The 72,089-nt window shown below is 39.4% G+C and overlaps 1 protein-coding gene across 1 annotated transcript; it reads left to right on the top strand.

The window, feature by feature from the left end:
* Nucleotides 1–32,012: 32,012 nt before the first annotated feature.
* On the top strand, nucleotides 32,013–59,702 carry SLC1A3 (solute carrier family 1 member 3). Its single transcript, XM_053448120.1, has 10 exons — nucleotides 32,013–32,133; nucleotides 34,972–35,244; nucleotides 38,830–38,967; nucleotides 53,291–53,495; nucleotides 54,330–54,372; nucleotides 54,775–55,067; nucleotides 56,462–56,695; nucleotides 57,362–57,556; nucleotides 58,197–58,331; nucleotides 58,431–59,702. The coding sequence occupies exons 2-10, from the start codon at nucleotides 35,064–35,066 to the stop codon at nucleotides 58,633–58,635; spliced, it is 1,629 nt and encodes a 542-aa protein (XP_053304095.1). The 5' UTR covers nucleotides 32,013–32,133; nucleotides 34,972–35,063; the 3' UTR covers nucleotides 58,636–59,702.
* Nucleotides 59,703–72,089: the final 12,387 nt, after the last annotated feature.

Here is a 72,089-nt window from a genome sequence, read left to right as displayed (position 1 = left end):
ACAGCACCCAAAAAAATAAAAATTAAAAATTGTTTGTACTGTCCCTTTAAGCAAAACTCTTAACACTAAGTTTCATAGAGCTGTCCAAACCCTTTTATGGAGAAATGTTGCCATCTAGTGGCCATAAAGCACAGATAACCGTACGCCTAACTTTTACATTTAATAAATATTAAAAAAGGGATACTACGCTGATCCACTAACAATTAACATCAGGCCGGTAAGCCTGGTGTGAGCCTAATGCCTTGCTTAGATAGGAGAAGAGTTTTGCCCTTACATGCATTCACATGGAATTAATTACCGTTCGACAATTATTGTTGTTATCAATTATTGCTACATGCCTTTATCTCTAGGTATAATATAAAGTGTTTTATTTGTATATGGGTACAGAAAATATAAAAGACACAAGACTTCACAAATAAACTTGTATCACATTTAATATCACATATTTTACTTGTAAGGTCAGTATTAAATAATAAGCATTGTAACCCATACTAAACAAAAGTGTAAATAGAAATATTTTTTCCTAGATATTAACCTAATTATTATAATAATTATAATATATTATACTAGATAATAAAGCCTACAGTACCGCAGACACAGTGGCAGCAGCGTAACTAGAAACCGCAGGGCCCTGGTACGAAAATTGCCCCGGAGCCCCCCAACTTCAACAGCTGGTCTTTGTCATCATTTCCCTGAAACAACTTGTCTGTGCCTTCTGTACCCCTTGCCCCCTTCCAACACACAGTCCATCTCACCCCATTTACACATCCATGCTCCCAAACACCTACACATCCATGCTCACACCCACACACAATGACATATTCATGCTCACACACAAACCAATACACATGACCAATAGAGTCGCTCTTACGGACCTTTAACTTCTGACACCGAAACTTGGCCTGCGGGACCATTGGCTTTGGCAGGGGCCTCCTCTAACATCAACCAATGCAGGGCAGCTGCTCTTCATTGGTTGATGCCAGAGGAGCTCCCTGCCGCCGATCAGTAGAGTCACTCTTACGGACCTTTAACTCCTGGCGGATTCCCGTTCCTGTTAACCCCTGCAATGCTACGAAGACTTAAGGTAGGCTAGAGGCAGTGACTTGTATGGGGGGGAAGGGACCAGGGAGATTAGGTAGGAGATACTTTGTTTATACGCCGCCATATTATTTTATGAAAACGCAACATTCGTGTTCATTTTCATGTACTCCTGAATACCGATGCACAAGTCTAGTGAAAAATAAGTTTTCCAAAACATTGTGCTGTTTTCTTAAATTAGTTTTAGCTTTTGCATAATAACATTTTTCCAGGCAGCTGCATATTAGCCAGTTGTTATGTGTCATAGCTCTGCTATCTTATCCCAATCTACTAAACAAACACTCGTTATCATACTGCCTTTGATGACCAATAGAATGGCTCACTCTTAATCACCCAGCGGGACACGCTGGCTCATGAAAGTCTATGGAAGAACAAACTTCATTAGCACTGCCATAAAGAATCGTCTCCGTGTGGCATATAAGCAGGAAGAATCACCCAACATATCACATGACTGACAACAATGGCAGCCTCCAGGTCTGTAGATAAAGGAAGTCTAGTGGAGCAAAATTTGCTAAAAAACAAATTTTTACCTATATTAGGCTATCCACACAAATATTGGAAAGTAGACAACCCAGGGTATTCCACTACTGCCATTTTTACATACTGCGTCCATCTATTAACCTACCGATCTTATCCAAAGCTGTGCATTTTTAAAATATGTGTAGTAAGAGAAGGTATTTTTTGTAAGGGACGGGTAATTTCGGAGATTTTTTGCCTTTTTTTAAACTACTTCATTTTTTTCTTTTTTTTTAGTTTTTGAATATTTTTTTATAGATGTTTTTTAATTTTAATAAGTGCACAGTGTTAATCCTAACCATATAGTTCTGTATATTATGTACCTTTATCTCAAACATTATCCTGTTTATAGCACTAAGGCCAAGGATTAACCCTTTCCAATTTAAGGGAGGCAAAAACATCTTAATGGGGTTATAGGAAAAAGGGCAAACAAGGTTATACCTCACATTTCAGCTGCCAAAAAGTGGGTGACACCTTCGCTGAGGATAGTTCGAGGAACATCGAGGGGATTGCTAGAGTGGGCTGGGGGCATGGTTAGAGGTGGCTGGGGTATGGTTAAAGGTAGGTATGGTTACATTTACCCCCTTTAAGTAAGCTTTGTGGGATCTGTGGATGAGATCTCTGCTGCTTGAGCACTGTGGGGTGGTCAGGAGACCAACTAAGTGCAAAAACAGGATAGTGGGGCATCCAAGCAGGCCAGTCCCCAGGAATGAAGACTGTCTTGGGTGGTATGAAATAAAAGTGATGTGGGCTGTATTGAGGGGAAAAAATAATCCCAATGGGGCTAGAGAACAAGGAATAAGATAAAGTGGATTTAATATGAGTGGGAAAGAATAAAAGTAAGAAGGTAAAAAAACATATTTTCAGAAATATTTGTAAAAAACTGCTGTGACTGGTAATTATATTATTGTTGTAATAATGTGGCCTCTGTACAAATCTTATAGGTCCCCAGGCTTGATTATTATGAAGCAAAACAAAATGCGACCAACTTAAATTTTAATTTGGGAAAAGGTGGAATAGAGGCCGATTCAAACACCTTTTTCTTGGAAGGGCTTTTAGTGTCTCCTAAGCAGCATTTTCAATATGAAATCAGATCACCTGCGTTTTGGAGAGCAGATTGCACTTTCAACGGGATATGAGACAGATACGTCTTCTATACAAAGAACTGAGGTGAGTAGAGGGAGTGGTAATACTCCTGTTCATTCTGATCCATGAGAATTGCCATAACATCAGTGGTGCCAGGGCACCGGCATTGTTTGTGTCCCTCGAATGACCTTCCGGGGGTTCGTATCCATATCTTTTTATGAATGTGTCCAGTCCCATGAGGATGGACCCTCCCCAATCCACCTTCAGGCAGTTTAAAAAGGTTGAATAACCAGGGCTAGATTCATTTACAGTCTGTCCTGCTACACAATTCACAAAGTCTCACGGACCGGTGGAATGATCTGATTAAATTGACAGAATTTGGAATTTTTATCCTTTAGTTGCAGAAACATTTAATCTCCTTTATCCGGACACTAAAGGAATTCAAGAACGTTTGGAATGTGCATAAAGCTATCCTAATTAATTAATAAGTAAATAGTAGAAGTAAATATATGGGCCGGCTAGATGGGCCAATCAGCTCTTTTCTGCTACACAGCTTATGCTTCACTATTAATATACGTACGAATCTGTGAAATATCCATACAACTGATATCTGTTTGTGTCGGCAGCTATGTCTTCCTCTTAAACCATTTACTGTTTGACAATAAGTCCACTTGCTACAGAGGCCAATGTTGGCTTACATGGGCAACAGAACTGTTACGTTTTTTTTGTTAATAGATAAAACATTATCTGATCCTTTTATAAACAGGGATTATGTACAAAAGTGTCTATTGCAAATGCAGCACATCTGCACCACAACTGTTGTCTGTTTCCCTCCCATCTATGGATTAACCCCTCTCTTTAAAAAAATCATCTGGAACATTTATTTACAAAGGGTGGGTAATATTACATTTCTCTCATGATGAAGTAATTTTAATTATGTCATCATCAATGAACAGTTTATTTGTAGGTGGGTCCAAATCACATTAAAGTATATGCAGACCACCAACAGACCTTTTCCCCCAGAGGTTGGTCCTCGGTGTACTCTGCTACCATTGGGACTTCGCTGCCTGTTGCTGCACCCGGTGCCAGAGGAAGAGTAAACCAGAGTACAACACGCTAGCTCTTTGAAACCTGCCTTTGAAACTTGGTCATGTGATCCGTGATAGCAAATTGCATCATGCTCTAGGATGAGATCAGACAGGATAGATTGTCATTGGACTGATTGGTAGGTTCTAGTCATGTGATCTGAAATTACCAAAGGAGATTGTCAGCCAGTTTTGACAGCTAATGAGCTGATTGGTTGTTTCTGGTCATGGTATTTGAGACAGCCAGTGACATCATGTTCCAGAGTGAACCTAGCTGCAGCTGGAAAGGAACTTAGTATTTTGTTGTCTAAAAGAATTGAGTATCTGCTACAGGGAATCCTTCAGGACTGGCAGGACAGTGGGCAGCCGGCCTGGACTGGCCATCTAGCACACCTGGCAAATGTCAAGTGGGGCGCTGCCTGGCATCGCTCCATACATGTCTGATCTGCTGGTCCAGCTGTGTGGCTATGGCTGGATATGCCTAGTTGCACACTATGTGAGCATAAAAACTTAACGTGTGGCCTTTCATATCCAGCAGTCAGTCAAGCTTAGGGCATTAGGCACACACCGGCCTAAAAGTGATAGGGCACTTCATGATCCCTGGTGGGCAGTGAGCAGACCTCTCTGGCAGATCATCGATAAGTGAGATCACTCGTCCAGATGTGTGAGGACCTCAGCAGAACATCGGGAGACCATGATGTTCAATGGGACCTGACTTATGACTTACTCCTGTTTCACATCAAGACAGACTTCATAAAAATCCTTGGGGTCCGGTTTGGTGGAGATGATGTGGCCCTGAAGAGTTGAGAGGAGAGACTTGCAAAAGTAAAGCAGTCGTTTATATTGTGGTGTCCAGGAGATCTCACCATTGAATGCAAGGTACTGGTAATGCGAAACCAGATCCTTCCTTTTCTGCAATACGGCATGTGGCTTCAGCCTGGCCCACACTGAAACCGTAATGAATTGCTGTCGGAAACTATCGGTGTAATTTTGAAATCCAAAAGAGAATTGTTTTCAATTACTAATGATTCCATTTATTAAAGAGATGCTGTCTATGATTCTATATCGTAGATGTTCAATCATAATATACTGTATATTTTTATTTTGTCATCACCTCGTTTGTGTTAACTTTATAAACCTCAGGAACTATGCAGCCAAAATAAAATACGCATATAAAATATACACTACATGTATGTATAATATTGTGCATTAATAATTCTCGCAAGAAATTTTGAAAACTATCGCATTGCATTCTTGTACCTGGGGAACGCTTGGTGTTAAAATGGCTCACGGTGAAACAAGGAGCTTCCTGAAGCCATGTAAATCTTGAAACATGGATGCTGAAAGACTGATCTTTGAGATAACATTTAGGGCTCCATAAAGTCAAACTGAATATATTTAAGAAAAAAAGGGCCTTTTCTGTTGCTGTATAGTAAACCTACGGCCTGCACAATGATAGCATTTACGGTAACACCCGCAGGGTATGGGAACTTTCTCTTGGAGATAGGCAGCTGTTCAAATACAACTGAAGGGCAGAATTTATTTTCTTAACTAGTTGAACCTAAGCTATGTTAGAGGAACAACATTTCTAACATCTTCTTTCAATTTAAATAAATTTAGTTTCTGTCTCATTCTTCCCTTTTCTCATATGCATCTTGTACTTGGATCTCCACGACCAGTAGATCTTACCTAGGGAATGTCTTACCAGCAGAATCCCCTCGGTCTGCTCCGTATTACACCACGTCATTACCCTTCTGTATACAGTTAGCTCGCGAACATTTTAGTCAACTTCCCCAAGCTATTTTTGCAATAAATCTCCCTTTCCTATATTTATACCTTGGTCAATGTCACCTGAAGTCTTCCGGGGAAATGCTGCTTCCCAGGTGCCATCTTTAACCTCCTGGCAGGGACGTGGCGCTTGGTCACTTTTTAAAAGTTAACTAGAGCTAGCCCTAGAATTAGTCCTAGACCAAACGGCAATCCTGTACTCTCTGGTGCCAATCCTTTTTTATTTTTTTTACTTAAAAAACAGTGAACAACCTTTGTATCAGAGCAGTAGGAAGACATCATTTTGGTTTATATAGGCAAGACTTTGATAACATTAAGAATCTAAAAAAAAATGACAAAAAGCACAGGACTAGGATATATATGCATTAAAGTGGGCTTAAACTAATTAAAGGTAACTATAATTCACTATTAGGGAACAGCCTATAGCAGCATATGTATTAACAAAACAACAGACTATTAGGACTATTGAGTACATATTAGGATTGAAAAATAATAATAGAAATATATACCTATAATAAATCTATAATAGAGAAAACATGTTCAACCAATATCTCTGTTTAACTATGAAAACTTTTAAAAAGCATTTAAAAGACATATTTTAAAAAGTCAACCTACTGTTTGCCATATACTTAAAAAAGGTCCCTTCATTTGCCAGCCAGGCATAAGGACCCCCCTCCTCCAATTATAAAAGAGTTATTATTTCCATTTTATAATTAATAGCGGTATCAGGGATGGTTTTCTTCAAGCATTACTTTTTTCTAAAAAAAATTCTAAAACTTCACTACTCTACAAATTCCTCCAGAATCACATTTTATATGTCACCCCCAATGCCTTCCTGATTATCCTAAACAGTATCTCCCACCATACTTATATCTACGGTGTATCTCATAAATCTCATAAATAGCAATTTATAATATATTCCTATGTTACTCTCCTACCCATAATGCCTTACTTGTTCTCGCAACATGGAAGCCTTTTGGAGATCAGAACATGGCAAATATTTATGGCGCGAATGACATCAAACGTCTATACGCATATCACGTAAAAATAATATAAAATAGCAAAATGCATCTTTTACTTGCGACAAGCTAGTACTGCCCCTTAGTGTCTATTTAGGAAAGACAGCACTCGTTTGTAGTGAATGCTGTATGTACTGCATGTAAATCACGCTGGGAACACAGGAACCATACAAGCCTTATGTAAAATTCCCTACTCTTCCGATTTAAGTAACAAAACCATATTTAGTTTACTACTGACAACAGAAAAATGACACAAATAGTAAACAAATATGTGAGTCACATAATCATCACATTTAGACCACGTTTAGGATCAGCATTGCTAATATGCCGCGTGTGTAGTTATGGAAATCATGGTTACGTTTGGCTGTTTTATTGACATGGGAAAGGAAAAGACTGAATGAACGTCTATAACAGTGCGGCATTGAGAAGATACTTGGAATCAATGTTACACAGCTGGATGCCCTGTCTGGGTGCCCACACTACTGGATAGTGGCCAGCTAATGGAAAAACGATTCGATTTCCACTTTATGCCAAACATATCAAAAATTAAATAATATATATATATTTATATATTAAATTAAGCATTTTAATATTTTAGCCCACAGGACTTAATGGAAACCCATTACTAGTTAAACTTCAAAGGTGGAAGCAATGATTTAACTGAAAACCATGTGAAAAATATCATTGCTCATCTCGTTACCGTATTGCAACGTTATGGAGGATATAGTTTCACCAATGGCGATTGACAGAATGCTGCTGGCATGGAGTAGTTAATCTACATAATTGAACAATCTCCTACTTTGCAACATTGCAACAAGTTGAGCAATAACATTATTTACATGTGTGGTTGAGCAGTCCAGCCACACTTCATACCCTGAGAGTGGAATTGCTTACTAGTAAGTTTGCTTCTTTCTTTATTAGTCTGGATTTGCAACAGGTCGGATGTAAATGCAAACCAATTAAAGTTTAGATTGGTTAATCAAGGGCAGATCAAGGCAGATAAGGAGACAAATTCCCAAATTCAAAACCAACCCATGCTTCACTGTTGCCTGCAAACACTCTTCTTCTACCGCTCTACAGTCCTTCGGCAAACAAACGCCTTCTGCTACAGCCAAATATTTTAAACTTTGACTCATCAAGAGCACTTGCTGTCATTTTTCTGTACCCCAGTTCCTGTGTTTTTATGAATTGTTGAGTTTCTTTGGTCTTGTTTCTGCATCGGCGGTATGGCTTTTTGGCTGCAAGTCTTCCACGAAGGCCCTTTTTGACCAGACTTCTCCGGACATTAGCTGAGTGGACCAGGGTCCCACTGTTTTCTGCCAATGCTGAATTGATGGCACTGCCGGACATTTTACGACTGCAAAGATAAGTATGAGGTCTCTTTCATCTTCTGCAGCAAGTTTCCTTGGCCGACCACTGCATCTATGGTCCTCAAGAATGCCCGTTTCCCTGTGCCTCTTCAAAAGAAAAAAAATCTCCCTCTCTCCCTACCTTCTCTTTAAACCGCCTCATTTTTTCTCTTTCAGTGCATTCTATCTCCTCCACAGACATTCTTCTCTCCTTTTGAGCGCACTGACGCCAACCATCATGGAACACGCAGTACTTACGCAAAGGGGTGGAGCCTCCATACGCACCACTGAGACGACTTCTTCCTCCATTCCTCCAATCACATAAAAGAAGGGGGAACATGAAAGAAATGCTGGGAAGGTAAGTGATTGGAGCATAAGTGTAAGAGGAATCCTGTCCATTTTCTCACCTCCCATATTGGTGCAACCTCTCACCGCACCTTTTGAGGAGAGAGGCATAGATTGAGGATCAAAAGGCAGAAGACATAGGTAGTTATTGCTTCTTTATAAAAAAAAGAAATCATTAAAGGTGCTGTTCCATTTAGATAAAACATTAACGGTACTCTTTAGCATATTACAAAAATAAACAATAGCATTAGGTGTTTAGAAATCTTTCCAGATTGGTAAAATCAGTGCCTGTTTTTGTGTCCCATGATAGTTAACTGTTTTCTGCAAAACGTATGAATGAGGCAACTAGGAATAATGTGTGTAATGTTACATTTAGTTATAAAAGTAGCAATTTCAGTAAAAGTGCATAGAATAGTACCTAGAACTCACATACAAACCAAGTCCTTGTAATTTAGTTTGTTGACCCCTTCATCCAATCCTATCGGTTCAGGGGTTAACTTTTTTATTACTTTTTTGTTCGGTGAGGTTTCATTGTTTTATTGTGGCAAACAAACACTATTCCACAACAAAAAAACTTCACTGACCCATACTGATTTATGATAATAGGGTCATGCATTCCCCCTAAGGAGAAGGATTGATATATTATTATTATTCTGACTGATTAGATATAGGCTTAGGGCAAAAGATCTAGAAGGCCACCGCTTACTTAACTTGTATCGCTATAATGGTGAAAGGCGTCAGTAGTCCAGATTTGTCAGGGAATATTAGTCAGAGAGATCAGCTTAAAGAAGGGTTCTCCAAATTCTAGAGCTGGTCCTCTAACAGGTATGAAAAGGTATTGCAACCATCTACCAGACCATCTACCAGACCATCTGAGGACCATATCATTTTGTCTTTGTATAAATCAATGGTAAGACCCAACTTGGAATACTCAGCGCAAGTCTGGGTGCCTGTTTGCAAAAAGGACTTTATAAAAAATAAGGGAAATCTTAGCTATTAAGAAAAGTTACAAAAGATGAATTAGTTTACACTAGAAGAAAGTAGTCTTACAGGGATATGATATCATTTCGTAAATGCATACATGGGAATTACAAACCGCCGTCTGATAACATGTAATTAATAGGCCTGTTGAAAGAACAAGAGGTCATCAAAGCTGAAAGAAGGGTTCTTTACCGTAAGAACAATAAAAATACGTTACTTACTGAGGTTATCCTATCAAATCCATATTGGGACTGAACGGTTTTTAGCAAAAGAATAATGTATAGGGATATAACTGGATTGGCAGGATTAATTATAGATGGTTGACTGCCATTTTTGAGTCAGAAAAGGTTTTTTTCCCCGTCCTTGTTGTTCAGAAAATTGTAATACAAACTTGAATTCTAAAAACAACAGGTTTCTAAAAATGTCAAAATAGTCAGATGGTGACTATAAAAATAATATATATAATTAATGTGTTGACTAATAATTTGCTTGGATACATGCTTTGTGTCTGAACGGATTTTGTTTAGTAAAACAAGGCTGTAATATCATTTACAGCGAGCTCGGAAATGGTTAATTTCAGTAACGTTTAGTGCTGCTTGGCACCCACTAGATGTTTAATAGCCCTTTTGTTGCAGTGAACTGAATGGTTTGGTGACATGAATTTGAATACCGGTTGGAAATAAAGCATGCAAACATTTATTAAATTGGACAAATAATTTCATTGATGTGCTAAAGTGATTAAGCTGTTGAGATGTTTGAAATGTTGAATTGCAAGCAAAATGAATAGATAAAATTCCCATCTTATACTGCAATGTGTGCAATCAAGAATAGAATTTTGTGCGTGTTTATAGCCTTTTTCTGCACCATAGATATCTTTTCTATCTGTAGGATAACAGCATATAGACCTAAGGAAGTCTAAAAATCAATCCAAATAAAAACAATGACTGGAACCTCTTATTTATGCATAGCATCATTTCTAGTACACTTCAACTCATATTCCTATGTTTTTGCAGGGCGTTCTAGAACTAGAGATTTTTACAACTCAATAACAGGCATGCACTGGATTATTGCTCTGTTTTGTGTACTTATCGGTCATTATTATTCTAGCAGCAACGCGGAAATGTGAATTTTTGTCCCTTTAATGCTTTTTAGGTTCTTTGCTAGCCTATTTGCGTATATTTTTTGTGCTGTGCATATTTGGAAGGTTGAGCAGCCCCTCCTGCCACACAGGCGCCTCATTAATGGAGTCCAGAGGAGGCTTGGAATGGCTTGAGAGTCTCTTTGGGGTTAAAATGCAGAGCAGTCCCACTGATTCAGCAGCTTGGTAAGAAATTTAGCCATCAAAAATTAGATAGGACTCTGCAAACTTGGGGTACTTTGACATAGTGGTGGGCTAAGCATTATATGGCCATATAATGTGACGGAATCCCCAATATTGATGCCTTAGAGAGGTGTTTATGAATGACATTCAACGGGAATGCGCTGAAACAAAAAAATCATAAAAATGAGTGTTGTTTCACTGGAGTACTCAGAAAATTCATCATACCTGGGAGCTCTCCAGGTTTCATCCAGAGTCTCCAGGCTACTTGTTTGGTTCTCCGGGTCACCGTACTCATGACGCAGGGGCAGCATTTACGCATGGACCCCCCAGCCCAATTCCCCTCCCACCCTCATCCGGATGTAAGCTATCTGGGACTAACCCCGCCCTTATAGATGGTGCATCCTGTCCGTAACCTGACTAGCCCCACCCATGTACGCCACTTCCCAGAACTTCCCAGGTATGCTTATCACTTAAAAATAGATTTTTTACCATGTAAAACATGGTATTGTGTTTCAGAAACAACAGTTTTCATATAATACAGCGTTTAATACTTCTGTATATTTGCTAAATTTATATTTTTAAGATTTATGATGCTAGCACAAACTATCAAGCAAACACACAGGTATTATCATACCGTCTTGCTGTAAACAATAGAATGCCTTAGTCCTGGTTACCAGAGGGGACCTTCTGAAGAGCTTCATTAGCATTGCCATAAACCCAAAACACGATGTAGTGTTTGAGCAGGAAACCCACCCAAAAATCACTGCAATGGCGACTTATAAGTAAGGAGATAAAAACCTCTTTTGTTCAGTGCTATAATACATCCATGTATACAACACTATTTAATTCACGTTCCTTTATCAATTGAACTTCCCCTATAATCATTATATAAGCTGTCACTTCCTGCATTCACAGCTCAGTCAGCTAATCCCTTCACCGAGGACTGTCACAAAGGGCCTGTTACGGATGTATGTAACAGAAGCTCGTTATGTAAAATGCACATCTATACTTACTATTTCTGTTGGGAAAATGTAAAATGCTGACCTTTATCTCATTATCTGGTTGATTTAAATTAAACCGGTCAGTTGAAAAGCTTTCTATTCTCCCCTAGAGCACCGCAAATGCCTGTATGCCGGCTCTTAATTGCCTGGGGTTTTTCAGATACATATTTGGATCCCTTTTTGCTTGGACTCTAACATTTACACGCATGCACCACCAGTGCAAGAACCTGCAAAGAATAGGGTTAGGGATGTGCTCTTAATCCTTAAACGCCAGGTCTGGCCACCCGGCACACCGGCTAAATGCCTGACCTTGCCCCATGCTCAACCTGTCTACCACTTTAGCAGCAGATTGCGTGTTGCATTGTGCAACCACCGGCTGGATATGCCTGGCCGCGTGCTACATGGGCATAAAACGTAATATGTAGCCTGTCATATCTAGCCATTTGCCACACTTATATGATCAGGCGGCCACTGGCCTTAAAGTGCCAGAACCGTCTTCTCATCGCCGGTCCTGCCCTGTTGAACGCTATTGCTAATACCTACTGTAAACAATACTGTGATGTTACATGGGAATTTTCATGTGATTATTGTGGTTTGTTTTTATGATCCATTGATAAAAATACAGTACATGGTGTTACGGGAATCAACAATAAAATAAGTGCAGTCAGCACTTCATTGAGTTTGAGTTTTGAGTTCATCTCCATATATGATCCTCATTTGAAGTCAATGGCTTACCCAACTTGGGATAAAGTCAAAGACTGCTCTATGCATTGGGAATTCACAACATGAGTGCAAGCCAAGAGCTCAGGATATCCACAACTTCTTGATCTTATACTTGGGTTCTAAAATGCAGGGTTTGTAAAATACAACCATTTTATTATGAACATGGTGACAAAAATAACATGCATTTAATAATGTATTCAATGACTTAGCCCCGGGACCTTATACTTAGTATAAACCCTCTAATGGCTAAGAAGTGTAATGCACACTCACACACGCTTACCAATAAAAAAAGACATTGTAAATGTAACATTTGAAGTCAGCATTAAAAAGTCGGTGCAAATATGTGTGAAAACACTTGTGTGGATTGATTGCTTTTGTCCACACGGGATGAATGAATATTCATACAGGGGCGCACATATATCCTCCCATCTACAGATCAGCTTGTGTTGGCGGACATTTGAAAGACCCATTGGATGCCCCTAAACTAAGAAGCAGTAAATTTAGAGGCGACTCTCTCAGCGTTCTACAGGGAGACTGGGGATAAATAAAGACAAAAATTCAAAGCCAGACTCCACACTTCCTGTCTTTTAGATCTTCTAACATGTAAATTGACCGTCACAAAGAGGATTAATGATTAGAACTGTGTGAGTGGATTTCGGTATTCAGCCCAGTTCTTTAAGAAGAGCCAGAGCCTGAGATGCCCAGAATCTTAATGCTGCCGTCTTTAGTTTGTTTTTTATCTGATCTGCATACTAACCACAATATATGATTGTTCCCAAGGATGCATTTACCCGGGACCCCTAGAACTGGCACTTTTGCTGCTAATTGTACTTTAAATTGTTTGCACAAATGCGAAATCTCTGGGGAATACAGCAGGCATTGTTTTAACAGAGATATAACTCATTAAAATGGGTCTAATCTCTTGATCTTCTAGTACTGCATGTTTTAAATTAATTACACGGTATTATTTGTTCTTGCAGACTCAGCGCAAAGAAAAAATCAAATGTACTGTTTATTGTAAGCATATGAATTTCTAATATCGAGGGCACGAAAGGAACAAAACAGGAGGCAGTCCGGTCTACAACGGAGACTTGTCTGTATGTGAGTGCCGGAAAAATATTGTTGCGTTGGCCTGATTCACCTGCTTTAAAATCCCTCTCCTTACCAGCCGTGTTTACGTAGAGGGCGTTTTCTGCTACTGTTTCTTCTTCTTGGCTTAAATTAGGTTTGTTGGATTTGAGTGAAGGACGTAACACAAACTGGGTACTAGATACTCTCGATTAAGAAAATCATTAAAACAAGGTCATAGAAACATAGAGAGGGACAACGGTTAAGAAGCATTCAACCTATCTAGTCTGCACATTTCTGCTTTCTAATGCCCATTATTTCTGCCATCCTATTATCATTAGCATACTTGAGAACTCTCCGAGTTTGGCCCGAGGAACTCCCAGAGAAGCGCTGACACGCCCTGACGCGATCCTCTTTAAATAGGGGTGTGACCCGCGATGTCAGTGGGTGTTCCCGCTGACATCGCGGGTCACACCCCTATTTAAAGAGGATCGCGTCAGGGCGTGTCAGCGCTTCTCTGGGAGTTCCTCGGGCCAGCAGGAACGCCCACTGACATCGGTGGTAACGTCCCGGACATCCTCCGACATCAGCAGTCCAGGCTCCGTCCCGCAAAGGGTAGGCTCCGGGTAGCCCGAGCCCAAAAGTTCCCAGGTATGATCATTAGTCTGTAGTGTCTGTAGCCTGCGCATTCCTCTCCCACTTATTATCTCAGGTGACCTCAGGGCAGAAGATGTACCTGGACAGCAAAACCGATATATTATTGACAAAATTAGCATACCTAATCAATTTCGTGTTCTTCACATTACCTCCCCCACACAAAGACAACCAGAATTATTCAACAGTACTGAATTAATCAACAGAGTGATTTATAAAACGTGATCTTTGGATAAAGATCTACCTTTACATTACATTTAAAGTGGCTATTACTATTGTTTAGATTATTTTGTGCAAATGGAACAGATCTAGAAGGTGGCCCTTGGGGTCCACGGCACATGACTATGTTGCCACACCGTGAGCGAGACTAAACTGCGTTCGCCAATTCTATTATCTAATGATAAATATCACTGGGGTCATTTAGGGAAAAGAAAAAGCTTCCAGTTTGGTCTGCTTGTGTTTGTGGGGAATACCTGCTTGGTAGTGAAGCCTCAGTGTTATTTTGAGTTAAAAAATAAAACTCTTTAACCATAATGTATATCATAAGGTATTACTAGTTCATAGAGCACGAGAATCGGTTAAATTATTTTATTAGAATAAAGGATCTTAAAAACCTGGGGTCACTACTCTAGTTTTTTTCCTTTCTATTTTTTGCTTGTCAATCTGTTCTTCTATAGGAAGCAATTCTCATTCATTGAAATAGATTCTTTTCACACATTATTTGTGTACAATCACCATGACGACCATGGTAAATAGCCAACATTAATCAAAAGCAATCATCTAATAGTGTGAAAAGGGACACTAATGTCACTGGGAAGAAGAGATGGTAAATTCAACATTCCTTACCTACTGTTCACTGTTCCAGCTGAAGTTAACCTTTTGGGTGCGTCAAGCAACGCAAAACTCTCTACAGAAATAAACTGAACTCAAGAAAAAACATCTGCAGGTCAGAACTAAGAGATGGTGGACCCCATGCTTTGATATTTTCCTTCTTTTCATAGGAGTTTGAGGAGTAGAGGAGACACAATAGTGTGGAAGGAATGTGTGGCATGTGGGATGCTGATGGAATACATCTAAAGATCTTAATAAAGCATCAGAGTGTCCTGCCAGACCGTTAGCAGACTGGAAGTTGACAATTGTGGTAGCGCTACACAAAAAAGGTATCAGGGAACTACAGACCAGTAAGTCTTATGTCAGTAGTTGAGAAGTTAATGGAACCTGCGGTAAAGGACAGTAAAATGGTTTGCATGATCAGAAGCAGCACAGGTTCACTGCAGGGAGATCTTGTCAAAATCTTTATTTTTTGGCTGGGTAACTAAAATAATAGACCAGCGAGGAGCAGTAGGTACTGTCTATCTCAATTTCTGCAAGGCATTCAACACTGTGCCTGCCCTGTACCCTGCCCTGCCTCTGCGAGGCTTAATCCCCTTCCTTACTCTGAGGCATCAATTCTTTAAATATTTTTCAGATAGTGCTGTATTGTGGGACTAGATATCTGCCAGTCTCCCCACTCCCTTACTGCTACTCCCATATCACTTTCACACTCTCATTCACTGTATCTTGCTCGCTCTGTCAATGTCTTCCCACCTTCTCGCATTTTGCTAAAATGAAATGAAATCCCAATGCACAAATCTAGGGGGCATTGACATTTTAATGCTGCTGTATGTTATAGAGTTTAAGCAAAATCATTAGCTCACAGCAGAAGAACTGTCATATACAGTACCGTAATGCCCCCAGAGATCGTAACCACCTGATCTACCATAAGAGGTAGAGGAAGGAGCCATGAATGCAACACTTCAAAGAGGTCTATTGACTAAACTGTAAGTCCAGTTCACATTACTTGTGGGCATCCTTCAACTGAAGAGACTTAACAAATAAATTAAAAACCCAAATAAATAAATTATTGAGAAAAAACAAATTCACTTTGTCTGCAGCGAGGTGGGGGTAATGAAATAAATCATGGAGGAGGATATAGGACCCTCACTTCCCATCCCCTGTTCAGTAAGATAGGGAGAATGAAGCTTAATTGAAAAAGCCGATTGGGAAGTGCAGCACCCCTCACTCCCCATCCTGTGCCCGGTGGGATAGGGGGACAGGCATAGACTCATTTTAAATCACCTTTTCAAAATTTCAGTATTATTTTCTCACAGATTTCCGTAGCAGATTTCATAACTGTCTGAGCTTGTCCTTAAAGCGATGGTTGATTACAGTCGGCATGCCCTGCAGCCAGTTATCACCTTACACCGTCTCAATGACAGCTTGTAAAAGAGTAACGCTGTGTTGTGTGCAATACCAATCAAAGAGAAACAAGCCTTCGATGAGTCGATATTGTCCCTGGAGCTAGGAATACTTGGGTGTAGCCGATGTGATTAACGTTTGTATCTACTAAAGCTTTTATTTAAAGAAGAATTCCCTTCCCTTTGATTGAAGTTCAATCGTTTGATGATACATAATAATACTAGAAGCTCAAACATTTATTCAGTCTAATAGTATTTTATTCATGTTAAGGGTTGTCTTCACTAAGATGTCGGTTGTTCAGTCGAGTTAACGTGCCTAACGAGATCCCACTGAGGTTGCATGCTAACACAAAAAAACTAGCAAACGTACTAATACAGGATTTGATTGGGAAAGCACATCAGTGTCTGCGTTTTTGTTTCAGGTGAGGGCATGCAAGTTGAATGAAAACTTGCATGACTGCTTGAATATTCGGTGACAAAAAACACTATATAAATGTTTTTTGTTTTTAAATGACCAGTTTAAACAAAATTATATAAATAAAAAATAAATCAAGCAAAACAGGCCGGGGGAAATTAAATAAGCATTGAGTAGGATCGTCCACAACTATATGGCCCCAATAGGATTGCATTTCATACAAAGGCTTTCAACAATAACCGGAGAAGCTTAATATTGTGGAATTGAACATTTATTTTACCTTAGTTCATCTCGCCTCCATTTTCACATTTAATAATGATCACCGCAGATGTGTTATCTCATCTACGCAACCTGCCTTACACCTTCTGCTATCATCAAGGAAACCATTAAGATCATGTTATACAAAATGCCATGTAGCAATTTTAAGAGCCAATTTAATAGGTTTATTCACAAATTACAATTTTAGAAAAGTGATCTGGACCCTAATAATAAAAACACTGGAATATGGTAGATTTTAGAGATTGGTGGAGAGCTGTGAAATTTCGTAGATAAGTATTCTTGTAATATTTAAGCCTCGTGTGGTTTACATTAGCTGCATTTCATCGTTTAGCCTGTGATCTCTCCGTATGGAAGGTTTATTTGTTCAGCTTCCAGCTGGAGATAACTTTGTTAGGATGTTTAGCTTGTGTTTCTATTTATTATGCTAATGCTTATGTTACAAAAAAATATGTCCCTCTTTACTTTTCTTTAGAATTTCTCTTTGGAAACAAGCATTTCGAAATATTGAAATATAACTGAAATCACCATTAGGTTTTTATTATTTTTTATAATAATCTCTGGTGTCAGCAGATCAGAACTGTACTTTTCATCTTTTTTCCTGACTCCTTTTCTAACTTTACAGGTAAAGGGGATCGATTGTCACAATTGAAAAGATTAGGAGAATCCAAAGCAATGATCCATAAATTATATAGCAAATACTTGTATGAGTAAAAAGTCTGCCCTTCCAACCTCTAAAACATTAATGTGCTGCTACCAAACCAAACCGAATCATAACCATACTCAAGAGATCTGTTCATTAAAACTCAGGTTTATCTAGGGAGAAACTTGCATTTGGTACAAGTTGGCATGCTTGGTATTATTCTCGGTATTTTCATTGTTGAACAATTCATGGATTATAAAGTCTCATTGAGTCTGCATTGGGTCCTTTCTTATTAAAACGTCACCCAAGAAGGGCCAGAAATGGAATAGTTCCAAATGAAAAAGAACCTTCTCTGTTAAACTTGTCCCTTAAATGCGACGCACCTGATCATTACAGGTCCACGGCTGTTTGAGGGACAGGCTTTATACGGTATACTTACACAGTAATTAAAGTTTTTTAAAAAAGACAAATCAGCCCATCGTGTTCATACATCCCTGTCACGCTTCTGACCCACTAAGGCAATATAAGTACATATTCAAGCATCAGTTTTGTAGCCCATGGAACAGCGCAGCTAAGTGAACGAGGGCCTTGACTGGGTGAGGAGGTGGGATTAGGATAATGGGGTTAAGGGACATTGGCATTCCTGGGAACTGTACGGGTTGGACCAGGAGATCTCCGAGTGAAGCACTGCTTCTCCAGTTCTCCAGAAGCGGGGTCTTGACATGCCCCTCTCCCCACCCATTTCCCCTTTAAATAGGCGTGTTTCCCAACATCAGCGGGAAGGCCCCAGACGTCAGCGGGAACGCCCCAAAATCAATGGAAACTCCTGCCGACGTCACGGGACCGCCCACCGGCGTCACGGTCCTGGCCGCATCCCGCAAGGGAAAGCTCCGGGTAGCCGGAGCTCAGAAGTTCCCAGGTATGGACATTGGTTAAGGGACTTCCATTTTGTAACTGTCACTTCTAATCAGTTTTTCTTACCTGAATCTTGGGTAAGAAAGGCTTGTTTTTGTCTTGCAGGATGGATCCAGTGGTGCAGGAGTTACTGGTTACTGCAGCATCTGCTACTTTCCTCGTCAGGGACGGTTGATCGTGGGGACAGGAGACCAGTGAGGCGGACCAGGCTGCCGCATCGCTTGAGCCCAGAGTCAGGAGCACAGGTTCGCAGAAGGAGGTTACCAGAGCTGGACAGAGGGCGGAAGAAGAGCAGGGGACGGTAGAGGAGCCATCAGTGGTGGTGGAGGCGGCAGCAGGAGGCCGGGAAGCCGGTAAAGTCAGGTCTTCATAGTCACAGAGGAGCAGAGAAGTGCAGCAGTCCAGCCATCATGGCGGAGGACCACCGAGATGGAGGATCACGTGGTAGCAGGGAGGCAGTGAATGCAGCACAGCAGCCCCTGCTGGAAGGTGGTCTGCCATTACATGTGGCAGTGTAGAATGGTGTGTGGAGGAACCGGTGGGTTTTGGGAATGATATTGTAAAGAAGATTGGAAGGTGGAAATCAGTGAGATTCCAGTTGTATTTGCTGTTAGAAGGGGTGCTACTGTTTAAAGTTTTATTGGTTGTTAATTTTCTTCTTTTGCAGGTTTGGCTGAATGGATTGTGGGACATTCTTATGTCTTCTGGGCCAAACGGAGAGCCGTGGTTGGGGACCCTGGTCAGCAGCTGGGCTTTCCAGAGGCGCAGATCAAGTTGAAGTGTTTTGGTTTAAGGGGGTATGGGTGGAAGGATGTAATGGGGGAAGTAGTTCATTTGTTAGGTAGGGGAGGGGTCCCTGATGTTTTGTTGTTGCATGCTGGGGGGAATGATTTGCGTTGAAGGTAATTTTGTAGCTGGATCATGAGGCTGTGGCCAGGCGTAGGGGTAAGGTAAATAAGTTGGTGGCCAGTTTCGTGAGAAAGCTGCATGGCGTGGTTGTGAGGCATAGGGAGTTGGAAAAGTTGTTGGGGTGCATTTAACGAATGTGGGTTTGGAAATTTTTTAATTTGGGGTTTCAAGAGGGTATTGATAAAGCGTTGTTTTTGTGGGATGGAGGTGCCCAGCTGGCCTGAGGTGTTAAGTGGGGATGGAATAATGGTTGGTTAATAGGAAATAGTGTGTTTCTGGTTTGGTTGGTGTTGGTGGTTTCGAGCTGGTCTGTGGCTCAGAACGTGTTGTGGGAAAGGTGCATCTCGGAAAGGCGGTGACTTTAAGGCCAGAGGCCATGTGATGATGTAAGTACAACCAGCGGCTACATATGTGTAGCCACATGCTACTTTTTTATGGCCATGCAGCGTGTGTCCGGTGGCTGCATGTTACCCCCTGGTCTGCCTGCTCCAGCTGTCGGCATCTGGCACTATTGTCCAGCAGCCCACACCGATGGCCGGTCCAAATCTGGTCATATGTAATGCAGTTTATTATTTTATTTGTGCCATTTCCCCAGCATGTTTGAGGAAGGTGTAAAGAAGATGCGTCCTATAATGTTTATTTTTTATATTATGATTTTTTTGCAAACATATACAGTATTTATAATTGCTATGACAGCTGCCTTCTTTACCTTTGGTAAGACAGCCGTGTTTACGATTGCAGATTTCTTGAAATACATTTAGACATTTAAAATGTTTTTTTGCCAACAAATTTTTATTTGAGATCCAGCAAAAGAAACATCATTCCGACTATTTTTAAACAATGAAACAGTTTGATGAAATAGTTCTTAGTCATGTAACGTTTTGCCCCAGTCATAATTTTTATCGGAACACTTAATTGTCAGGTTACTCAAGTTACTTTTCTGTATTTAAAACCTTAAGAGGAATAAAATGACAGAATATTTACTAGAGAGTGCAATTAATGGGGAACAGCACCTTTAATGCTTTGAGTATGTTTTCATAGAAACATTGTGATTGTTAACTTTTTTTATAAATGCTTTAAAAATATCTCGCTCTCCCTCTATGCAAAAGAGGAGAAATATATGTAGTTCCCAGTTCCCACACATTTTGTTTCATCTCACAGATGTAGTGATCTCAGATGAACTGTATTGTTTACGAATTTCGGTGAATTGCTAAAGCGTAACCTCAGTAGGTCATTCTGTGCAATGACCTGCTTATAACCTCAACCTTCGACCTAACTAGAATACCATCACTGTTGGTAAAGATGAATCAAGATCTGCAGGCTGAACCAAATATTGCACACCCAAAGTAATTTAGGTTTTCAAGGTTTTTCAGTTAGCGATATATATTATTATTATTAATATTATTATCTTTTCTTTAGCACCAGAAAACACAGCACTTCTTACAATAACCTCATTCAAAGTAGACAAAGGCCGATAAATTAGGTAAAAGGGGCTCTGCTCGCAAGCTTACAATCTAGAGATATATATATGTATAGTAGACTTGTTTAGTCGTACAAATTTCAATTTTAATGTATCTCTGAAAAGGAGAGACCCCCAAACAAAACAAATGAAAATGAAGTAGAGTTCTGAATCTTTCTTTAAATTTCTTTGCTTATTTCGTTCTCACTCATGCTCTCACACACTCTCACTCACTCTCTCTCACACTCTCTTATTCACTCTCGTATTTCACTGGGCGTTGGGTTCTCACAATATCTATTATCATTATTGGATGTGCCATATACCTTTTATTCCCTGCTTGATCCGTATCAACAAAGTGCACTTTGTGGGAATTAGGTGGCTGCAACAACACTGTCAGGACCCTTTATCTCTTTACAGACAAAGCAGGTAAAGTGATTAGGCCACCTTATAATCAATAGATGCAGAGATGGCATTTGACAGCATGTTCATTCAGAATCTATAGGGGTTTGGTCTACATCACTGGATTTGTAACCTCTATATAGGCTCCTGTTTTGATCTCTTCCCTATCAGGAATGAGATGGGCCAGGTCTGTACCCTGTCCCATCCTCTTTATCCTTGGAACCCTTTTTGTTCTCTCAGACTTGGGATGTGTTGGGTGCACATTCGTTGTGGTGGATCTTTTGTTACTACATCCATGGTTTGGTCTCTCTCTAAGATGTTATATTTATGGTTTGTTAAATGTTATTTTGTTTATTTCAGGGACAATGTCAGACATCATGATACTCGTCCTGTTGTGGTGAGTGAGGAGTAGGCAAGAGGAGCCAAGGATCTCCCATTGATGGACTGGTGCATTGTATAGACTATGTTACCACTTTCTCTGCATATATATAACATGCCTTTAAAACTCTATAAATAAAAAAGAGCACGCAGGGGAATTAAAAATAAAAACCAAAAATTTTGATAAATAAAAATGATCTAGAATTATAAGACAACTTATTTCATGTAGATAATAACTGTTATTAAAATATTTTATTTAACGTGAGTGATGTAAAAATACGATAAGCATTAATATGCGCCTATCGGAATGTCCGAAGTACATGTGTGTGCATTCTGAACCACATCGACACCGTTGAAAACTCTGTTGTTTACACAGCTGCCTGTTCAGTGAATTCATGCTGTCATGTGGACCTCAAAAACCGGACGGTTCCATTTTATAAATAATGGAATTTGTCTGTGTTTTTTTTTTGAAGAGAAGCAGCGCATCGTGATTTCTGAACTCCTACTGGGAAACGGAACACTGAGAGTTTCAAAGTCCTTTATTGTCCGCAAAAAAGGTGCCAGTTAAAGCTGAATAGCCCTCGATCCAGGGACTGTGGGAGAGGTTATTAAAAGGCACAGATACCCGACTGCGGGAACTCAATATATTCCCCACTTCAAGGACTCTTATCTAAGGAACTTCGATTGAACATGAATAGAGTTCTGAATTGTCCTATATTTGCAGGGCCCATGGAGTTACCCTCCTGTGGGAAAACAATTTCGCTATAAACCCAAATCAAGAGGAAACAGCGGATTTATTTAAGGGTCTTCAAACAGCACGTCTTTATTGTTTCATGTTCTTTTACCTTCAGCGAGATATAAAGAAGGAAAGATTTCATTTGTCTGGCTTTTATTGTCACATCATCATGTCCTGCTCAGGAGGTCCGGAGATTTGCGGAGTATTCAATTTGTTTTTACATATAAAACATCAGAAACTGTTTCAATACAACATTCCTCCGATATACCAGAGCCCAAAAATCACAATTTACTAGAACTTCGTTTCAAGAGATCAGGAGGGAATGGATGCTTTGCCTTGCCAGCAGATTATGTTATTGTTAATTTTTTAATATTGTTAATTTTAATGTTTTCATTTATTTATAGGTTTCCTCTTTGTAATATGCAAAGAGAAATATAAACACCGGACCATTCCTATGTTGCTATGGTGATAAACCCACTTTTCACCAATTGTGTCAATTTTACATATACACAAGTGTGACATGACACAAGTAATGTTACTATTTCTGTCTTTAATAACATTATGTTTCCTTTGTCCTCTTAGCTTAATCACACATCCAGTTAATTACATCAACTTTTAAAATAGTTAATAGTAAATTAGCATATTGTGTAAAAAAAGACATAGTTAATAAAGATACGTTGTTCAAATAATGGCTGGACAAGTGGGTCGATAAAAGAGCTCTCATGTGATATCAACAGTTCTTACAGAAGTAACGTGACATTTTGACCTATTGACCTGATGTAGTTGAGCCCATATGCCATGCAGGTGACAGATATATCTTCCTTTCTAAACAGCCGGTCACTTAATGGCGGCTCCGCTAAGGGGCTGACAAAATATGTCTTTAATGGGAATTGTGATCAAAGCAAGGCATGACCACCCTTGAAGTCCACCAGTTAAAACCCTTAAAAGAAGAACTAGCGCTAACAATATTTGTTCAGTTGAATCTAAGGACAATTCTCACCAAATGAGACACTTTCCTTTACTGAGACCTTTTCGTGTACGTGTTAATGAACTAATACTCTTACATATCATATACATACACTCAAGCAATTATATATTCTACCCCACTCAAAAAATGAATAATACAAATATATGGTAGGTCACAGCGTGTATTGGGGTATTCATATTTTACACATAATTTAATTTAATGAGCATATTTTAAAGCACTCTGTGACAAACAAATGATCCATGTTTACAATGCAAAAAAATCTTACTAATTTCTTCTTTCCTGGGCAAATATTTTTACCTCGGGGCAAATTTTATGGTCACATCTCTTCATGTTCGTTTCCATTTTAATTAGCGTATATATACTGGCACTTTTTTGTTGACTGAAATAGCTGTATTGAGGCATGTGAATTCACTGGATGTAGTGCTTTCCTTAGGACTATTCGGTTGCCATCATTAACGAGTCACTACAGTAGAATCTTTGTGAAAATGAAACGCTTAATATTTGTCATGGGCAGTTATCCCCAAGTCCCCACAGTCTGCTTTGACTTCTTTCCCAAGCCTCCAAAGACTTTCTGGTAGAGTTTACATGCCAATCCATACCCAAAGTCCTGGCACACATGGGCAGATCGAGGGGGGCAACAGGGCAATTGCCCCCACGATAAAGACGGCAGCATGGTTTAGTTGTAGGCCTAAAGAGGCAAGTCCCGAGTAAAACCTGACTTTATTTCTCTAATTTCAAGGAGGAGGTGAGGTTAAGGTGGGCCATGTTACGTTGTGTGACGTCGCGGTAGTAGCGCAGCAGCTTCCGCTGTGCGTGAACTGCATTAGGGACAAGTTGAAGCTTCACCATGGTAAGTGAGCTGTGTGCCTGTGTGTGTCTCTCTGGGTATGTTAGTGTTTGTGTCTAGGTATGTTAATGTGGTGACTGTGTGTCTGTATATTTTTGTGTGCAGGGCCGGCCCAAGACATTGTGCTGCCTGGGCCGAGGTGTGAAATGCTGACCCCCCCGATGCGTGACCACTGACGTGACGCCTGATGTCACCGCGCTCTCCGGGAAACGCATGCTGCCACAGGAGAGCTGACCTCCAATCACGGAGGAGAAGACGCTCTGCGCAGCGTGCATTAGGTCCGCAGACAAGCTAATAATAGCTTGCTGCTGGCTGCGGCCTAAAGCAAAGTGTCGCCTCTTCAAAAGTGCCGCCTGGGGCAATTGCCCCACTCTGCTCCATAGTAGGGCCGGCCCTGTTTGTGTGTGTGTGTATGTCTGGGTTTGTTAGCGTGTGTGACTGTGTGTGTCTGAGAATGCTAAATTGTGTGAGTCTGGGTATGTTAGTGTGCCTGGGTGTGTTAGTTTGTATGTTTGTGTATGTTAGTGTGTCTGGGTGTGTTAGTTTGTATGTTTGTGTATGTTAGTGTGTGTCTGTGTATGTGTGAGTGCCTGTGTGTGAGTATGTTAGTGTTAAAAAAGAAAAAATGGTTCAGCACTCAACTCCCGGGAAGCTGGGTGCTAGCAGGAAAAAAGGGGACAGCATAAACCCTATTGAAGTATACAAACACTGAAAAGAATCCCAGAATCCTATGTCTCATCCTAACGTTTACTGGCTAAGAATAATGGAAGTAGTGGTTCCTCAAAAGCTGGACAACCAGTAGCTCTTCAGATTCCTATCTATAGCTTCATGATCATTGTTGAAGGACCATGGGGTTGACGGTTCCCAAGCTGCTCAAGAGGTTCTTTTTGGCTAACCTATCCAGCCACAGTTTGAGATCTACCTTGTCACCATCAGACGGAAAACAACCGATAGGCTTCCTCGGAATTTCCAGAAATGTCTCTCAGAGAAGGTGGAGAATCTGGTAAGAATGGAGAGTTCGATACACAGAGAGCAGCATGAGAAAAGCCTTTCTGATGGGAAAATGGAAGTTGTCATGAGAAGAAGAGGCAAAGGTCAGAGACAAAGCAAAGGGATGTGTTGGAGAGAAGGGGTAAGATTTATAGGAGACTTTATCATGAAGTTTAATTCAAGTGAAATTCATTGTCGGTATTGTCTTCTAAAATTCTTAAAATCCCTGCGTTAAATGGTTAAATTAGCCCAACTTTTCATAAAGTATAAAATATAAGGACAATCTTAGTTAAACAAACATGATTTGTCCTGTATCGCTAAAGGCGCAGTTCCACTTAAATTAAACCGTGAATTGCACCTTGTGTGATGTAAAGAGAGAAAATAAACCTGAACGGATCTCTTGTTTTATTCTTTCTTCTGAAGGTGTAATCACATAAAAGGAGACACTATTAGGAAGCCTTTTCAGTTTCCATGGGAAAATCTACCAGCGCTTGCTCTTGTGTCACATGGCGATTAAGTATTCCCAGCACAATCTGTGAATGAGATAAAAGTTTACATGATAAACTACAACTAAGGATGATTTCTAATGTTGCACTTAGTTACACGATTTAAGTGTTACATTCAGCAGAGTAAGTGGAACTGCACCTTTAATAGCATTCAAACTATAGATAAACTATAAGCTAACCACAAAACATGATATTAACCCAATGTTGCACATGCTTGCATGGACAGACAGGGGCTTCAGCAGATTAACTCATGCATGGATTGTCCTTTCTGGTGCAGGGAGGCCCACAAAGTCATGTAATGTTTCAGATAAATATAAAAATGAAAAAAAAAAAAAAACTATTCAAATAATGTAATATAATATCTCAAGCTTGAGAGCAGGGCTCTCTCCATCTAATGTATCGGTTTGTCTTACCCCTTGAATATTTGTATTGTATTAAGCGCTGTGTAAATTGTTGGCTCTATATAAATAAAATAATAATAATAATAATAATAATATAAAAAACAATAGTGCTGACCTGACACGCCCCACTCCCTGTCCATTTCCCCTTTAAATGGGGGTGTTTCCCGCAATGTCAGCGGGAAGGCCCCAATTTAATCAGGATTGCCTTTCAACATCAGTGGGACTGCCTACCGACAGCAGCAGGACCGCCCACCGACATCAGCGGGACCGCACGCCGACAGCAGCCTGTCAGGATCTGGTGAGAGAACACTATAAAATGTCACAAAAGGGGGGCACACATGGGACCACATTCCATGGCCACTTATAATGTCTGATGGCACAGATGGGCTGCTACTGGGTTAGTGAAAGGATGCAGTGGGAAAAGAGAGTCTTAATGCATGCTCCCGGTGCCTGTGCATGCGCAAACATCCAATGCTCAGTATATATACAGTATATATATATATATATATATGTAGAATTAGGGGGAAATTATTTATCCGCCTTAGCACTAAATATTCATCAGTATTTTAAACTCTAAATGGTTGTGACAACCTAGAATGCTATTAGACCTTAAGGGGTTAACCCAGTCATCTCCTACTTTATTTTAACCCCCCTTTTTTTAAAAACCTCCCCTTTTTTCTCTCCTGTTAAGTAGTGTTTTTTGGAGATTATACACTAACACTTAATACATGCCCCCCCCCTGATACACCGACTGAGTAATCTATACTCCACCCAACGCACCCTATTATATATGTTACTTTATGCAAAATATACTTAAAAGTACATGGAAAACACACTGATATCCTTATTATTCCAGGGGTTGTAAAAAGCTTTTCACGGATCATTCCTTTAAGGAGGGTTTTAATCTGACCGGTCAGCTGATCTCTCCAAAAATTACTTTTCTGTTGCTGAGGCCGATCATCTTGGACTTTGCTCTTGGGTCGTCTTTTCTAGGAGAATTATTCTGATTGACTTAATCTTAAGTACTGGTTTATTGCCGTGCTTTTTGGAACCTACTGTGACATTGGTATAGAAATTCAGCGTTGGGATCCTAACCAAAAATGCAGTAAATAAATCGTTGGTTGATGCTCAAAGAATTGCTTCAAATGCCTTTCCTCCTCCCGGGTTCAGGTGGGATTGCCAGGTTCCTCTACAAGTCACAAGTCACTTCTAGCTTTTGAGCAATCCGACAATAAACGCTTTCCATGTTTCTTTCGAAAAGTGTTCTGTATCAACAATGAAACATCTTTCTTTTCATATACCCGGCAGGACCACTTAACATATCCGGTATCTTTCAAGCGATCCTGCGCATGGTTGTGAGTCGTGGACCTGTTCCAAAATGAGTCGATGGAGCTATTCTTTCAGGTTAGGGCTCCCTTCTCAAGTTTCCTTTAGTGTTTTTTATTTTTAAAGTAGCCCAGGGAAAACAGCACCGTCAATTTTCATTGGAACGGGATCAATTTGAGTCGGTAGTTTCTCACTATAGCGATTAGTTACAGTGTAGACGGACTTGAAAGATTATCTCATGATATTGTGTATCCAAACTAGAACATAAAAGAACTTCTTATTTTGTATATTCATTTGAAGATTACAGGGTGCGTTATGATTCTTTGCATTAGACAAAATATTTTGAAAGTTTTTTTTTCATTAGAAAAGAAGGATAAAGTCTGTTGTAGTTTATAGGAAAAAAGAGAAGATGGGGCATGAGCTCCCTGGACATGAATTAGTTAAAATTGATATCTTAATTAAAGGAGACCAACTGTAATCTCTATTTATTTGCCAGAGATAGATGCCAAGGCGCAGAATGCTAGATGTGTATGTGACAATGACACGCGAATGGAGCGTTGCACTGAAATACTGATAAAGTGACCCCACGTGTGAGCAAGGGGGGATCCAGAGCCTTGGGAGGGGAATTCACGCCAACACACAGACACTAGCACAACCATACAGTAACACACCCAGACACTGAACACAAACACACATGCACACAGACACACACACACTAACATAGCCATACTGACATACCCACATTCACGCTAACACACACGCATGCAGAAAGTCATACCAGGGAGGGACATCCACTAAAAGCACTAATTACAGCTCTGCTGAAACACCCTACAAAGCTTGCAATGGTCAAAAAAATTAAATTGCATTCATCTGAACTGTTACCCCAGTCACCCAATTGGCATTTTCAACATGTCAAGGAACATTGAGCTTAAACTATACAGACTGACTTACTCTTTAGTAAAGAGACCTAATGATATGGAGAAAATTATGTAGAGCTAGAGGATGCAGACCAAAAGGAGTGGAGAGAGCTATTCCTTGAAATTGGTCACCCAGTGACCTCATGCAAAGAGGGAGATTTAAGATGACATCACTATTAATAGTGGACCCACACATGACATATATCACAGTGTAAAAAATATTGGAACCAAAAATCCTATTATTAATCAGGACCCATTTTAACTTCCTCAGAGCTTTATTTTTTCTTCAACTAAACCACTTCATCGTCTAGATGTCACATATTCATTAAGCTTATTACGGGATGGAAAATTAATGGGTATTTAGGCTGCATTCATTTTTCTGCATTGCTCCAATTATATATATGATGTCGTCCGGAAGTCTTTTATGGCAGTTTAGATAAATGAAATTGTAAAAATAAAAGAGAGACTGAAGTTTACCTTGCTTTGCTTTTCACTCTTCCTTCACTTGCTGCCTACAGCTTCACATTTTAATGGACACAATGCCCGTAATTGTTAGCTGATGGAGAGAGGAGGAATCAGATGTATTTTTTACACTGCGGACCCCGCGAGACAAGCCTCCTTTTGTTTTGTGTGAGTTACTATCAGATCTGAATCCAGGAGTAAGAAGATTTTCTGCTTGACCACTAGAGAGAAATAACGTTATGTTCAGATAATTGCATATAAGCCTGAGTATTCAGATATAGTGTAGAAGACATATTTATAGATGGCTAAATTGAGATACTAGGTACCATATTTTTATTTTCCGTCACCAAGTTATAGACTTTTTCATTAGAACTTCATTTTTAATCCTTTTTATGTATATTCCATTTTTTTATTGTGTGTGATATGCAGTTTCTGTGTAGTTTCACATTGATAGATCAATGGTTCAGAGTAAACCCCTGACCCCAACCCTAATGATAAAGATCTACAGATTGCTGGCCTAGGCATGGGTTGCTTTTCAGCATTACCCCTTCTTTCCTATCGGGAGGGACGGAAACAATGTTGCAAGCCGGAGGGTAAAATGAAGATGAGAGAGGTTTCTTTTTCTCTTTCTCTTGCTCCCTCTCTCTCTCTATTTTCTCTTTCTCTCTCTCTGTTTTATTTTTCTCTCTGTTCTTTCTCTCTCTCTCTCTCTCTCTCTCTCTCTCTCTCTCTCTCTCTCTCTCTTTCTCCCTCTCTCTATTTTTCTCTCTCTCTCCCCCACCTCTCTCTCTCTTTCTCTCTTTTCTCTCCTCTACTCAAACTCAATTGATTTCAGACCTTCCTGCTACTCTCCGGTCCATTGATCCCAGCTTGTTTCCTGATCATTCTGAATCATAGACCCTGACTTCTCTCCTGTTATTATTACTACCCTGTCTGGCTTGCAGATGCTCAAGGCAAGGGGCTACAACCCCTGTGGAAAGTGCTCACCCTGCTCAGGGGTCACACAGTACCCCTGCATCTGCTCTTTAGCCCATTTTGGCACTGTTGCCCGTCCATTGACTTCTGTGTACAAAATGTATTCGGGGTACAAATGACACACGTTGTTGACCAAGGGTCAATCATGTATCTCATACATGGAGGCATCCTTTCCTTGACACATAAATAAATTGTGACACGGCCATGTGTTGTTGTTGTTCATCTGAGGTTGTATTTACCTAATTTTTAAGAAGTAGAGAAATAAAGAAATAAAAAGTAGAGTACATGCTTACCTGCATGCTGGCAACACATCAATGAGTAGATCAGCTTTCCAGCTTGCAGGAGCAATTGTCTGATCCTTACTTTCTGATTTATCTGAAATGTCTCCTATTTCATTTTCTGTGCATAACCTGGGTTTTTTTTGTCATAAAAAAAACCAAACATAGCATGTTGTCCTTAATAAATACTCAAGTAAAAGCTATTCCATGATGCATAGATGGACATCCAGTAGCCAGCTGAGTTGGCATTAATGACAATAATGAATAGGCTCGTTTGCCCCTTACCTGGTTAATTCTACAATCAAGTAAAGAGCAAACAAGTTCTACTCTTATTGAACTTTCTGTTCTATCCAAAACACTGTAAATCACCAAAATAACCATTTGCGTGGTGGCCAAGACATTGTCAACGCAGAAAAAGGGTTAATATGTTGCTATCCTTGGTTGCGAAATGGCTCACTACGGAACAAGGTGTAACAAACATACAGTACAGAAAAGCATACAAAAAACATGTTTCTCCTTACTTTTCCGTATTTGCACTTGTGTCCGCCGTGTTTGAATTCACACGCCGATATTGAATTTCATGGTATAGCCGGTTTGGTTTTTACCCTAGTGCCTTGTTCACTAAATCAATAATTAAGAACTTAGTCTAATCTCCCAGGGACCAAACGCACAGACGCACCAATTCTCCCAAATGACTTGGAAATATGAAAATCTATTTCATTGGGGATTCATATTTTTATTGGAGGGAACCACAAAACTCAAAGTGGGCATGGTGTGGCTCTCCGGCTGATGTAGACCGCAACTCCCATCATGCTCAGCTTCCAACCTGTGCATCATAAAGCTGTAGTCCAAAGCAATCGGAATACCAACTCTGCAACAGCTACCTGCTCTTCTTTAAACCTCTGTTATAGGGCTTTATTCACTAAAAAAGAAGTTTAAAGGACATTTGCAGCTTCAACTTATAAACATGACCTATAATAATCGTTAGGATATCTTATATATTGAATGTTCCCTTTAATGTGTATGATCTCCTGTATATTAAATGCCTATAGTCTGTAATACATTCCATAAATTAAAAGTTCCCATATAGGCTTTAAACTCTCCTATATATTGAATGCTCCCCTAAGATCTCTTATATATTTTTCTATAATTATAATAATAATAATAATAATAATAGACTGTAAGCTCGTTTGAGTAGGGCCCTTCTCACCTGTTGTTTCTGTAAGCCAAATTGTTATGTTATATACTACTTGTTATGTCTAACCATTGTACTGCACTATGGAATATGATGGCGCTATATGAAACAATAAATAGGAATGATATATCATTTTGCTGTAGACTTCTAGATTTATCTTCTTTTATTAAAAACATCAAAAAAATGAATCAGTATATTTTGCCAAACTGATGTAAAATGTCAGGCATAGCGCAAACTCATGGATACCGGGCATTCCAGAATAAATTGTATATACTGGCCGTATTATTTTTGTACACGCATAATATACAAGCCCTCTCAAAGTGGAAGTAACAAGAAAATAATACGTGTGAGATTTTACAATAACACCTAAAGAACGCTGAGTAATAACTAAGAACGAGAAATCTTTTCGGCACTCCAAAAAAATATAATTAAAATCAAAAAGGTCATTTTGAAGGAACCGTATAGGAGCCATCGGGATCCGAGCGCTCTGTCTAATTAGGGACACTGGGGGGGTTTTCTGTTCAAAGCGTTTAATAATTCTTCCTTGGTTCTCATTCTGCATTTTATAGCAGAGCCGGACTGACAAAGCGTGAAAGTGGTCTAAAGAAGAGAAAACAAAGACAGGAGCCGCATTTCTCTTCCAGGACTCATCAATATTCCGGAACCCCCTCCACTTATTCTTTTTTTTTTTTTCTTGCGAGTTCACTCCCCTTTCCTTAAGTCACAGGGTAAGAGTAAGTCGCAGCTGAAAGCACATGCTCATTCACTCCAGTACAGCGAGCCTGTGAGTGAGTGTGCGTCTGCTGCTCCAAGTCCCGTATCAGAGCCCCGCTTCCATCAAATCAAGGTGAGTGCGATCGCGTTTCCTACGTCTCGTCTTTTAACGCATGTCTGATGGAAGAATTAACTCTCTCGGTAGGAAAGCTACAAACTTCTGTACCTAACCGCAGGAATTTGGAGGATTTAGATCGAGTTTATTAGAAGCGGCGCTCTATGCAATAATAGCGGACCTCTATGCAATAATAGCGGACCTTGGTTTGTTTGTATCTATTAAACTTTATTCGTTCTGTTACTGGTAAAACACATCAGTGGTACTGGAAACGTGTTTTCAATCTGTAAACCTAGAGCATGTTGGATCTGAACAATTAATGTTTTAAATCCGCTACTAATTGTCCAAAAAAAAGAGACTCTGTGTCATGAATGAAAATGCAGTTTAATATATACCTTAAAAGTGGATTAACAAAGTACAGGAGGGAAGTTTATTCCAAAGGAGGAGAAATGTTAGAACAAGAGGTCGTAATCAGAAGTCATAGAGGGTCTGAAGTTTAGATGTAATGTAAGGAAGGTTTACTTTACGGAGAGGGTGGTAGATAAGTGGAACGGCCTCCCAGCAGAAGTAGTACAGGTTAATACAATGAAGGAATTTAAGCACGCATGGGACAGGCATATGGCTATCCTGAATATAATATGAGACCAAATACCTTTTAAGATCCGAGTCTTTATATTAGGGAAAAAACAGGCAGACCAGATGGGGCCGAATGAGTTTTATCTGGAGCCAAATTCTAACTTTCTATATTTCAATGATTGCCGGTAAGATGTAATAATAAGAGCTTGAACCCCTTGTCCAATACGGTACCATTAACATGTATTATGTAATGTGCACATGTGCAAGAACTAGAGATCCTGCTAGTTTGTATAATGAGTTTCCAGGAATTACAAGGTTATTTCAATTGAAGGCTTTATTTATTTTATCATTCGAACTCTCCATAACTAACAACGAGAAATGGCAAAGCGGGGGTATGACCTGCGACGGAGGGGTCTTTTATTTCTCGCTTAACATCTTCGTTGATGAAGAAAGAATGCTCCATACGTCCATATGGTATTCATTGATGCTATTTTTTTAAGCTATATAGTAGTACTCGGATGTTTCACCCTTTATACGCCATGGTGCTGTTTACCATTTTCGACAATGTAGGCTTTAAGTGAAAGGGAAAAAAATTCCATGGTGTTAAGTTTCAAAAGGGGTCAGGAGGAAGCCGGAGACAGAGAATATATTGAGACATCATATGGTTTAATGTAAAGAAATTTGAAACGGTTGAACAGCACTGGTTAGAATTTGCTACGCTTAGCCTATTAGGAAGAGAATACAGGCATTCAGCATTTCTCTGTGAAACATTCAAAGTTTATTTTTTTTATTAACTACTTTTTTAAATGTTTAGATTTTTTTTTAACGATGGGTTAATGTAGAATGACTGTATTGCTCTGTATGATAAAACGTTCACTAGAATTAAGTGATTTTATGCTAGATGTGTTAAATGCAGTTGTATTGTCCCAAAATTGGATTTTAGTGTTTAATTGTCATACTTAAACTGTTTTATATTTGTACTGCCAGAGAAACCTACTGGGGAATCAATCCCACTTTATCCTCCTGCTGAGATCACAAGCAATGTGATTTATTTACTACAATTCTGTCCTTAAAATTTACAACAAAGATGGTCCAAATGTGTTTGGCAACAAATTTTAAAGAGGATTATTAGTCATTGCTAATGAGACCATGTTCTGCAATCTGAAGCTAAAGGTGCACACACACACACACACACATATATATATATATATATATACAGTAAATATATATATATATATATATATATATATATATAGCTATATAGATATATAAATATGATTTAGTGATTTATATAGCACCATCATATTCCGTAGCGCTGTACAATGGGTAAGCAAGACATCACAAGTAGTATATAACTTATACATAACATAAGAATTTTCACTTACAGAAACAAAAGGTAAGGAGGAAAAAATACGCATAGAACCAGACAGATTAAATAATTATTTTTTGTATTTTAATAAGGCTTCCATTTAGGAGATGTGTGATCTGAAATAATCTCCCTTGCTTTATTCCATTCCACATCATTTCCTTTCTTAACAAAGATGTTACTACATAAAAAAAATATATAATTTGGTTATAGTTCTTGGAATTTCGAGACAATAATCAATAACTTTCACCTTGGTATTAACTACATCCATACTGCCCTTGGAATAATTGGTAAAGAACAATGGCACATTCATAATATTTGGAGGATATTAACGTAGTTTAATGATTCGTGATAAAATTGTTCAAAATTTGGTGAAATCTGTCAATAATTATTATAAATGAGAAACAATATGAAGTAGCTATCTATTCTATAATATGATGGCACTTTGTTCGTGAACTAATCATAATATTCTTTGTATTTAATTTTTATTTTTAAATTACCAAAGGTGGTCTCTGTTTAAGTAGGGCTTAGAATTTGAACAAACCAAAACCGAAGATATATTATTATTATTAATATTATTATTAGTAGTAGTAGTAGTAGTAGTAGTAGTAGTCGCAGTATATATATATATATATATATATATATATATAACATACAGGTTAATATACAGTATATAGTTATATAGTCACTTATATTAGAAAAAAATATATATCTTAAGAAATGGTAAGAGTGTGATGCATATAGACTGCGCATCCCATATATTTGATTTTATTAAACATAGTTAAAGTAGGAAAACGTATTTCACTTTAATTTTAAAATCCCTCTTGACTGTTGGATTTGTTGCATTCTATTGAAAGAATCTGATTTGTGGCTCGGTACCCATCATGCCTGAATCCTCCTGTCTTGTGTTACAGGTGAGCGCCAGCCAACCCAGCCTCTTTGATCATCCACTGGAAGTCTTCGAGGTCATTCAGATTGGGGAAGCAGCGGCGTAATCACCGCACAGATGACTAAGAGTAACGGGGAAGACCCACGGTCCGGAAACAGGATGGAACGCTTCCAGCAAGGGGTCCGTCAACGCTCCTTGATGGCAAAGAAAAAGATGCAAAATATTACAAAAGATGATGTCAAACGTTTTTTCAAACGGAATGGATTTGTCCTCTTTACTGTTATTGCTGTCATTGTTGGTAAGTGTTTTTTTTAAGTATTAATTGCTGGTATTTTTCATTAGATTTTATGCATGTAGACATCGAATCGTCTTTACCATAAATTATTATTGATTTACATGGGGCCCTCATATTATGCAGTGCAGTAACAAGCAAGCAAGCAGTGCATCACATAACGATTTGACTTCCAGAAACGAAAGGCGAGGAGGGCCCTGCTCAAATGAGCTTACAATCTACACATGATTATTTATTTGGGAAAATTCCCCTTATAAAACTTTAAAGGTTAATTTCTTACAATAAAGCCAAATCAAACTCTGAAAAAGCTTTTAAGGGATTCTTTTGGAAATTTAAAATTATACGTAAAGAGTCTGGTAAAGTTGGAAACATATTTAAACATAGGGGCTATTGAAGAGGTATGATCAGAAAAAACCCACCATATGATGAATGAACTCTTGTTATATTAAGCTGGAGTGATATTGCGGCCAGAAGTGAGCAAGTAAGGTTCTACAGGATCAAATGACCCCTTAGGTACCTGGAATTGCGATTAATTAGGGCTTTACCCACAAATTAGCAACAATTTAACCTTTTCTTAAGTAGGTGCCCACTATTACACATAGTATCAAGCAACAAAGTTATTGAATATATCCTGGGTTCAGTCCAGTTGGCTGAGAATTGCTAACCGAGGCCACAATTAGTTTTTTTAGGGTTATTCAAATATTTCAGACATTACCAGGACTTTCGCTATTTTTGTAAAATGTTTTTACATGAAAATTCATTTAATAAATCCAATTTTCTCTATTACCCTACCGGTAATTATATTAATATTAGCTACGTCAGTAACATGCATGACATTAAAAGGGTACAAATGCTTTCGCATGCATATTATACATGGGCCATGTACTGTATGTAACTATTATCCATTATGGAACCGTTGGACTGCCATTCAGAATGGTAAACCAAGAGCCATCTCGAGAACGAACAAACACTGGATGTTTTTTAACCCGGTATTTGAGTTCCTGACCACCCAAGAAGAACAGGATGAAAGTGTCCTTCCATCTGAACATTTCTGGACAGCCATCAATTGTGCTACTTATGAAGCTTCCAACTGGTGTCGAGAAAACCTCTCCTTTCCTTCTTTATTAACGGAGGGTATATAATTTATCCTCGTTTCAAAGAGACTTTGATGCCTAATCCCCCCATTTTACTGAGCCCCTTGTTACTTTTTTGAAGTCTCTTTTGCGATTCTGTGAAAATATCCCTTCGGCCGATTGTTTCTTTCAGTGTTTTGCAGTGCATTTTTGCAGAGTTATACGGCTGTGAACTGAAATTCATTAAAAATGCTTCCTGAAGCCACCCCAGGTCAGGTGTATCAATCAATGCATAGTAGGGCAGCTCCAAATTCACAATGTCAAATAAATTATTCCTGCACCGTGCATCTACATAATATAACACAAAGACGGACGCATTTTTCTAGGGTGACACTACTGTTTCTCTGTACAAAACAATCATCGGGTCAGTCTATAGCTCAGGGTTATAAATCTGATTCATAGATTTTTGGTCTTTTTCAAGCTTCAAAGCAATAGTGTTTCGTGGCTCAGAGGTTATCGTATTGCATAAATTATTGCGTAAAGGCATAGCTTTAAGAAACAGCACACGTTTTTTAGAATAATGAGAACTTTTTAACATTTGAAACATTTTATACACTAGTTTTAAAGATAATTTTGTATTGTCCTAAACTGTTACACATAAGAATTAGTCCTTGGAAACTAATCCCCCTAGAATCAGTGGCCAACTCTCTATATTTTGTATTAGTCGTCAACAAAATCAAGGGCAACTTGGGCTGAAATCAGGAAACGCGCCTTGCTAAACTTACCAAAATGTTTGTTAATATCAGTCCCCTTTGACATAGAGTGGAAGCTCTTCCAAAAAATTCTGTGGGTTCAAGTTTTTCCCATAATTCAGTTAAAGCCTGTAGATGTGACACTGAATTCTTTCACAGTACCTGTTGTTGGGATATAGTTCATAAATGTGAGTAAGAACAACCCCCTTAGGCAAAGCACCCACAAGATAACCTATTCTACTACTGTGACCAAGTATGAGGACCTTCATAGGACCATAAATGAACTACAGGGTTGAGCAGGCTATGAAGTTAAATGGCTCAGGAGCATTGGGAATACCTAATTTGATATGCTGCTTGGACCCAGATTCATCACGATACTGCTCTGAACACTTTAAGTCATGTGTGCTACTGTATATATTCAGACCTGGGACAAGTCAAGAAATAACTCACAGGATATAGCTACTGTATTCCCTTCAGTTTCTAGATCATTACGGTGCATATAGTTTATTCTTAAACTCATGCAATTATGTTACTTATGTGTCTGCTTTCATATAGTTACCTTTTAAGACATCACTGACTCCAATATTGTTTAAGTTGACAGACCGTATTTGTTCTGAAAAACCAAAGTTAAATCATGCACAGCTCGTGTTAAGCAGCAACACACAGCCCTCAAGTATCAGGAGCTGGTGGGACATATTTACAAATATAAGCTTTTGTATGATTACCCTTTACTAACATATTGGGACATATAGCCTGAGCAGAAATCCCAGAGCAGTTCCATCAATAGATTAATAAAGAACAGAGCGCAAGAACAATGCCTTAAACCATGCATCACAGAGCCTCTCGAAGGAAGCACTCCCTGCACACACACGTTCAACACAGGAAGTACACATGGAACAAACCATTTGGGACAGGGAAGGGGTGGACTCTATTCTGTTAAATATTACCTATTTATTCCTGTTATTTGACTCATACCCTTAGACACAGGGATTTAACATATTGTTAAAAGAAAATCAGTGAGGAGGGGGATAAATGTGGGGAGGGGGATAAATGAGGGGAGTGACCTGTGATATATAAGGGCTCTTGGTAGCTTTCTCTTTTGTCTTGTAGTATAGATAGCTCTGACTATATAGATACCAAAATGACCCTCTACTATTTTTCTGGTGTCCACATCTGATGTCTCCCTTGTCACTGTCCCTGTTTTCTTGATCTCGTTCCAGTCTCCCTTCTTGCTTTCGTGACGCTTTCCTTCTTAGTTATCCACTTTTTCCTACGTCTCCTCTGTCTACCCTCTTTCTGATCAGTCGCTGATCGAGTTTAATCTGTTGTCTTTTCCTCACTTGTCATATCTTTTAGTCGCTCTTTAGTCCCGTCCCAGCTGACTGTCTACCTTATGTAGACATGCTCATGTTCTGTCTCTTCCTGACACCATACTGTTACTCTCTACCTCCTTCATGTTATGACTTAGTTAATATGATGCCCACGCTTCTTCTTCTAGCTCTTACATCTTCTCAAAATGTTTTTTCTTTAAATTTGCACATTATCCTGTCTCATTTAACAAAGTTTTACATGGAAATTTCTTTATGGAATTGAAGTAGTCTCTTCATAAACATAATGAATGAGTTTAGCCGATCCCAGCCATGGAACACTCTTTGTATACACAGTCAATGATGAAAAGGTATAGTCTACTGTCTATGGTATCTCAGTTAAATGAGTTGTTATTTGTGAAGAGCCGTATAACCCTAACTCCTTGCTGTTCCCATTAGGTATTATACTGGGATTTTCAGTCCGGAAATATCACATGTCGTACCGAGAAATCAAGTACTTCTCCTTCCCTGGGGAGCTTCTGATGAGGATGCTACAGATGCTGGTTCTCCCACTCATTGTATCCAGTTTGGTTACAGGTACAGAAACCCTCTCCCAATCTTCTAAACACCTTGACATTGTATTCAGTGCTTGTGCTTGAAGGCACCTTTGATGTTGTTCACCCTTTTGAAAGTGGAAGAAGAAAATTGGATAATTGAATAATCTTTTCATGTTTCAAAGTCCCTATGAAAATCTCTGCTTGAATAAAGGTGTGTCAACTAGAATTTTAGACATGGAGATTAACATTCCAGACAGATGGATTTGTATTCTGCATGTTAGCAGCCTCCAGGCCTGTGTATACGAATGCTAATATTTAATGTGTTTTTTTTTAAATAGTGTCTTGTGAAATATCAATGATAATGACATGTTATGGTCATTTTAACATCTAGGGTTAGGGTTGTGTTGCTGATAGGACATGTAACGTGCTGCTACAAGCGGTATGTGAGATATATAAACTCACATTAAAGGGGCAAACCTTTATATGTGCTGGTTGGTAAAATGTAAAATGTGCACTCGAAAAGTGGCTGATATGGCAACCTAGATGTAGGGGATCAATACTATTAAAATTGAAAGTTAATTATCATGTGGCTGTAGAACGTATTGAACACGTTCTCTCACACGGCCATTCACTTTCTCTTACTCTCTCTCACGCTCTCCCTATCTTCTCCGCTGACAGCTTCCACTTCCGTGTCTTGCAGCTCTGCTTCTTCTCTATCTTCTTCTTCAGCTTCTTGTTCTTCTGTCTTCTGTCTTACTTCTTCTTCCTTCTTCCCACATCTCCACGGTCGTGACCTCCCATACTGCAAGAATGGTGGAGCTTCCAGTGACATCCTCTCCCTCGATTGGAGGATCAGGGAAGAGGGTGTGGCCGGAAAGCTCCATTTTTAACCAAAGATAACTTCTCATGAACCTCCACAAAAATGACACCCCCTCTCCAATCCAAGAATGTCCCCGGAAGCACCTCTATTTTTGCAGACATTCACCAAGAGATCATGTCTGTGGAGATGTGGAGGAATAAAGAAGAAGGAAGACAGAAGAACATGAAGATGAAGAACAAGAGGATGACGAGGATGCTAGAGTAGAAGCAGATCTGCGAGACATTGAAGTGGTTGGTGGAGAACGTACAGAGCCGTTCAAATTTAAAAGGGCCCCGATTTTCATGCGAAACAAGCTCTGGCATTTAGGGCCATAACTTGAGCGTTTACCGCTTTACACCACTGGGACTAGCAAGCACAACTTTGTGCTATTTTTATTCATTATATAGTAGAGAGCTTTCATCACTTTTTTAATCACTTAATTATCAGCTGCCCAAATAACCACAGTAATTATTTCACCAGCGACAAAAAAATCATTGGATGAAATGAGTGCAGGGGAAAGATTCTGAATAGATGTTCTAGTCTCCCAAGCATCATTGGCAAGAGACTCACTCAGGAATGTGTATTGTCCTACCCTTTTGTCTGTTGGATTTAATAGAACCGGAGTGATTTAAACCATATGAAATGTTTGATACCTCGCCTTTCAGAAGGAAACAGGAAAAATAAAAGACCAACGACATGTTCCTTCCGTCTTTCTAACATTAGAGATCTGTTGATGGTATTATAACTTAAAGATGATGTTCCACTTACACCAAACATTAATTAGAGTATGCAAAGTAAGTAAACCCTAGCAGATCTGTCATTTTATTCTTTCATTGGAAGGTCTAATCACATAAAAAACAGTTTTATATATATAAAAAAAAACCTTCTTAAGTTTATATGGCATTTACACAGTCAAATAATTATTTCAGGAGACAGTTTGGACATTCAGAAGTACGGTACTAGGAATGATGTTTCAAATGAGGTATTTCGTCCGGTTTAAAGTGTTAAATTCAGCCGAGTAGGTGGAACTGCAGCTTTAAGATCCTGTAGCATATACCGGCACTAATGAATTCCAAGTTATAAGACGGAAATGTGGCAGGGGCATGAAACCCAAATGCACAAGAAGGCTACTTGCAAAGTTTGCGCGAGCAGCTAGAAAGAAGGCTCTGGGCAAGGTAAAGTGCGTAAGCGAGTAAGGGAATGAAGGAGTTAGTAAGAGAGTCAGAGGGTAAGGGAGTTAGGGAACGAGGAGTATATATATATATATATTAGAGTGTGTGTTTTTGTGTAAGTGTGTGTGTTAGCATAATCGTGTATGTGTAAGGGTGTGTTAGCATGGGTGTGCATGTATATATACGGTATATATATTAAACTCTGTTACGTGAACTGGAAGTTTATTCTTATAGCCCAAACTGAAAATATTCCCATTTAACCTGGACAGTCTAGCCCCAAAATTGTGTTTTTTTTTGTGACCGTGAAAAAACGACTGGAGAATATATTTACCAAGAATAGTTCAAATAAGGAGTTTTACACCGCATACTTACACAAAACAGTCATCAGGCTATTTTCGAATATGAATGAATGGTGTTTGCATACACAATAGAAGAGATTCATACAGGTGCATAAATGCATGTTAATTTGAAATATTTTGATACTATCTCAAAGTCTGCTGAGAAAGCAACTCAAGGGAATAAGAAGCAAACGGTACCTTACTTATCAGTATTCTTATGTATATAAAACTACTACTAAAACTATATAAACACAATATATTAATTAAAAATGTCACTGACAATGTAATGAAGAATGAACATACACCAGGCCTCGGGAAGACAGACCTCCAGAGATTAATATCATTGAGTAAAGCTTATGCAGTATACCCACTGGCATATTCCATCCTTGGTCGTCAGGACAGAGGGTACAGGGGGGGCAGCAGCCTCCCTGGTGCATAACAGAGGCCCAATAGCCCTACTGGGGAATCAAGCCTCCATTAGTGGCACTGACCAATGGGCAGGTTAAAAAAAACAGCCCATCAGCACTAAGGAGGACCATGCTGAGTCATCGGCTTCCATTGTTTACTTCTGCCTGGTGCCGAAGAGGTGGCTGGTGGAGCTCGCTTGGCTTAGGCCTTCCACTTTCTTCTAGATGATTAACTCCCTGGAGCAGGGTTCTCCTTGCCTCTTGTTTCTAGTCTACTGCTTGTGCATTACCATAACTGGAAACTTTATGGCTCTGGCTATCCAGAGCCTACCCTTGCAAGATGCCACCAGGACTCCCCACTGACATCAGTTGGTGGGCGGTCCCGATTATGTCAGTGGGCGTTCTCAGCGATGTCAGTGGGCATTCCCATCAACATCAGTGGGCGTTCCCATCGGATTCATTGGCGGGTAGTGGGGCATGTCAACAACCTGCGACCCGGTGGATTCAGGTGATGACCCGGAGAACCGCAGAAGCAATGTGTACTTAACAAATATTGCCCAACACGCCTAGTGAAACATGTTGAGAATTGCAATATCATTTACCTTAGTGCTGGGATAGTTGCTGGAAACCAGTTTGCCCTAAATTGACTACATCTTCCGCCCCAGTGTATGGTATATATACACTGCGTACAGCTTGTTTAGAAGCACATTCAGCTCACGGGGAATGAATGTTGGCATCAGATCTGTAACTGCCTATTCAGCAACGTGAGATATGAGCTTGGCTACACTGGCAATGTTTTTCTCCTTTTTTCCTTCCCCTGAAAACCCAAATTAGAGCAGCCAATAGCTCGTTATGTAACAATATTGATATATATTGAATCTGCTTGAATGGCTTTTCTTCCGTTCATGCGGAAATAGCTGGCTGGGGTGTATGAATTACATATTTCTATAGTATTTTTCCATGTATGTGAATGATGAAACTGAAAATTGATGAAAATTCAACAATTTATTTTTTAATCTTTTTTAAGTAGATACAACTTAATCAATGTTTACTAATGGAGAATGGAGATATCCTGCACATTGAGAACGGGGCTGGAGCCCTGGAACATTTGTGTTATGTAAAGAACAAATGTAGTGATTACTGTAAGGCCACCTTATCAATTGGAGTTTGTTCTTCATTTAATTCACCAAAATTTAGGAAATTGTTATCCTCTAGATTGTAAACATGCTTGAACGGGCCCCATCTCACCTTTTTTTCCTTTCTAATTGTTGTGTGATGCCTGACTTGTTATGTCCTGTTACCCCACCACAGAGCGCCGCAGAATATGATGGCTCTACACAAACCAAAGCATAAGAATAACATTAGTTTTGTGCTTATTTCCGTGAGGACCTTGGATGAAGGGGCATATGTACTGACAACCCAAAAGGCGCTGGTTTGGGTTTTTCCCCGTGTTCCGAGGGTACGTGGTAAATCAGGGGGCATCCCGTCCGTGTTATTGCCAAAGCGGCTCGATTTTGCGCTTGCCACTTGGAAACACTCTGCAGGACACTTTTTTATGTAAATAAAATGTCATATAGACCAATACAAGTTACCGTATATTTCTAAAACTGTACAAATCTCCTTTCTAAAATGAAGTCATAGTTATATAAAGTATCTTTTATATTTGCGCTGCAGTATTATGGGGTAGGAGAGTTATTTGCCATTAAATGTAGATTTTTCCCCAAAATATACTATAAACCCAATCCCATAAGTGTGTTGTACAGATGGTCATCAGCAGTAATAAAGGGGCTTTGATCTTAAACTGCCTGCTGCTTTGCTGACCTCGGGTTCATAGGTCACTGGAACAAAGCACACTAAACAAAGGGACATTTATGACCAACTTAAACTGTCCACAGTCAGCTCCATGACCACCTCGATCAGCATTAAAGCTACACGTACATAAACAGCTTTTTAACCCACTGAATGCTGAAGGAATCGCATACAATGGTTGAAATTGAAATAATTATTTTTAAATACCGTAATTTGAAGCTGTTCTGTTTATTAATTTTTATTTTATTAAGTAGTTTGAAAGCAGCTTTATTTTCTATATTCAAAAATATGAAAAAGCTCATTTTATATGGTTTTGCAATAATCAGTTGGTGCCACTAAATGGATTTATAGCAAAATCGATCTTTAATTGGCTTATATAAAACTAAACTCTTTGGTGCTTTTAAAGTTCCAGATTCTTGGGTTATTCTGTGCAAAAATTTGAAGATTTCATGTAGATTAAAAAAAAAATCATGTACAATTTGTGTAAAACGTGTGTTGTCCACAAATATCTATTTTTTTTTAATAGTCAACTAAATTTCACTAAAGAACAATAAAATCCATTAAAACGCAGGAAAAAAATTAGTTCAAATAGCTCAAAATCAAAAATTCCATGACTGTACCATAAAGTAGCCAAATGGGGCAAAGGAAACATATGTAACCTTACATGGTCCATCTAAAGGTGAGACCCTCTGTCCAGTTGCTTCCAACGTGTTTAACTTTGTCTACAAATAATAATTATGCTGGGGGAAGAGTTTTTACTTCTCTAAATGCCTCGGGGGACTCCTCAGTCATTCGAAAAGGAGACAAAATGATTTTATTCATTGTATTAATTGTTTATTGTATTAAAACGTAAACAGTCTGTAGGTTGATCGCTCGGTTTATGCACTTCTAACCCTCTGTTACGCTTAAATAGGGAGCATATGCAAATGAGGGAATCATGTAAAGACTGGCTAAAGAATCAAAAAGTGACGTGGTTTGTCTTATTCTTACACATGTCCATATTGATAATAGTGTATTTCATTTAAAAAAATAAATTGTGTTCTCTACAATGGATAGCTTAGGTCACTATTGACCCACCATAAGCTTAAAGAAGCACCGAAATTAAAATAACAACAACAATGTACAAGCAAGCATTTAAATGTCATACGAAAGGCTGTTTGGAATAGTAATGGCGGCAGCTTGAACGATGTACGTAATGATTGATCAATTATTCTCAAAGGATATGCCCTCCTCACCTGCTGTCTCTGTTATGTTACATACTACTTGTTATGTCCTGTCCACCCATTGTACAGCGCTACGGAACTTGATGGCGCTATATAACAATAAATAATAATTAAAATATGAATCCATACAACTGGATATTACAACCGCATATTCATTGTAAATGTAGTAAACGGTGACATGGAATGTATGATGTCCACGATCCTGTAAACATCGTATAACGTCTAAAGTACAAACTGCGTTCTTAAACCTCCATTGGAATAACTTTGGTTCCTTGACGTTAATATTAACAATTTAGCGGCACTTTAATAGCGTGAAGCAGGGTGCGTGGCAAACATGTTAAATATATATATATGTTACGAAATGAGATAAGCTGGTAGGTGTTACGGTTTAAATGATGTTTAAACAGTGGTTTTGTTGCTACTCCTGACAGTAAATAAAGGCACGTGTATAAGGGAAATCCTCTTAAGCTTCATGCCAGATTTCTTGCCAATATATGAGCTAAGAGCTAAATTACTATCCTCGAGTAAGTGATCCTAAGTAGATTCCTTCCACAGGTTGGCAGCTGAAACATGGAGAGGAGATCACTTTGTCAGCATCCAGATCGCTGGCGCACGTCTGCGGTCCATCAGCTGTCTGTTCGACGGCTTTAGATATATCTCAGTAGAAATATCTTTTAATTCTATGAGAATATAAAAAATTATTTTGGACTCCGGCTTTTTAACCAGACACGAAGGAGAATATTATAAAAAGTCGGATATATTGTTAATTGATACTTTGTCACTCAACGGAAAGCAAAGGGAGCTGGGAAGATTAACCAAACTAACTAAACACCAAAAATATAGAAGGGGAGAAATTCAATCTTAATTTATATTCTGAATACAGACCCATGACAAACAAGCCGTGACTAAATAAAGCCCATTGGTTTTAAATTCCAGTAGACATGTACGTATTGCTTATTTTAATTTGCCATTATATTGGCTCATTAAAGGGACAAATCACTGTCCCTGACAGCCTCACTGAAGTGCTCTGACAATACTTAATTCTCTTAAAATTTGACAAAAACAAATAAATGAAATAAACGCAGCGGTCGCCAATTCTGCAGAATCCCCCCCCCCATGCATTTCCAAAAAGGGACCACTCAGCAATCGTATGCATTAAAGTGTATCTGATGGCTTGGGTGTCCCTTTAAGTGTACTGACCTCTAAACTGTAGAACGTGGTTCCACCAGCATTTCTGGTGAGTATTATGCATTAATAATTAGTATAGCATTTGGAACATTATCCGAATATTACCCATCAGTAGTCTTTTACTGATATTAGATGTCCTCCCATCCACATTTCCTAAAGTTAGCCTTGGCACCTTTTATTGGGCCAAAAAAAGTATCTGTTGCAACTCTGTATTCTCTTGGGCTCAAATGGCTATATCCATTTTTATTATCACATGTTCTAAAGGAAATTCTTGATTGAAATCACTAAATACAAATAGAGAGTGCCCGTAAGTTTAGTTTAGCCTTAAAGATGATACATTTTCTATGTTGGGTTCATAATGGTCTCATCTTCCACTATAGACATCAACCTCTCTTGGACCAGTAAAGTTACATCTATTTTTGCAGTAAAAGTTCTCGTGTTCTTTTTACGAGTTCTAAGGCAGAATGTTGTTCCTACCTTCGAACTCCCCAGGTTTGACCTGGAGTCTCTGGGGGAAGCCCTGCTAACCCAGGTCAGTTTCTCCGTTCTCCGAGCAGGGAAGCGGCACTTGTTTGCTCAGCCTCATGCTTTAGGTGTATAAAAACCTAACGTGCCGCGGTTCTGATCCAGCTGGGAGCCGCACGTTAGTCACTTGGCGGCCGCTGGCCTTAAAGTGCCAGGGCTGCCTATTCATCGGCGGCCCAGCCCTGCTGCGAGGGTTAAAACCAGTTTTTTAATTTCAAGTACAGGCTGCTTTCTGAAAATTCTTGGAAAATTCTTTTTTTTTAGAACAAGCTGAACTTATTTTTAATGCGTGGTGGATCTGTGTTACATGCTAGATCATGTAGACAATATTTCGTCTTGGTGGAGCAAAGAGCTGACATATTTAGATTCAGGTTTTTTTAGAGCTGAGCTTTTCTTGATGTTTTCAGAATGAATTTGCAGAAATGTTCCCAGGATATTCTATACGAGGGTTTTAGCCTGAAGCCGTGTATCACATAAACATTTTTGTAGACGTATTGTCCTTTTAACAACCAAGTATGAAAAGTTCTTTGGGGTGGATGGTTTTCTCTCCAGCATATATTTAAGTATTTCTGATGTTAAAGGGAATATATAAGGATTTTTATTTTAATCCTTTCATATCTGAAAATGCACAATAGCCCATAATAGCATGCGCTTGGTTCATAATCTGAACAAGATTACTATTTACTATTAGTTTATATATCTATCTATCTATCTATATATATATATATATATATATATATATATATATATATATAGATAGATAGATAGATATATAATATTTACCGTATATATGGAATTACACAAAACGTTAATCTTTGTTCTCCCTGAATAAATATGTTACTTTGCAGTATCCTGTGAATAAGGTCATCTCTGATATTTCTATGTAATTAGTGGTAATGGTCGTTGTGTGGGGTACAGATTGAACTGATTGCTTTAATAAAGGTGTACCATTAAGGGGGGGGGGGTAAAAAACACAAGAGATGTCGTGATGTTAGCCATTGGTAATTTACTGGCTTAAAAAAAGGTATTTTCATAAAAAGACTGGTGCTACCTTTGCCTCTTTAAAACGTCATGTGTGCTTGTTTAGGAAGGAAATCCAAGTCGGTAGGAAAATATTGTTTATATATATATATATATATATATATATATATATATATATATATATATACAGTACCATTCAAACATATGGGGGTCACTTAGAGATTTCCTTGTTTTTGAAAGCAGATTTTGTCCATTAAAATAACATGAAATGGATCAGAAACCCAGCGCAGACGGTGTAACGTTGTAAATGACTATTGCAGCTGGAAACAGGTGATTTTTAATGGAATCTCTTCATAGGCGTACAGAGGCCCTTTATCACTCCCATCACTCCTGTGTTCCAATGGCCCTTTATCACTCCCATCACTCCTGTGTTCTGATGGCCCTTTATCACTCCCATCACTCCTGTGTTCCAATGGCCCTTTATCACTCCCATCACTCCTGTGTTCCAATGGCCCTTTATCACTTCCATCACTCCTGTGTTCCAATGGCCCTTTATCACCCCCATCACTCCTGTGTTCCAATGGCCCTTTATCACTCCCATCACTCCTGTGTTCCAATGGCCCTTTATCACTCCCATCACTCCTGTGTTCCAATGGTCCTTTATCACTCCCATCACTCCTGTGTTCCAACGGCACGTTGTGTTCACTGATTCAAGTTTAAGTTTAAAAGGCTAATTGATGGTTAGAAAACCCTTTTCAATTATGTTACAGCTAGAAATGTCCCTGTTTTCTATGAAAGTGACCCCAAACTTTTCAACGTTATATTGATGATAAACAATGCTATAATGATAATTACTCATAGTGCCCAATTGTGATTGTTAATGGTTTTTCTAGTAACATGGTATAGCGAATTGCACCATTCATGACTCTTGAAGTCTCTAGCTAAAGCATCATGTAGTGTAGACATTTGAAGATCTTACACACAGAATAAATGTCTCCGGTTTCCTCATTCACCATCTGGAGGGAGAACCGGTTCCTCTTAAAACTAGGACAAGCTTGAATGGGTCTGGTCACCTTAACCCTGCCGATGCCAGCATACCCGCAGCAACAAGTCTCCACAGAATTAGACCCCACACCCTCTTTGATACACAAAACAATTTACACCAAAAATACACAATATGGAATATCTTTTCATAAGAGTTTTTATTTTTTCCAACCCCTAGGGAAACAATACAAGTGTCATAATATGCTATGGAGCATGAATAGTACTTTGAACATAAAAAAAAAGTATCAATTGGGGGGCGTCCATTGTTCAGGTAATGGTTGTATTTAGTTACAGGAATCCGTGCTGATACATTGTGTGTTCCAGGACTTCCAATTCTTGGCTTAGAGACAGTCGGCTCTTTGTATTCTAAAACCCCAATGAGGTAACCAAAGAAAGCGAACTTCAGCCCGGGTCTGTCAGCTGTTACTAATCACCGCTCCATGGCTTGCTGTGAATCCCCTGCTAGCTTCTCTCTCCTGCTCTGCTAAGCAGAAATAAAGAAGATGAATGACCCTCTAGTTTCCCTTTTAGAAGCGTATTGTTGGCGCATTCCTATACAGCCAGCAATGGAACGGCATAATGCAAAGAGTTAAACTGGTACCTAAACGTCCCGACACCATGATCCCACCCGGAAAAACCTTTTAGGAGAAAAAAAAAAAAAGAGACTCGTCTTAGTGGCATTTTGAACAACAATAGCTTTATCCCCAGCGTTCGATGACAGCATACTGTTAGGAAATGATTAATTTGCAAATAACAACGAGGTATCGCCATCTCACACTGTGCTATTTTGTTTTGCGCCGCTGCTAAAATCAATTCATATATCTGACCATTTCATCGAGGGATCATCACAGCTTGGCTTCGTTACATGTGAAAATATTTGCAGGCTTCACAGAGTATGTCATCACTAATAGGTTGTGGCAGTTGAAGTTTTAATTAAGGATTTGAGGGGAAATAATAAAGAGGAAGTGTCAAGTGGTTCCACCGCTGCCTGACGACGGTGCTTACGCTTGCAGAACGTACATACAGCATATTTTACAACATTATTTTTATCCTCACCCTTTTTTATGAATTAACTGAGAATATTATATATATTAAGTGATTACAATAAGTATAGTAAACTTAGACCATTTTACCTTGAATTTTAACGCATTGTTATTGGGTTATTTTGGGTACAAATTGTTTGATTTGCCTTTTCTGTGGTTTCTTTAGTTCCGATTGATTCCATCTTCGCAGCGTCCATTCCCACTGGAGATGGCATCAAGATGTGACTTCTCTCACAGCTAAATGTCCACCCTACTGTGTATCTCCTCCAATGACCACCAAAACATTGTTTTTCACAAAAGATTTATTTCTTTAAAATATAATCCATCGTATATATACACAATGCGTTGATCATTTACAAAACTATCAGTTAACGGTCAATAGTGTTGCTTTTACCAGGAAAATGGGGTTCTAATAAAGAAGGTACCAGGTCATCTTATTGATGAAGCTATCTGGTCCCATCTGGTCAGGCAGTGATATTCCTGCAGAGTTATCCTTAATGGGAGAAACACCATCAGCCTGTCATACCCCCTGTGAAACATACCGTAAAACAATGAGCATTTTTCCTGCCAACAAATCATTAACGGACCCAAGTTATGTCAATACAGATATTTTCCTAATGGGTCAAAAGTTTCTAACGCTTGAGTTTGCTTAAAGATGCAATAATGCCGTCAACCTCTTTATGGTGGATACCTTCAGAGGAAGGCTGGCTAACATTTCAAACTAACGTCAGAGATGAATGTGGTAGATTTGCATTGTGAGCGGCCCTTTTGTAGAAAGAACAAAACTAATTGAAAAAATATTGCTCCCGTTTGACCTTCGCTCTCATCCCTAGAACTGCTCTTATTAATCTTATGTTAAAAAGAGAATTGTGCGCTCCATAAAATGTCTTATTCAGCTTGATAGCCATGAGATCCGATTCAAAGCAAAGTAAGACCCATTTGGCCCATTTTTCCTGATGTAAAGACTCAAGTCTGAATTAGTCCTTGGTCTTGATTTAGAATAGCTTTATGCCAATCCCATGCATGTTTATTGAATACAGGAGCCATGGGAATGAACTGCGAGTACCAAGGGCTTCTTAGTACATATGCATACTCCCCAGCATTTCCTTTTTGGGGTGGGGCTTAAAGGGGGCGGGGTTACACACTCTGCATGACCCTGCAGCATTGAGCTCTAGGCCACGCAGTACAGACGCTGGGTACTTTGGAGCTCATTTACAAGCAATTAGGCAGTGCGTGTCTTAGACATACACAGGTAAAATCCAATGCCACCTGTGCACAAGCAGTATTTTTATGCCGGGACAGACCAGAATTTTATGGGACAGGACCCCAAAAACAGGACTGTCATGAGAAATTCAGGACTGTTGGCAGGTATGGATATGGATGATGCTCTCAAGAACCATATCTAGAAATAAAATATAAAGTTAATGTAGAGTCAGAAAAAAAAAATTTAGATGTCTGTCTTATCTTAGTACAATGAAAAAACTCATGCAAGTAACTAATTAGTGCATTCCAAATTCTCTCCGTCATGATTAATGGCCAATAAATAATCCTAAGAGAATTCACAAATCAGATGACGACAGACAGGTGACTGGACGCAAAATGAATCGTTAAAAGTATTAAATCCCAACAACAGAAGACGTTGTACTTTTATGCTAAACGTATGATTCTGGTCCACCAACAATGGGGCATCTTATACGTTTCCCGTGTTATTACTATACGTCACAGATGGTGCAAAAGATTCTTTTATTTTATCAATCGGACGGCATCTGTTAGTACGGGGGCGCTTGGGTTGTGAGTAGTCAGTAGATAAACGTGTAAATAAGATGGCGAGTGAAAACTGAATGGTGATTTGGCGTGAACGCTTGATTGAGGAGCAGTAAAGTTAGTTCCGTGTCTTTCACGTGCCCCCGGCCTTTGTGTTTATGTTTTCCTATTTCACAGGGACCTAGCAATGGGATCATTGTTAAAAAGTAGATGTATACGGTCCTTTAATCCCAGTGAAGAGCTCTCGCTCTCCCACATTACCCGTAATGTATTCAACCCCCATGCTTCCCAGTCCCCCCTTCTCGGCCCTTTAATAGGCCCTGGGAAACTCGGTACCAATGGAGACTGGGAAAAAAAGATGCCGCTTGTGTTGCCAGGGAAACTCGAAATGTCGCCTTGGCGATTTGTTTCTCAGCACTCACACACTCAGCCGGTGAAAAGAATGACGTTAGAAAAAAAGAACACGCAGAGAAGAAAAACATCCCTCAATCCCCCCTCTATTCAGAGCCTTTATTTCTCTGGCGCTCAATCATTTTCCTTAAGCGAGTGTGAAACGGCTGCACCGAGCCAACACAAAGTCTTTCCGTGGGTTCCGTAAGAAAACAAAATCCCCGCTGGATCCCGACCAGCAGCGAGCGAACACCAAGTGCGGCCACTCAAGAAGTCGCTGAAAATCCCTCGGAAACTCAATTCGGCCAGAAAAATAAAAACACACTGTCTATATGTCTATATACAAAAAATGTAAACAGCCCTGACACTTTAAAATCTAATTATTTGTTGATTTATATAGCGCCATCGTATTCCGTGGCGGTGTACAACGGTAAAAAACAAGTGTATTTATGGTTGAATTAAAGGAGCCACATAAAAAAAACCCATTTTTTAATTAATCATAAATGTGTTGGTTATTTATAATTAGTGAGCAGATATAAGATCTCTTCCTGCTAGAACTATACATTACCCAGCATGCACCTGGCCACCACTTTCTGATTGGCTGCTCGTTTTTCATCATCGGGTAATGAAAATAGTCAGGAGGATATGGTTTCGATCCGTGCCCTTTCATATAATGGGTTTCTCTCACATAACGGGTTTCCTCACTTTGGATGTTTTTGAATGTTTTGCCCATTTCAGTATAGTAATTTTTGAATTCCATGCATGGAATACGGAACTTAAGACCCACGGATACATTTAGGAACTAGATTGATATTTTTGGGAGTTGGGGGGGGGATGCATCTGTAGATATCAAAATAAAATAGCAGAAAAATATACAGGTGCCAGCATTACAATCTTACATGCCGATTTCACTAAACCGGAGCGAGTCAAGTCGCTTGGAATTGGCGGGTGTTTTTTGTGTTGTTTTTTTTTTTTTTTTCTCCCTATATTTACCATGAAAGATGGGTTCTTTAGTTGATGGTGAAAACTTTTATGGGGTGTGACATAAATTAGCAGGACCTCTCAGTAATGAGGAAGAAGAGGCCATCTAAAGAAGAGACCTCCCGGACCCCGAAAGCTCGTGTAACGTTACAATAAAAAATATCAACTTCGACTAAAGACTCTGTCTTTAATTTCCTAAAACAGTGTGGTTTCAGGGAATACGGTCTGTTATATTGTATGTATAATTATTCACTCACTTGCCCTGAGATCGCCTTCCTATTTGTCACTCCTCCTGATGCTGTTAAAAATGGTTGATGGGGAGGAATAATTAATGAGGTTGCATAAATTATATGCTCCTGATGAGTTGGGAATGTGGAGCAGCCTCGTCTTCATAGCTAAAATGGTAATTTTGACGTCTGAGTCTTTTTTTGCCATTTTTTTGTAATTCCTTGTTGTCTCTTTGGGAGTGAATGTCAATAGTGACCCCAACTTGCCCACAGTGCCCTTAAGGACAGATTTATGTATTTGTGACCGATACATTTAAAGCTTGAATAATTGAATAATTCCATATGACCATTTATCTTTATATCTTACTTTTTGTTACGTAAAGTCTTTACGTGTTTTATTTGATTTCTGCAGGCATGGCTGCTCTTGACAGTAAGGCCTCCGGGAAGATGGGTATAAGGGCCGTAGTATACTACATGACCACAACAGTCATAGCGGTGTTCATTGGAATCATAATCGTCATCATTATCCACCCCGGGAAAGGCACTAAGGAAAAAATGCACAGGGAAGGGAAAATCGAGCCGGTCACAGCTGCTGATGCGTTCATGGACCTGATAAGGTATTCTCTTAGTTCTTATTCTTTCAACCAAAGGGACTTATTCTTTAACCAAATGCTGATCTGCTCCGCTGTAAGAGAAAGTAAGGCTCCTACTTGGAACAGAAAACTTACACGAACCAACATGCCATAATTGTATTACATTCTTCCTCAGCCCAATCCGTGTAAAGCTCTGGGCTCCCAACTTTTTAATATTCCTACTCAAATAGTTCTTAATTATCATACATTCCAAATGTATCATAGCAGCTGCCTTTTTCTAGGCTACAATCATGTAGCAAAAATAGAGGACAGTAGTCGTTTGGAAAACATTGTCCATCTCGACTACCAGTAACACTCTTTTGTGCAATGCTGATGGGTGAAAGCTTGGGGGGGCAATAAACGTCCCATATGGATGGTCAACACGGATATTTCCCCAGGTATTGTAACATTAGGGATTTGGTGAGACTGACAAGGATAAAATATTCCTGGCCGGCCGTTTATAAAGAGTCATTTTTGGAAATGTCTTGAAACCAATGCAGTCTTTCCCAAGCCCTACATCAAGATCAATACTTCTGCTGATCAGCACACTTGGTTTGTTGCTTTGGGGATAATTCCCCTTTTATGGGGCCGTTACCATTCCCGACACACAAACCCATTTCCTCTAAAGATTTAGGATTTCTAGGACTGTCCCCAACGTCCCCTGTGTATGAAAAACTTAAATTCATTGTACGTCAGATTTTGAGTATAAATAATGTACGCCATGGTTTTCTGTTTTCTAATAATAACACGTATGCCGTATATGTTTATTTTTTTGGCTAATGTGGGACTGACACTTTTTTTTCTCTTCTTTTTAAATAGGAATATGTTCCCTCCCAACATGGTGGAAGCCTGCTTTAAACAGGTACGCACGATTTAGTGTAACATGCCCCAATCCCCCCCAATCTCACAGCCAGCCCTTATGCATTGCTTGTCCTGTATCTATCCCTCCATTCTGCTCCATCCATTAGATCAGGCCTGGGACGTTCCCGGGTATGATGATAAAACATTGGCGGATCATGATGGAGAGTAGTCAGAGATATTATTTTGTCTGCGATGCATTCATTGGGACCCTGCCCTGAGCTCCACCGAGGTCCCAAAATTTATACCAGCTATGATAGCTTTCACGTCCATCAAGTACCGTTGTCTTCTGTAATATCTATTTTTAAATACGCACGTCGGAATCATTATTTAACAAAATAATTAGAATAAATGTTGTTATGATTTTTATTATATATGTATTGGTATTTTTGGGGTTTTCATGTAGTTCAAGACGAATTATGAAAAGAAGCTCTTTAGAGTTCCTGTCCCGGAAAATGAATCGCTGGTGTCGTCGGTTTTCAACAATGTATCGGAAGCCATGGAGACTTTGACAAAGATGAGAGAGGAGATTGTCCCAGTACCGGGAGCTGTGAACGGTGTCAATGCCCTGGGGCTTGTGGTCTTCTCCATATGCTTCGGTTTGGTGATTGGAAACATGAAAGAACAAGGAAAAGCTTTAAAAGACTTCTTTGACAGCCTCAATGAGGCAATTATGAGATTGGTCGCTGTGATTATGTGGTAGGTGTCAAGCTATTATTTAAGAAGATCTTTCTTTTTCCCCAAAATCTAACTTTAGGTATTTTAAATAATGAATTCAGTAATACTAAAAACTATGATGTCAACAATTCCATTTAAAGTCATTGCATGTTTGATTGTTATACGTTATAATAGGCACATTGGAGCACACTTGCTCTAAAGACTTTATGACATTCTTCAGCACATGTTTAATTGAATATTAAAACACTTTGTAGCCTGTATAACATTATATGTTGTGTACTGAAGATGTACAAATGGGCCAAGAAACGATTCAGACACATTTTTCGGTTTGTTTTTGGCCCATTCCTTTCCAACAAATTTTGTTCCCTGCTCATTCAGTTTGGCTGAAAATTCTTTTTGATTTTTGATTCAGGAACAAACTTTGTTGCCTGGTGCCCACATTCACTTACACTCTCTCTCACTCACTCTCTCATTCTTGTTCTCTCACACTCTAACTGTTTCCCTACTTTCTCTGCCGACCACTTCCACTTCTGCCCACCACTTCTGCTTCTTCTATCTTCTCCCTTCTCTTCTATCTTCAATCTTTAATCCTTAATCTGGTATCTTCTTTCTTCGTCTGCATCTCCGTGGACATAACCAGGCAGGAACTCCCGCCAAAATGGCGGAGCTGTGGTGACATCGTCCCTGATCCTCCAATTAGAGAAGAGGACATCATGGAAAGCGGCAGCTGAGAGCAATATGGCGGCATTTGTGGTGACGTCCTCTCTCTCCCAATTGGAGGATCAAGAGAGGGCGCCACTGCAAACGCTGCCATTTTGCCCTCAGTTGGCGCTGCCATTTTGGTGGACGTTCACGCCCAGTTATGTCCGTGGAGATGCAGACAAAGAAAGAAGATAGCTGATTAAGGATAAAAGATTGACAATAGACTAAAGAAGAGAAGGGAGCAGACCGAAGATGAAGAAGATGCAGAAGAAGACAGAAGCGGCAGTGGTTGGCAGAAGTGGTAAGCAGAGAAAGTAGGGGAACATTTAGAGAGCATGAGAGAGAGTGAACAAGAATGGGAGTGTGAGAGTCTAAGAGAGTGTTAGTGAATGTGGTCCCTTGAATTTAGAAATATCAGAGCTTTTTTTTGCTTCATTTTCATCCGATTTATGGGAGGTCTGGCCTCGTTTTCAGGGGTTTGCCCAAAATGTTCTTAAAGCCACCAGAGGTGGGGTGTGGATTATACCCAGATCTATTAATGTTAGTTGAACATTCAGAAACTGTTTTATATCCCAGACACCTGTAGGCAGACCCAGCAACACTTCTCTCGTAAGGTTTCTCTTTGCACTTTTGTACTGTTACATGAAGCCATCCATTCTTGGCTGCCAAAAAGTGGAAGGCCCCTAGGTTGACTTTGTCTATGCCTTCTCTAGGTACGCCCCAGTTGGGATCCTGTTCCTCATTGCTGGGAAGATTGCGGAGATGGAAGATATGGGCGTTGTTGGTGGCCAGCTTGGCATGTACACCATTACAGTCATTGTTGGATTGCTTATCCATGCTATCTTTGTCCTGCCACTTCTGTACTTTTTTGTTACCCGTAAGAACCCTTGGGTATTCATCGGGGGTATTATACAAGCCTTAATCACAGCCCTCGGAACTTCCTCAAGGTATGAGCCATTTCCAGAACTCCGCGTATTATTTTATTAGAAGTAACATACAATGACTTCACTCATGTACATGTATAATCTTTTAATTAAAGGAGCAGTACCATAGTAGGTTAAAAACTACACGTAACGGCATTATAACCGCCCTCTTTTATCCTATTAGTGCTAGATTTTATATGCATATTTTTTATTATTGTATGTAACCAGCCTTTGCCACAATACTGTGATGTCACTGAGTGTCATGATGTCATATGCTATACTATGTTAAATTACTTCTTCCTACTCCAATAAATAATCAGGAGATATACACCTAGGAATGGAAGGAATGCACCTCATATTTCATAAATATAATTATGAACAAATAATGTTTGGTGAATAATGTATCTTAAATGGTCATATAGTAGAAAAAAATAACTGGAACAAGTGGCACTTTCACATGTGTATTATGTATATGTACATGCTAATAAATGTGTATTTTTCTTTTTGAAATGTTTTATTTTTATGTATTTACTTTGCTTAATGTTAACAACTAACCTCAAAGTTAAGTGGAGTGCATATTTTTATTTACATGGTTTCCAGCCCAATTGTTTGTTTTTTTTTTGCTTGTTTATTTGCTTATTCTTTTTCTTTATTTGGTAACGTCCAATCTTAATGTATTTTTTATTCCAGCTCTGCTACATTGCCGGTTACATTTAAATGTTTGGAAGAGAATAATGGAGTGGACAAGCGGGTCACAAGATTTGTTCTACCAGTGGGGGCCACGATTAACATGGACGGTACAGCTCTCTATGAAGCTCTGGCTGCTATCTTCATCGCACAAGTCAACAATTATGACCTTAACTTTGGACAGATTATTACAATCAGGTAATAAAGGGATTATATTCTAAAATACATCCCGCCATTTTGATTATATATTCTGAGGATTATTGTGGGGGAGGAAGAGTTGGAAGTTGTCAAGATGATCTAAAGGGAATAAGACAGTGGCAGGTCGTTTGCCCTGTTGACGGTACTGTAATATGATGTCATTTCTCAGAACCGTATCAGTATATGCAATATGATGCCATCTCGCAGGACCACATGAATATTTGTGATATGGTGTTATCCCTCAGAACGGGACGTAGTCTCTAAGAAATACCGATTCACTTCTCAGAGGGGAACCAGAATATGATATCATCTCTCACAGCCACCCAAGGGAACAAAAACAGAAAGAGACATCTGTGCCGTCAGAGGAACGAACAATAGATATTGCTAACACATCACAAAAGTTCCATTATATGTGGGCAATAATTATGAAAGAAAAAAAAACAGCCTTGCCACATATAGTTTTTTTGTACCGCATACTATAACCATTTCCTAAAACGACCAACCGTGGCTTCACCTAAGCCTTTCTAGAGCTGGCCAACAGATTATTATTATTATTATATAAAACAATGGTTTTAATAATTAATAATGGTTTGCAGTTACTCGCTACATTAAGCACTTGTTTTCTCCATTTTATATATAGTATCACTGCCACTGCCGCCAGTATTGGCGCTGCAGGGATCCCTCAAGCTGGACTGGTGACCATGGTCATTGTGTTAACATCCGTGGGGCTGCCTACAGAGGACATCACTCTGATCATTGCCGTCGATTGGTTTTTGTAAGTAAACAATCAATTAGATCGGATCAACCCAAGTCACTTGATCGGTACAAGGGAATCATGTTTGAACTCAAATGAATAATTGTTTTGCTCCTTTAGGGACCGTCTTCGTACCACCACTAATGTTCTGGGAGATTCTCTTGGGGCTGGTATCGTAGAGCACTTATCTAGGCACGAGCTGAAGAGAGGAGATGCTGAGATGGGCAACTCCGTCATCGAGGAGAATGAAATGAAGAAACCTTACCAACTCGTCTCGCAGGAAAACGAAGCAGAGAAACCCGCAGACAGTGAAACCAAGATGTAGACGATTGTAGAGACCTCCCAAACGAAACCGAACCATAATCATTCCATCTCCGTTTTCACTTGTAGCCCACTGCCGCGACGGCAGATACATGAAGAGTGCAGGCGCCTCTACATTCGCCACCCAGACCCCATTCCAATAGCGCTAAGGTGATGAAAAAACATATCCGTATATGTGGTTCTTTTGTTTTTTTGTTTTTTAAGCTGGTGACACTGTAACAGATTGTATTGATTTCACTTGAAGACTAAGAAATGATGACATTTTCCATATTCATAAATAACATTATGTAGTCCATTTAAAAAAAACGGGGACATATCTATTGTTGAGAGAGTTTAAATATTATAATGCTACAGAATATAATATCAATGGCACAGGCAATACAAAAAACAAACAAAAAACGTGTTACATACCCCACTTACACTCAGAAAAATGTGTACAATGTCTAATATTCCCCCCCAAAAAATAAAATGCCAGAAGCCTAATCCATATTGGAGAATTAGAACATGGCTCTTCATTCACGGTGTTATATCCGCCTATATTTAAAATAAAAAGGTTTCTACATAGTGTCATGATCCCAATGACCCTGAGCCTATATCTCTTAGTGGGCTTTAACCCCTTAAGGACAATGGGCGGTCCCTAAACCCATTGAAAACAATGCACGGGGTACATGTACGGGCTTTGTCATTAAGGGGTTAATGTAACGAATATAAATCATGCGGCATTAAGTTTATGTTACGTCATTTACTCAGAAAAGCACAAGCAATCTCCATTCTTATTTGTAACATTTACATGAAAGCAGCTCAGTTTATCGACGATATACAGAGAAAACGGTTCGGAGCGTCTCGACTTCTTTGAACCCAAATGTACCTGGAAGTACACATATTAACTGCTCTGTAAATATAAATACATCTGAGTAAAAGATTTTTTTTTTTTTATCAGAAACGCAGGAATATTTCTGCGTTTTAGAATGTTCTACACGGGCGTTTTAAGAGAGAAGAGAACAGACGTTTTATTTTGCTAATACGAATATAGAAAACAGATTTTATGAAATGTAATTAGAAAATATTTTTTATAATAGATTCCGTTTATGTACAAATCGTAACTTTAACTTTAGCCGGTAAAAAAGTAACCGTATTTTTTTTTTTCTTGATATCTGTGAAGTGTTCTTTTATGGTTCTAATTGTTAAATGTGATGGAGTCAAACATTCTATTCTGTTGTGTGTGATTTTTAACTAACTGTTTTCAAGAATATCAGGTACTGTAGAAAATTCTTTCCACATTTATGGTTCTGTTTTCCAATGTATCCGGTGTGGACTGAAATACTTCACTTTGTAGGTGTATTTTCAATAAAAAAAAAAATAGATAATGAAGAGTTGTTTTCAGACTGTGCTCCTTCCTTCTGCGATGTGTGGATTAAGTAAGTCAGAGGAAAAACAAACCGGTGTTATCCACTAAATAACTGAAAAATAGGAATATGTGCGCATTTACCTCTATAATGACCATACCTGGGAACTCTCTGGGTTTGACCTGGACATCTCTGGGAGAAGCTTCCCCGGTTCTCCGGGTCATCACTCGAACCCTCTGGGTCGCGGGAGCGGGGTTTGGACACGCCCCACTCCCTGCCCATTTCCCCTTTAAATGGAGGTGTTCCCCACGATGTCAGCAGGAATGCCCATTGACATCAGCGGGAACGCCCCCAGCATCAGTGGAACCTCCCACCGACGTCAGCGGGACGTCTGTTCTGGCATTGCACACGTAACTCCCGGTCAAGACTGCCCCATGCTCATATAAGGGTGATCGGCAAAAGCGTAATGTGGGGACCAACATAATATTGCATATACCACACAACACTGGGGCGGAAAAAAATAGGCGTGGGAGGATATAATATTGTAATACTTCCCAGAAGGCTGCAGCAACCCAAAGGACACTCTTCCTCAAGGTGTAAATATAACAAAATGCAGATGATTGGGGCGCAAATACATACAGGGAAGAGAAAAAATAAAAAAGCGCAATATGCACAACAGTGAATAGTGCTGTGTGTGGTGTGATATTCACTCACAATCTAGATGCATCAGACCCATCAGCGAATGCAGTGTAAAATTTCTTTAATAATCATTATTAAGAATCTATAAAAAAGGTGCAGTATCTTTGGGGAGACAGATGTAAGGAATCGAACTTTAGATTATTTCAACTGAACAAGGGTTGCTGCCATTGCACTTCAAGACACTTCCTTGTTGTCCGGCGCCTGCGGTCCTCTCACCAGCAGGGTACGAGCGCCTGTGCAGCCTGTGAGGGGCCACACAAGCCCATGAAGCCGAAGGCCGAAGAACCAAGAGCACACCCTGTGCTTAACACCTCGTGATACAGGAAGTACTAGCATGTCCTCTAAGATACAGAACATTATGTCCTATGGTTTTCGCACCAGAGGGACATCTCCCGGGGTACACAGGAGATCAGCATATCCATCGACAGCCTGGGGTCTCCCCTGTCAGTAGGAGGCAGCATCGCTAGCTTCCTGGTGACTGATCCGGTATAACACCGTCGGTCACATGGGAGCAACGGAAAATGACCAAATGACAAAAAAGCTCCTGTCACAATAAAAAAAAATTAAAAATAATAATAATAATAAAAACAATATAAACAATACTAATTTATATAATTATCAATTATAATTAATATTTGTGTTATATAATTTTAGAATGGTAGAAAATAAATTAGTACACTAAAAAATAATATTAATCAATAGCGCACCAAACATCATTTTTCCAACATTTAAGTTTTAAAGATATTTTATATATATATATATATATATTAAAAAGTAAAAAAATACATCTCATATTACCGTCTGCTAAGAGGATGCCATATCCCTGCATTCTACTAACACCCTATCCTGATTGGATGCTAATTTAAATCTTAATAACATGTTTTATAATAATCTCCTAAAAATCTACTAAAATGTTAACATAACATATGGGCCGTGCTTATACTACATTGTTTAATGTAGAGTTTATCAACAGGGACGGAGAGAGACAAATAAGAGAGAGAGAGAGGACATTTTTAATGTAAAAGGGGAGGGGTTTTGGCTGTAGGAGGACAGAGGGGAGGAGTTATGGCTGCAGGAGTTTAGAGGGGGAGGGGTTATGGGTGTAGGAGGCCAGAAGGGGAGGAGTTATAGCTGTAGGAGACCAGCAGGGGAGGAGTTATGGCTGTAGGAGATCAGCAGGGGAGGAGTTATAGCTGTAGGAGGCCAGTGGGGGAGGGGATACAAAGGAAAGGAATGTGCATTTGAAAAAAGGTAAACAACAACATTTGGCCAAAAAGAAACAATGTCCCCAAAATACATATTTGGTACATATACAGGAAAATGTACAAAATAATACAAAATATGAATGAATAACTTGCTTGCAGATCTGCGAAAGTCAACCAAATCATGTTAAATACCTTTTCTATCTTTTCTAACATCGAGTAATTCGTACAGTAGATCAAAGCTCTATTCCTAATGCATAATAAAGGAAGCATTGCCATTAATTACTGAATAAACTTGATTAAAGCCACAGCACAGTAAATGACATGTCACACAATCCTTAATTTGGCATATAATGTGTTAAATGGTGTGCTTACTATTTAAATGTTTTTAAAAATATTTAATACAGCCAATCCTTTTGCTCCGCCAGTAAAGTTGGTGATGGGATCCTTTTTACATATAAGATATGTAAAAAATAAAAATATAAAAATAAAGTAGTAGTTGGCGCACAGAAATGCTCACCGTGCCCTGATGTTCTATGTGAGCTTGGCCCTGGATCCCCTAACATGCACTCTCTTACTGCAAAAATAAAGATTATTTATAATCATTGAAAAATCTCCAAAAGCATTTTCCATTTTTGTTCCAAAGAGCTTCTGACAGCGTAAACATCACAAGCGCCACGACATATACAATTATATAGTTCAAATAATAAAACAAACGTTATCAATAATAATGTAAAAGCCACAAAGACACAGCATAAAATTAACCCATTGTGGAAGCTATGTAGATGCCATTAAATTGGATGAAATACGGAAAATTCAATTTAATGAAACCAAAAATTTTATAAACAAAGTATAGATGTCACGGTCTGCGGGCTGCTATGAATAAACCGGTGATAATAATATATTAGTATAGTAAATATAATAATATATATGTGATACATATTTGTACTGAAAAAAATGGAAATGCAAATATACAAAATAAATGTGTAAATACACATAAAATCTTTATTAATGCTACTCAGTTGCCTGGCAAGTGGGGCAGGGGGCAAAATGCCCAATAGACTGCTCAAATTTTAACATACTAGGTCACTACCACTTGTGTATTTTACGTGTAGTCCAACACAATATTGTATTGATTACCAAATATTTTATGCAGCATTTGCACCCCATCCGGATCCTTGCTGTGTTCCTATTATGGCATCCATGTTCGATGCTAAAACCTTGCTGATTATTTACCAAAATGTTATAATGTGGGGAAAATGGTGGTTCCTCCTTTTATTACATATATACTCTGTATTTTAGGAGTCCATCGTGGAGGCATTTTTTATAACATACAGTATATATGTTAAAAAAAAGAGTTACTATGTAATGTATAAAATTAACCATTTCCCTCCCATTATCTGTTTTTTTGGGAGGTGTTGTATAGTGCCCCCTGCAGGCACATTGTTCAGCCTTTCCCACCATAATTCACAGCTCTGTTTTCCTGTTGGTTTCCTGTCTGGTCATTTAAAGTGTTTTTTTGTGAAGCGCTTCTGCCATCTAGAGGACAAAAGGGTATACTGCAATTATACCAGATTTCCCAGTAAATCCTTCTAGCCTAGAACTTAAAACACCTGCCATTTCTTTCCAGGACACATCTAATAATTACATGTAATTGTCCACCAACTATAATGCGCTTCCTTTCGTTGTGGGGCTGTATACGCTTTGTTAAGTAAATCATTTAATTCTGTACGTTTATACATATGGCATACATCAGGGCAGCACTATTGGTGTTGGACAGTAATATGTAACAAGAAGATATGTCCTGGAGAGAATGGCCCATACGGCGGCGCTAACGTACAGTCATCTGGAAGGATAGGGTTCCCAAGCAGTTAGTATTGGACCAGCTAGACCATGTTTTAAAAGTCCAACTGGCCGCTGGTTTGATACCCTGGCCGACATTATAATGACACGCAGCGAGCAGACGCATTGAAACTAAAGTTATTTCTCAGCACATCAATTCCCCTAAAACCTGTCTTTTCTGTTTGCTGGTATTGTGTGTAGTTAACCTTCTAAGTGCTGGAGTGCAATATTTTCGTGTAATTGCGCTGGCATAAAAGACTTGTATGGCTTTGTGTGTCGTTAACCTTTTCCAGACTGGAGTGCAGGCCTGCAGTGCGTGATGACATAAAATAAACAATGGGTGGGTACGCAGTGCAATGGCTGGGGTACAGGGGTGCTGTTATTAATACACTATGTTAAAAGTCATTTTTTTGTTTATTTGTTTGCTTGTTCCCGTATTGAGTGCAGTACTATCTACCCAAAGGGCAAATTGGAGTTTTGACAGCCAAGCTCAGACATCCTAAATTAAAGGCTTTTTTACATTCCTGGTTAACGGGCCATGAGGTAACTACATGAGGTTTCAGATCTTGAAGCCAAAATTTAAAATTTTGTAAATAAACCATAAAATGATCAGCAAAATTGGAAATACTTGACAATTATCTAATGTAGATACGACAAATATAGGGGTGCATGTGCATGTAGGGTAAAACAGAAAAAATAATAAAAATAAGTGTAATATTGTCAAAAAGATAAAATAATATAAATGTGATGTGACTGCAGCCGATGTAAGAGGCTCTTCAGAATATCAATAGTAAAAGGATCTTTATTTCTTTCATAAATCTACAATTAGATAAATAAAAAGACCAAATGGTGCAATATCTTCCTGCAGATGTTAAACAAGCAACGAAATGCACTTACACGATCGCAGGTGTAAATGAAGCACTTCAACTTAAAAGTCCGGAGACGAAGGGAAATAGATCCCAAACTGCTCCTATCGAACGATACCGTAATGTTGCGTCCGCCTTCTCTTCTCTTCTCAACGCGTTTCGCCTTACCGGCTTCTTCAGGAGAAAATAACGAATAAAAAACGAGTACAAAAGTCTAATCCGCAATGGGTATTCATATAAATTATCTAATGTTTCAGATTTAGGACTAAGGAAAGAATGGAATAATTTGTGATTTTATAAGTGTACAAAATATTCCCTGTTCATTTTATGGATTCTTTATTTATTAGCATGTTATTTGACGAGAGACCGTCTTTATTGTTTCTGTGGAAAAGACTGCCATCTAGTGAGAGACAGCTGACAAAACGCATGGAAATCACTGATTGACTGCTCTGATTTTAAGATTTTGGGACTGCTACCAGAAGTTGCCAACTGTGCAACTGTGTGAGCATGCATGAATGTGTGTGTGTGAGCATGCATGTGTGTGTGTGTGTGCAAGCACGGATGTGTGTGTGTGAGCATGGGTGTGTGTGTGTGTGAGCACAGATGTGTGTGTGTGAGCATGGATGTGTGTGTGTGTGTGTGTGTGTGTGTGTGAGCATGAATGTGTATATGGTTGTGTGAGCATGCATGTGTATATGAGTGTGTGAGCATGGATGTGTAAGTTTGTGTGACCATGGATGTGTACATATACGTATGTGTTAGTGAGTATGTGTACATGTGTGTTGATTGAGCCTTGCAAATGTGAGAGTGTGTGTAAAAATGCCACTGTGTATGTGGGTTACTGGGGAGAGACAAGACACAGATAGGGAAAACATGCGAAATATAATAACGAATAAAAGTAGAGATAGGGAGAAAAGAACGAGATAATGAAAGGAAGGAGATATGGGCACAAAGGGGAGAGATAAGGAAAAAAGAGAAAGGCAAGAAAAGAGAGAGCGAAAGAGGGTGAGAGATAAAGGGAAAAGTGGGAGGATAAAGAGAACAAAGAGACATAAAAAAGAAAGGGAGAGATAGGAAGGATGGATAATGAGAAGGGGGTCAAAGAGAAGGGGAGAGGTAAATAAAAAAGGGGGAATAAAGAGAATTTGAGCAATAGAAAATAGAGAGATAAAATGAAAGAAGAGGGGAGCTAAAGACAAAGTGAGAGCGGAGGTAAAGGGGACGAGGGATGTGAGTGTGGGCTAAATCCTGTGGTTGCAGTCTGGGCAATTCCTGTGGGTGCAATCTGGGTGCTAGATGGACCACGTTCCTGATCAGACCAAGTCCCTGCTAGCTATGGGCCAACACCTGATATAAAGTGATAACTGCTGTGTCTGAGTTTGATCGCAACCGTTTCATTGCTGAGCAAAACAAAGAAGCAGGGGAGGCATGGCAGACGTATGAAATATCTGGGCTCCCAGCATTGGCTCAGCACACTGTCCATGACAGTTTTTGCCTCCCCTAATGGGTTGACATGGCGGAGTCGCTGTTTGCAGAGCACCTGACATTGATTGTCCCGGAATTGTTTTTGGGACATCAAATCCTATGACCAGGACTGGCTGGCAGCAGATGGTAGCCTGACATTTCATTGACCCGATACAGTAGAGGACCAGGAGCCATGGGTCTGGCATTCACGACGCTCAGTTCAAGAATTGCCCATCTAGAGCTGCCAACAGTCCTAATAATCAGGACACCGACTGGGACACCTGAAATCCAGGACACAATCCCAGTTTATTGGTGGCATCTAAGGCTAGAACTTTGCATATACCTGAGCAGCATGCAGCTCAACCAGATCTTACTTTTTCCATTTATTAGTGTTGCTGATTTGTCTCTGACTGATCCGCAGCACTCACTATTCATGAATGGACCGTCATGTTCATTGAGAATGTGAGGCATCCATCCATTCATAATGGTAGTCTTGCAATGGTAGTCATGATAGTGTGAGACTTCCAGCACCGTTCATGGTGATCCAGCCCACCGCTGGATAACTTTTATTTCTTTTTAGTTTTATTATAGTTTTTTTACCTTTTTCACCTTACTGAGGCTGCACTCATGAATGGAGCATCGCATTAAATCAGAATGACACGCCTCCATCCCTAATGAAAGTCTTGCGTGATTGGGCAAGACTTCAAGAATGGGGTTCATGATTGGTGGTTCCCTGGCCTTTACCGGCGGGTAGTAGTGTGCACGAGAGCGTACACTGCTACTTTCATGGCGTTCCATGCTGTCATGTTAGGTTTTTGGGCCACTTTTTCATGACGACATGGAAGGTCATGAAGGTTTTAAGGAGTAAATGTTCATTCCTGTCACACCAGGTATAGTTGTCAGGATAAGGATCAGCAGTGCAGAGCTGGTATCACCTGATGAGTAAAACACGGCACAGAAACAGCAGGAACGTAACGCAGAAGAACAAGGCAGAGTCTTAGTCAAAGCGGGCTGAGGTTGGGGATACTGGAGCAGGACTCGTGACTTCAGTACACAAGGATAAGACAGGAACAAAGGTCAAAGCCAAGCAGAAGTTATATAAACAGTTCAGGATGCAATATGGAGAGTACAAAAAGAATAAGATAACTCATTGTCAAGGCCAGGAACTGGAAACCGGTGCAGGACTCAGGAGAAAGCGATAACAGGGAATAACACCCGGAGGATTCGGGTCATGACCCGGAGAAGTGATGCTTCACGCAGCAAAGTAACAAATGTTGGTGTATTACAGTACACAGGAGTGAAATGATGTAATTGTATGATATGTGATGTAATCATGGAGTCCCTCCATGTGACTGGAAGATGAAATACTTTAGACGAGATGGTGGACGCTTAGAATGATCACATTAACGCCTATTGTCAAGTAACAATGCCAACAAATAGTGATCCGTTATTACCCTACACAGTATCCTGATTTCTAGAAGTATAGATTTGTAGATAAAATGTATATTGTAGCAATGTTCCGAGTGGTTCCCTTAACAGCACTGTAGAACAGTAAGTCAACTGTGAGGCCTGGTGAACAAGACCCTACATTGGAGCCACTGGGGTATCCTGACGTAGGCCAACCAGGCATAGGGGTGCAGCTTATAATTCATACTGGGGTGAGCCAACTAATGGATGTGCTGCTACTCAATGTGATGGTAACAAACAGGCACTTTTAAACTATGGAGCACTTTTCCTAACACATGCTTAGGAGGCAGAGTATTGGGTTATGACATCATACCTCACTGCTCAGCAGTACAGATGATGACCAAATACGGGGGAAGTTTGGGGTCCTGCTCTGCGACAGCTGAAGACAATGCGCGGAAAAGTGCCAGGGACCCTTTTCTCCCCCCTAGTCCGGCCCTGACAAACAGCTAGGCTCGCAGATCTGTACTGAAAACAGGCAGCTACAAGAGAGATGTGATTATTTGATTATTTGTTCTAAAAAACGTCTGATATACGCACCGTGTTACCGTTATAACATTCACATCACCAGTGGGTTCCTACAAAATACTTTAATCCTTTTAGCGCAGAACTGAAGTACTTCCAATATAATCACCGCCGTCGTTTCATCTGACAGGTAACAGCAGACGGTGGAGAATAGCAGAGCTTTCATTTATTCTCTCGCTCTCTCTCTTAAGAATCTGTCTGAAAATGGGTTGGCGTTTCTCAGATCTCAACGTAACAAAATTCAACCAAAATGTTAAAAACGTTGTAATTCCAGTAATTGTCTTATGCAAAAGAAAAGGGAAATCTCCCGCAATTAATATCCAATTTAAACAGAGTACTCTCTCTTGCCATCTTGTCACTTAGTGAAGCCTGAAACCATCTTGACAATGAAAATGATTCAAATGAGATGATACAATGCATCGAGAAAAGGCTTAATTATTTATATTTGCATTGCAGATTTGCAGAGTTTGAGTTTGTTCGACCTTAAACCTATTCCTATTGCCATGGGGTGGTATAGAAGCATAGGTTGTAAGCGCGGCCTCCTTACCTTTTTTTCCGTAACTCCAAATTGTTCAGTGAAATACTACATGTTATGTCCAGTTTACTCATCGTACGGCGCTGCGGAATATGGCAGAGCTATATTAATTAATATATAATAACAATAGCTCTGCACATGCAAAACTAGATGTAGCGTAAACTGAAATTTTCTTAAAGGCCACTAGGGGGCAGGCCTGAGACGAGGGTTACTGCTGATTGCCCAGCCAGAGCAGAAATGATAGGGAAGACTATAACACTGAAAAAGGGGTCACTAGATCCACCAAGATCTGCTGTCGATACGTCTAGAAGACCTCAGTGGTTCTTGTGGGGCAGTTCCGACTCAAGGAAGTGGGGCAGGTAGTTGGAGAGACAAAACCGAAGCGCCGGATTCACTGCAGGAATTTTGGTCTCTGATGTTCCTTCTCCTGGTCTTCAGGGCTTGCAATCTGTTTAGAGGTTTAGAGGAGGAAGAAGAAGAACAGGAGTAGTTTGGGTGAAGATGATTTCGTTATAGTCAGGGTGATGTGACGAAGTCAGCGGCCCGGGGATCTCTTTTTGGATGAAGGTTAAGGGTATTAAGAGGGGGGTTTGCACGGATGGGCTCTTACTGAGCGTTTAAATTTAGAACAAGTAGGGGAGAGTCTGGCATAATGGGGTAGGAAATCCCAGAGAACAGGGACAGTATGGATTATATCCTGGATATGACCCCTTTCACCCGTCTTGTGTTCTCATTTTCATACCTGTTCTAAAAACCACAAACCCTATTTGGTCCTTGGTCTAATCTTATATCATAACAGATGGCGTTTCCATATATCCACTACACTCTAAGAGTCCCTACTAATTATTTAATTAAAATAAATGTATCCTTTAAATGTGAATTTTTTTTTATTTATAAGACTTTCCGTTTAAACCCCACTTTTGCCAATCCTAAACTATTAGAATTTTAGCGCCTATATAGCAATTACCACTAGAGGGCAACAATTACAAAAATAAACGCGATCAGATATTTCTGAACCAAAATCCCATACATTGTAAAGATGGAGGAAGTGGTTTTACACAATTTATTTGGCCCAAGATAGAATTGTATATAATGTAAAAACGTTTCCTTTATTTTTTAATCACTGTACCGCCATCTGAGCCAATGAAAAAAAATATGCTTAAATATCTGTATTACCAATTACAAAAACGGCTAAACACACGAGATGCTATATGATGTCAAACTATCAGAGATTGTATATCAATTTTAATTAACCCCTTAAGGACAATGGGCGGTCCCTAAACCCATTGAAAGCAATGCATTTTGAGCCCGTACATGTCATTAAGGGGTTAAATTTGCATTAAAAGTGTTAAATTAAATGGACAGTAAATCCACTTGACCAATGCATATAAAATTAAAAAAACAGGGTTTGGGGGAAACGTAGACTTTAACTCCCATTTTTTTAAATGTCAACCACTTCATATCTGTGCGATAACTTGCTTTTTTGCAGAAAATTATATTCAAAGAAAATAATCATTTTTTGCTATCAGTGTTTGCTCTCACCAGGATGCCTGTGAGGCCCAAACTTGTTCGGGTTTTTTTTTCATCCGCTGGTTTGAATAGTTGAGAATGTTTTGAGTCTTAAAACACTTTTTTGGAAGATCCTTATTAAATACCCTTTGTAATGGAAATCTTACTGGACTTGACTCTCCATGATATACAGTTTGAAACCCCAACTCTCCTCAAATCTCAGCTGTAAGCGACTGCTTTAGTGGATAAACCCCAGATCTTCCAGTTTATATGACACTCTATATGAATTCTACTTGCTGGAGTGGGTATAATTTATAATAATAATAATAATAATTTATAATATTTAGATTTGACAACTTTTCAACCAAAACGTACTAGCAATCTTATTGCAGCTCAAAACTTAATATTAGCTTCAAGTTCACCTTTTACTTCTTTTAGGTTGCATGCGAGACCGGCCCTCAGTATGGGCAGACTAGGCGGCTGCCGGGAGCATAGAGCTGGTGGGTGGCAGTAATACAAGATGGTACGCCGCTTTCCTATGTCAGCAGAAGGGGGCGCCAGAGACGTCGTACCCACCACAGGCAGAATGAATTGAATTATGCATCTGTATGAATCGTACATATTCCCAGACGGTATGGCATATAGCATCGCTAGACTTTGGCAAGCGACGGAGGTACACGAAAGGATCTGCTAGTCCTATACAGCGCATGCTCACAAAATGAACTGCTTAAAGAGATCCAAGCACAGAAAGAATCCAGACAAGGTGGAAAGAGTGTCTAAAGGACCTGGTTTAACATTATTGTAGATGAAAGAGAAATGACACTGAAATTATTATTGATAATATTCTACTGGTGTTCCAGATTTGTGAATTCGCATCAACCCACAGGGCAGTACCGTATTGCCAATCATTCCCTGACCCCGATCGATACTTTTTTTTAAGCAGTTTATTTGTTACAGGACTACACACACATGTTACTCATCTCCCGGGCAATGACGGAGACACGTGGCCCCGATGACCCTCACACACTCCCGCCGTTCACAGAATGCCCCCCCCCCGCAGTAACTCCAGCGATGCAAGATCCAAGCAGATCAATACCGGAGACAGCTGATGTGTTTATTCATCAATAACAATTGGCAGGTAGATGTCAGGAGGCAGCAGCGGCATTTTAAACGTGTTTTTCCGCAATTAAATAAGAGTTGATGAGCAAGCAAGGTTTGTGAATGAAACCGGTACAGCATAGATTCATCTGAAACCCTTATTCACAAAGTCTAACTTCTTATATGAATGATCAGTGCCCAGAAAATAATCAAGAATTTTACCAAATCCATATCCCAAAGTCACCGGCACAACTGACACCAATGGACAGACCTGCGGATAAGCTGAAAATACTAAAATCGTTATTATATTCGTTAAAAAGCAGTGGTGCCCAATGCGTTGTGTAAGTGAAGCTCGTAGACCCGGGCAGTATTTATGATGTCGATTAATGTATTTGGGGAGCCCTTCAGGTGCCGTATAGATAGGCTACGAGGATATGGCAGAAATTGTGTGTATAGTCAATCTATGACGGGAATAGAAAATATTGAAGTTATAAAAAAAGCACAGTGCGATATATATATATATATATATATAATGTGTGTTTCCACTCCAGAAAAGCTGGAGCACAACATAGAAATTTACTTAGAAACACAGAATCTGACGGCAGATAAGCACCAGTCTAACTAGTCTGCCCATTTTTCCTGATGTAAAGATTCAGACCCCCTGTCCTTGATCTTATGTTAGATTCGGGATAGCCATATGTTTATCCCATGCATGTTTAAATGCCCTCACTGTACTGTATTAGCTTCTACCACTTCTAATGGGAGGCTGCTCCATTTATCTACTACGCTCTTACTTTACTTGCTAACATTACATCTTAACCTCTGACCCTCTAGTTTTAGATTATGATCCCTTTCCTGTACTTTCTCAAATCCCTTTATGTATTTATGCATTCCTATCACATCTCTCC

Source organism: Spea bombifrons, chromosome 1, assembly GCF_027358695.1.
Source record: "Spea bombifrons isolate aSpeBom1 chromosome 1, aSpeBom1.2.pri, whole genome shotgun sequence".
Classification (NCBI taxonomy): domain Eukaryota; kingdom Metazoa; phylum Chordata; class Amphibia; order Anura; family Pelobatidae; genus Spea; species Spea bombifrons.
This window is presented reverse-complemented; position numbering and strand designations above follow the sequence as displayed.

Excerpts from the sequence above, each read along its gene's own strand:
- SLC1A3 (XM_053448120.1), top strand. The coding sequence starts at position 35,064 with ATGACTAAGAGTAACGGGGAAGACCCACGGTCCGGAAACAGGATGGAA. Across the intron at positions 38,968-53,290 it reads TGTATCCAGTTTGGTTACAG|GCATGGCTGCTCTTGACAGT; the intron begins GTACAGAAACCC and ends TGATTTCTGCAG. Across the intron at positions 56,696-57,361 it reads GCCCTCGGAACTTCCTCAAG|CTCTGCTACATTGCCGGTTA; the intron begins GTATGAGCCATT and ends TTTTTATTCCAG.